The sequence below is a fragment of the Theropithecus gelada genome, chromosome 4, assembly GCF_003255815.1.
Source record: "Theropithecus gelada isolate Dixy chromosome 4, Tgel_1.0, whole genome shotgun sequence".
NCBI classification, from domain to species: Eukaryota; Metazoa; Chordata; class Mammalia; order Primates; family Cercopithecidae; genus Theropithecus; species Theropithecus gelada.
Window position 1 is genome coordinate 83,657,889 of NC_037671.1, and position 58,891 is coordinate 83,716,779.

The following is a 58,891-nucleotide window of genomic DNA, read 5'->3' on the forward strand; positions in this document are numbered from 1 at the left end:
TCCTACCTCAGCCTCCCAAGTAGCTGGGACTACAGACACGTGCCACAATGCCTGGTTAATTTTATTTTTATTTTTTTGTAGAGACAGGGTCTCGCTATGTTGCCCAGACTGATCTCAAACTCCTGCCCTCAAGTGATCCTCCTAACTTAGCCTTTCAAATTGTTGGGATTACAGGTATGAGCCACTGCATCTGGTTCTACAATTCCTTTTTTTTTGGAAATAATAGAATGTACATATGTGTATGTATTATTTACAAATACATAGGATTATATCTGTAGAATAAAATTTCTGAAGGAATAAATCATTAAAACATCATCAGTGAGGAGTGAGGTTGGGAAGAAGGGATTGTTTTATTTGATATGCTGTTGTCATTTCTACAATTTTACAATGTGCATTTATTTTCATAATTGAAAACTAAAGATTTAAAAGTTATTTAAATTGTTACCAATCATATTTTAATTAAAAAATGTTTTAAAGGTCAACATTTTTATATTTCGTACTTGTAATACCTTGAGTTTATTTTATCATTGCTTCAGTCAACTACAGAAGTTCGTCAATTCTTGACAGAATAGATTAAGGAATGGCAATTTGTTGCCATCAGGAAAACCACTCGCTTACTCTGAATTGTGGGTTGAGATGGAACTGATGGGATTCTGGGCACAAAAATTGGGAAACTTGGAAGCTGCTTTGCTGGAAGCCACTGGCCCAATAAAGTCTTGACATACTTACATTTCCCTGGCTTCCAAGCCAATAGCAGTCAGGTGGGAGCACGCCAAGCAAGAAGGGCAATAAATCCTGAATAATCTCATTGTGTGTCATTCTCTGTGCCAGTGTCTGATGTGTAAGGCAACTGAAAGGTAGCAAACAGCCTTATTTGTTCCCATCCAGAAACTTTACCAAAGATTCCTAAACACACACTCCCATTGTATTGTCTAAAGTCCTGGGTGGGCTCCTTTACGAAAGCAGCAATTTATAGGGAGAGGAGAGACTTGCCGAGGCTCTAAAATTTTCACTTCCTATGTTTGTTTTTTAATATGTTTGTTCTAATTTGTAGGTAGGATTTCACTCAATCCTTCCCTATCACAAAAATTTAATGAAAGAGGGAAGGTAAAGTCAGGAAACTTGCCTCTCATACACACCTCATGTTGGTTAGGGTGAGGGGTTGTTTGGGGGTTTTGTTTAGGTGGTGTCTTAAATTAAGCATATGGTTGGTTATGTACACACAGAGCTGGGAAGTGAAAGCATCACTTGTCCTTTAGTGGGAAAAGCTTCAAGTAAACAGAGTTTTTAATCCTCATTATGCCAAGAGCTGAAATAATAAATTCAGATAACAGGCAGACTCATACTCCAAATAATTTGTTGAAACTTCATTCACAAATTCAGCCTGTTTCTATTTGTGCAGTTGTTAACCATAAGGACAGTCGTAACCCTCGCTTGGTCTTGGACAAATGCCTTGCCAATCACTCCTCACATCAACCCAGGCTTGGTGACTAAAATTAGTTGACACTGCCCAAGTGTTCAAACTATGATCGATTGTTTCAACTTTCAGGGCAGACCCTTGAGTTTGATTGGCAGATCAAAATGGCAACTATCTTGTTGGAAGGGCAAAGGGTGCACTGTGTCTGTATCTTATAGTATAAACAAGGCTGCAAAGAAAAGAACAAAGAAGGCAGAATAAAAATAAACTGGAAAAATACCACAACTAAAAAGCGCATTGCTTAAGTGTAAGAATGTAAGATACTTAATAGAATCATCTTTCTGAAACTTATGTACTAATAATTCTTCATGTATTGTTCTGAGAAAAATAATTAAAATGCATCAAAGTTATATTTTTGTCATAAGCTTTCTTGTCAGTTCTTTTAGAAAGAATCTAAGGTGTATGATCTAATAGGCTGGATCTACCAATATCCAAGTTTTTTAAAAGAAGTGAAATATTGAGTAAATCATGTTAGAAATAAATAATGACAAAACTCCTATATAGAGAATTGTGTTAATAGTGAGGTGTTTTGAAACTAGGTGGAATAAAGTTTATGAATGTATTTTATCCTTAAATATTTTTCAAAAAATCAAATAGTTTTTTTTTTTTCTTAGCAGAGTCCAGCTTCCTCATCTCCTATCTTTTCTTAACCCGTTATATTTGGAGATTTAAACCTAACCTACCACTAAAATTGCTTTTATCAAGGTCACACATGAGCTACATCTTGGGAAGCCAGGATCAGTCTATCTTCCCTTAGCCTCTAGACAGTATCAGATGTAGTTCATTACTCCATCCTACTACAAATTTTTTGTACTATAGGCTCCATGACACTGAAATTGCTGGGGTTTCCTCCTACCTCACTGACCCTCCTCTTCAGTCTGTTTTGGCTGGTTTTTCCTCCTTTCTCCTAACTCTTAATTTTGGAATTTCCCAAAGATCTGCTCTCCCCCTTCTCCGTGGGTGTTCTCATTTAGCCCATGCCTGTCAATAGTAGGTCTAAACTGGTGACTCTCAAAATCATATGTTAAGTTGGCCAATCTCCTTAATTCTGGTTTCATATCTCCAACAACTACTAGACAATGCTAGTTATATAATTTTCACTACATACTTAACATGAACTAAACAAAGCTTTAACTGTCATTCTTTTCCCGCAATTCACTGTCTCCAAGTCTGCATCTTAACAGTGGCACCACTGTCCATTTAGTGCTCACTCCAGAAACCAAGAGTAGTCCTTGTTTCTTCCTTTTTCTCACAGCTCACCTCTAATTCATCAGCCAGTCTTGTTAGCCTTACTTCTAGCATAGAGCCCGATTCTGATGACATCTTACTGTCATCAGAATTCCCATCTCTCAGCACAACATCCTGGTACCCAGCCTTGCCATCTCCACCCTTGTCCCTACGCTGCATCCTTCACATAGAGGCCAGGAGAACTCCTGGAGTATAAACCAGGTCTTGATACTCTCCTGTGTAAGGTCTTACAAAACTTTCTGCCTGCCATCAGAAGAAAACCCATTTCTGACTGGGCCCCTGCCGAACTGTCAACCCCACTGCCCTCATCTCCAGCCATACCAGTCTCTTTTTTGCCACTCAAACACACCAGACTTGGTCTTGCTGCAAAGGCTTGCACTTGCTATTTCTCCTGCTTGCCATGCTCTTCTCCCAGATCTGGATGACCACAGACTCCAGAGGGCTGTTAGGAGGTTCATATGAGTTAATATATGAAAAGTGGCTAGAATGGTACTTGGCATATAACTGTTGATGGTTTATCTCTTCTTTAGTCTTTTCTTTCAAGACTTCAGTCAAATATCATCTCAGACTGCCTCAGTGAAAGCAGCCCCACCCCAATTATAGATCCTCTCTGCCATATTATCATATTTTATTTTTTCACACGTGAATGTGACTTTATAAAATGATTCTTTGTGTATGTGACCTGTCTCTCTTTACCAGAAGGTAAGCTCCATAAGGGTAGGGATTCTGCCTCCTCACTCATCACAGTCTCACTCTTGCCCAAAGTAGTGCTTGACATGTACAATCTCCATACCTGTTTGCTGAGGAAAAATATACCTTAGAACTGATAAAATCAATATGCCTTGTGTTGTTAATTAAAAGGTGAGATTTGGGCTTGGGGGCAGTGTTTTACTCCTGTAATTCTAGAATTTGGGGAGGAGAAGGTGGGTGGATAATTTGAGCCCAGGAGTTCAAGACCAGCGTGGGCAACATCGTGAAACCTCATCTTTAAAAAAATAGAAAAATAGCTAGGCATGGTGGAACTTGCCTGTAGTCCCTTGGGAGGCTGAGGGAGGAGGATGACTTGAGGCCTTCAGAAGTCATGACTGCAATGAGCTGTGATCACACCACTGTACTCCAGCCTGAGTGAAAGAGTGAGACCGTGCCTCAAAACTAAAATAAAAGGTAATATTTTGATACTATTCAACAAATTAAACCCATTTTCAAAATGCATAATTTAAATTTGAGAACTTTCCTCTGGCCCCATTCCTGGACAGCTGCTCCAAATGAACTTTTTTCAGCACCATAAGATTTGCCTTGGGCTCGCCTGACCCTTCCATGGCACAGGACCAACATTTGCCTTTTATGTTGCCTAGTTGAGAAAAAGTTTGAGAAACAAACGTGTATCATTTAAACACCAACTATTTTGGCTGAGCGCGGTGGCTCATGCCTGTAATCCCAGCACTTTGGGAGGACGAGGAGGGTAGATCACGAGGTCAAGAGATTGAGACAGTCCTCAACAATATGGTGAAACTCCGTATCTACTAAAAACACAAATATTAACTGGACATGGTGGCACATGCCTGTAGTCCCAGCTACTGAGAAGGCTGAGGCAGGAGAATCACTTGACCCCAGGAGGTGGAGGTTAGGTGGAGGTTGCAGTGAGCCGAGATCCTACCACTGTACTCCTGCCTGGCAGCTGAGCGAGACTTCATCCCCCTTGGGACAATGTTGCAATTTCTATATTGTGACTTCAATTGCCCACAAATTATACCTTTTACAGGGGAGGGAAAAGGTGGAGGACTGTGGGTCTTATTTCTTTCATTTTTTTTTATTTTTTTATTTTATTTATTTATTTATTTATTTATTTATTTATTTATTTATTTATTTTTGAGACAGAGTCTCGCTCTGTCGCCCAGGCTGGAGTGCAGTGGCGCGATCTCGGCTCACGGCAAGCTCCGCCCCCCGAGTTCTCGCCATTCTCCTGCCTCAGCCTCCCGTGAAGCTGGGACTACAGGTGCCTGCCACCACGCCCGGCTAATTTTTTTTTTTTTTTTTTTGTATTTTTAGTAGAGACGGGGTTTCACTGTGTTAGCCAGGATGGTCTCGATCCCCTGACCTCGTGATCTGCCCGTCAGCCTCCCAAAGTGTGGGGATTACAGTCCTGGGCCACCATACCTGGCCTATTTCTTAAGAAAGTATCTTTCTTCAGAGCCAACTAGCTCCCAAGTTGAGTTTCATCCAACTTTGTGGCTCCCAGCAGGATGAGATCTTGTACTTACATGCAGCCTCTCCTGAGCTAATAATAAATAATGTTACAGAAACCCCAAGACAACGCAGTGACAGGTGACAGAACTCTCAGATGAACACATGCTCCTAGGAGTATCTTAGCACAGCCGTGTTGTCTATGCAAAAGAAACTCTTCTCAATATCTTATGACATTTAAAATAGTCATGTTCTTCAGGTAATTTTCCATGTAGCATTGACCAAGCACATCAACTTTAAAGACAGTCTTCTCTTTTAAGCTATTATTGGGGAAAATCCTATTATTAAAATTTTAGGAAAATGATTCCTTCCTAACTCACCAAATGCACTAAGATATGATTATGTGTAGGCCCATTTGTGATTTTTATTTTTCAATCTTGTTTATAATGGAGAGGAGATGCCATGCCCTCTCTCCCTTTTTGATAGTAATGTTTCATACAAGCAGCAGTTCTTCCAAATGAGTCTCACACTACTCAGTAGTTCTGTTTTTTCTCTCTTATGCACTCAACTCGCTTGAACTGATTCAGAAATGGTACATGTTGAGGGGTTACCCAGATCCAGCCTTTTCCTATATTCCAGGGCCTTTATTTATATCTGACTCACCTCAGAGGACTGATATATGGGTTACTTAGAACAGGCTCACAAAGGATCCTGAAGTCCTTAGATAAGCATGCTACATAATTTGGGGCATTACTATTAAAAATACTTGACCTTGGAATATAATTATTCCATAGGCAGCCACAGACAAGCCTTTCTTGAATAAAAGTTTTTAATTTCTAGAAAAAGCATTCTACATGTCTTTCTACATTGAACTCTTAGAGCATAAAAAAAATCTAAAACAGAAAAAATCTCAGTAATGTCTTTTAGTAAGAAGATATTATAACTTCAATTTAAGAAGCTTCATTGGCTGATTATCATGTGTTAAGCATTGTGCTAGGATCTGTGGATAAAGAGAGATCACAATTCAACATGGGTAATAAACATGCACACTGTACCTCTAGCTATAATCTGGGTGATACGTACCAAGCTAACAGTAAGAAAAAACATTAAGAGACTAATTCTGACTAGCATGACATGCATCTGTCTTAGAGAAGACTATAGGCTGGTCATTAATTCAAAAATTATTGATTGAACATATACTATACCCTGAGCTGAGTTTCAGAGGGAAATGATACTTGAGTTGAGCTAGATGAGCAGAACTTGAGAGAGATGTTCCCAATAGAGAGTGCAGAATGTGTGATACCCAAAGAAACTGACATGTTCTGAGAATGTTGAATGTTCTTGTGTGGTAGAACCAAGGCTGTAGCTGGGGAAACCACAGAGATAGAGTCCAGGAATTTGGGGTGGGTCCATAGAATTTTGGGACTGGAACACCTGGCCAAAGAGTCTGGAATTAATCTAAGTACCAGAGTCATCAAAAGTGCTTTTTTTGTTCTTTTTTTTTTTTAAACAGGTGGAATAATCTGATGAACTTTGTATTTTAGAAATCCCAGTCAGGAGTCAGGATAAAGGAGGGCTTGGCAGGAACAAGACTAGAGTCAAGGAGAACAGTTAGGAAGACGCTGTAATATTTTAGACCAAGATGTTACAGACCTAAATTAGAACAACAGCTGTGAGAATGGAGAACAAGAATAGTATTAGAAAAGATGTCATAAACTGACAACACCACAAACCCAATTTTGTCTTAAATGACTTGTTTGAAGTATACAATATGAGTTGGTTTTTACTTGAATTCATTGACAACATCATAAAATCCAAAGACTACACAAAACCTAAATTTACACCTCCTCTTTAGAAACATAGAGATTTGCAGTACTGAGCTACATGATCCTCATAACAATACCTTGCCTGGCAGTAAGAAGCATATGCTCTTTATAGACAACATACACTCCCCACCTGACCACATGCCCTTCCACCAAACCCAGCCTGTTTTATTTTATCTGCCAGGCTCCTACAGATATTTGAGAGTGATTTCTGAGATTATCTGAAAAAAAAAAAAATCAACAGGTCTCTGTGGTTAATAAGTACAGGAGAGTGAGAGAAGAGGTGCAGGTTCAACCCCAGAGGTTGATGGGTAGAAAGGAAGGAGTGAGTATGGAGAGGCAGGTTCAGCTCCAGAAGTTGATGGGGTGATGAGTAGAAATGAAGGAGTGATGGAGGAGAGGCAGGTTCAGCTCCAGAGGTTGATGGTTAGAATGGAAGGAGTGAGGAAGCAGGGGCAGGTTCAGCCCCAGAGGTTGGCGGGTAGAAAGGAAGGAGTGAAGGAGCAGGAGCAGGTTCAGCCCCTGAGGTTGATGGGTAGAAAGGAAGACGTGAGGGAGGAGGGGCAGGTTCAACCCCAGAGGTTGATGGGTAGAAAGGAAGGAGCAAGGGAGCAAGGGCAGGTTCAGTTCTGGAAGTTGATGGGTAGAAAGGAAGAAGTGAGGGAGCAGGGGTAGGTTCAGTCCCAAAGGTTGATGGATAGAAAGGAAGGAGTAGGGGAGGAGGGACAGGTTCAGCCCTACAAAGTTGATGGGTATAAAGAAAAGAGTGAGGGAGCAGGGGCAGGTTCAGCCCCAGAGGTTGATGGGTAGAAAGGAAAGAGTGAGGGATCAAAGGCAGTTTCAGCCCCTGAGGTTGATAGGCATAAGAGAATGAGGGAGCAGAGGCAGGTGAGTTGCAGGAGGTGACAATTTGAGATGTAACTACCTGAGATAAGGAGCATGGGAAAAGGAAAAACTTTGGTGAGTGGGATTATTAGTTCCATTTTGGACATACTGAGTTAGTCTATTTTAAATGAATCTATCGACTGGTGCGATTAAAGGAAAAACCCATCTTTTCATATAAGCCTTTATAAACAGACAGACTCTCCATTAAACCAATCTATTAATTCTCTTTTTTTTTCTGCCAAAAATATCTTTGATCCAAAACATATAAATATTCTGTATGCATAAAGAGATGTCATTTTTATCAAATTTACATTTAAAGTGTCACAAGAAATTTTTATTCCTCCTATCATTATTTATATGAAGGAAAGTATTGCCAAAATTAAAGGCAAAGGAAATTAGCTTTTCTAGTTAATGTCATAAGACATTAAATATTTTTACTCTGATGGAGTAAAGAATTAGAAAATTTTCAAGAATCTTTACAGAGTTAATTTAATCTTACTAGAAAGGGGTATAAAAATACTAAGAAGGTGATTTTTCTCCTAATGAGGAAAAATAACAAGATAAATGAGTTTTAGCCCTGAAATTAATTAAAGACATGTTGTTTTTGGAGAATTAATAGGTTATTCCACATTACAAAGTATCCTTTCTCCACCTTCCTCCTATTCACTGAGAGTACTTAAAGGTCCACTCCGGAGTTCCAATAACATACCCATCTCTCTCTTCTCCAAACCCTTTACTTTTAGTTTCTGTAATAAGAGTTCAGCACTCATACCTTCCCATAATGGTTTTATTTGTCTTCTTTTCACTTCTCTTACAACACAGTAAGTTCATGAATAAAGAAAACAAAGTTATGTTTCTTCTATGATCCCCAGAATACTGTGCACACATTAAGTACTTATAAATATTTTTGTCTGGTTGAGAGATAATACTAAGGGGTAATAAAGCACATGTTCTGGACCCAGCCTGATCCCAACTTCTTCACTTACGAGCTATGTAATATCGTTAAATTATATAACCCTTTTCTGCCTCAATCTCATCATTTGTAAAATAGTATCTGTGTCATAGGGTTGTTGAGATGATTTTTAAAAAGTTAACGAATGAAACACTTAGTGCATATAGTAAGTTCTCAACAAGTATTAGCTATTGTTATCATAAGTCAAGGCTCTGATACAAGTTGTCCAACCGTGGGTAAATTATTGCATCTCCTTATGCCTCAATTGTGTCTTCCAGAAAATAGAGATACTGTTAGTACCTGCTGCTTAGCATTTTTCAGTAATTCAGTGGAATACGGTATGTAAAATATTCTTTGAATAATGACTGGAACATAACAGGTGCTCAAAACTTATTAGCTATTATTATTATCGGTATCGTTATTTTATTAGTGCCAAAGTAACCAGTCAATTGGTTGGTTGAGGAAAGAGGAGTAAGTGTGTTGGGACAGAAGAAAAAAAACTAGATTTCTAACAGGTAGAAATCTACAATGTTCTCATATGTTTTAACACCTTCTTTGCCAAGGAAATACCATCGCTTTTTACAATATATGAACAACTAGTCCCACGTGGACACTTCAAGTTACCAAAGTGGTAAAAGCTCAATGATACACTCTCATCAGTATCATCTGTACAAAGGCAAAGCTGAGAATTATCACTACAAATACATGGGGAAAGGTTTGCTAAGCAAATTAACAGTACAAACAATAGTTTTCAAATGTCTAATTACTTTTTAGAATAAATTGGTATTCAGTACTTTATAAAGGCCCGTTTATACACAGGAAATTAATATGCTCCAATTTCAAACTATCAATTTCTCAAGGTCTACTATTTAGAAACATATTTACAACCTAGTTTTAGTGATCATCCATCTTTAGAGTAATAAAATGTAATTTCTTTTAATTTAACAAACACAAGTATTAGAGAAATTTTTAAGTATATTTTAATTCAACATAATGCTATTTTACACCAAATATGTGTCAACTTCCGTTCGAATATTATTTCATTTAACCTAACAATATACTTGCCAGTATGTATTATTATCCTATAGCTACTAGAGGTAAGCCACTAGCCTTGGTCACCCAGCTTATGCAGCTGAGCTAGGATCTTAACCCAGGCCTGTGTATTCTAAAATCCATGTCTCTTTCTATATCATGTAGTATTTAGAAAACATTTATTTGAACAATGTGCAGACCTCCAAATATGTATGGGTTGAAAATACTAAATAAGCTGGTCACTCACATAATTTAGTATCAATCATGCATCGTTTAATGACAGGTATACATTTTGAGAAATGTGTTGTTAGGTGACTTCATCATTGTGCTAACATCACAGACACACTTAAACAAACCTGGATGATATACTTTTATTTATATTTTTTATATGGAAAATCAAATGCCCCAGCACCATCACTAAATATTAACCATTTCCTCTACTCAATCTGCAATGCTAGCATCAAGTGTCATATATCAAATTTCTATATATGCTCCATCATAATCTTACAGGACCACCATCATATATGTGGTCCATCATGGACCAAAATGTTGTTATGTGGTGCATGACTGTATTTGACTTTTATTGATTTCTGGCTAAATACATTAAAAAATTAAATGTATTTTTTAAATTACATTTAATGCAATATAATAAAATGTAATGCAACAATTTTCCTCTATAGACTACATTCAAGGAATGTACTATACATGTTCATAGGATGTATAACAAAAATGTTATGTTGAGCAGATAGAAGCCAGGTGCAAGAGAATGGAATGGATTATCCCATTTATATGAAGTTCTAGAACAGGCTAATACAATCTTTAGTGATACAAATCAGATCAGTTTGGTAGAATTAGGGTGGGGTAGGGTGAGAAATGGATTGATTACAGAGGGGTATGAGAGAACTTTAGGGGAGTGAAATAAAAGTTCTATATCTTAATTGGGATTGCAATTACACAGGTATATACATTTGTCAAAATTCATCAAATAGTACATTCGAATATAGAAAATTTTTAAAATGAAACAGAAAAGAGGGATTTATACACAAGATAACACAAATTTCTAATTTTCATTTATTAGACTACAGCAATCTAATAAATGTTAGTGGCCAATATTGGCCAGAAAAAAAATCAGAGTTAGTTATTTTAACATCAAAAGAGTAGAGTTAGCTGGGCACGGTGGGTGGTTCACGCCTGTAATCCCAGCACTTTGGAAGGTTGAGGAGGGCAAATCAGCTGAGGTCAGGAGTTCAAGACCAGCCTGGCCAACATGGTGAAACCCCGTCTCTACTAAAAATACAAAAAAAAAAAAAAAAAATAGCTGGACATGGTGGCATATGCCCAGCTACTCAGGAGGCTGAGGCAGGAGAATCATTTGAACCCGGAGGGGGCGGGGCGAGATTGCAGTGAGCTGAGATTGCTGTGCCACTGGACTCTAGCTTGCATGACAGACTGAGACTCCGTCTCAAAACAAAACAAAACAAAAGAGTAGAGTTTAAGATAATATACACGTAAGGTATAAAGTGTTATGTACTCAGGAAAGAAAAATAACTCAATAATACAAAAATATAAAAGATAGCATATCTATACATATGTGTGTGTATGTATGTGCTAGAATTATGGAAAAGAATTAATTAATTAACCCAGAGATTAGGAAGTTCAACACATCCCTCTCAGAATCTGACAGATCAAGTAAATAAAGAAAATAAAAGATCTCAGTCACATCATTACAAAGTTAAACAACTAATAAACAGAAAAACATATTCTTACTGAGAATAAAACATTCACAAAATTGTGCAGGAAAACATGTGAAGCCTAAATAAATTATGCAAGATTGAGGTCATAAAGTTCATACAGACTATATTCTTGGACACTAATGCAACGAAATTAAAAATCAAGAACAAAGTGAAACCATCCTTACAAGATTAACAAGAATTACAGATTCTGGACAGACATATGATAAGTATTAAGCAGGTTGCACTTTGTCTTACTCCCTTATAGCTGTTGACTAACCAGAAGACACAGAGCACTACATACTGACCATGTGCATCTCCATTGTTCCTACATATAGATCTCACCTTAGAATCACAAAGCTTTTATTTAAGAATTGCTTATGATGCTTTTCAGATCCTGAATTCCAGCAGAATGGCTGACATCAACCAGTTTGAAGACCCTCACAGAAGAACCCAATCAGCATGAGAATGCAGGTCCTCCATCTCCCATCCCATAACTTCATTTTGCACTCTTCAACCAATCAACAGTCCCCATACCTTGACCCACTACTCTTTCAGACCCTTTAAAATCCCTAGTCCCAGACTCCTCATAGTGGCACATTTGGGGTTTCCTCCCTTCTCCTCATACAGCTGTTTACCATTAAACCTCTTTCTGTGTGCCTGTGTCTCGGTGTATTTACTTGCTGTACATCAGGCAACAAACCTGTTGCGATAACAAAAGAATAACTAAAATACCCCCATATGTCCAGAAACTTAGAAAAAAATACAATATAAATCTTAGGTTAAAAAGGACATCACAAGGAAAATATGAAATATGAAGAACTAAAAGACAAGAAATTACTACGTATCAAAACTTGTGGGAAACAAAAAATTTAAACATCCAAATGCTTTTATCATTGTTAGTAGCAGTGAATCATACAGGTCTGCAGCAATCTCAATTCTAGTCTCCTCAGAAGAAAGAACTTGATGAAGGGCATAAGGCAGAGGGAGGGACTGAGGCAAAATTTAGAGCAAGAGTGAAACTTTATTAAAAAGTTTTAGAGCAGGAACGAAAGTAAAGTACGCTTGGAAAAGGGCCAAGTGGGTGACCTGAGAGATTCAAGTGTGTGGTTTGACGTTTGATACTTGACTTGGAGTTTTATACATTGGCATGCTTCCCGGGTTGCATTGCTACTCTCCTAATTCTTTCCTTGGGGTGGCCTGTCTGCATGCACAGCGGCCTGCCAGCACTTGGAAGGGGCCCATGTGCAGTGTGTTTACTGAAGTTGTGCATATGCTCACTTGAGGCGTTTTTCCCTCACCAGTCCAGCATTCCTAGAGAAGGTCAGATACCAGTTAAACTCTGACATTTGGCCTCTTAATGCACATGCTTGAGCCCACTTGCCCAACTCCTGAGATCTTATTCGGAAGCTGCTGATCACCAGTTTCAGGTGTTTCTTTCTTTTGGGAGACTGCCTTTCCCTGTTGCTGGCTGAGAGCAATTAATAGTTTAGAGAGACAGTTTAACAACAGCCTGACCATCACCTGATGGTCACCTAACATCCCTGGTGGGTGGGAGGCTTCTCCTGCCCTCCTCATGTCTGAACTACCTACTGTAACATCATGAATAAGCTCAAACTTCAACATGGAAGCCACAAAAAGAGCAATAAGATAAACCATCCCCACAAAAGCCATCCTACAAAAAAAAATAAATAAATAAAAATAAAGAAGGGAGAATACAAAAAGAAAATAATAATAATTAATGAAATAAGCAACAACAATAAACTGAATCTGGTTCCTAAATAGGATATAGGGTAAACTTCGGATAAGACTGACTAATACCTCAAAGAGACCAAAAGGTGTGAATAAACAAATGTATAATAAAATAGGGAAGTAAACTATAGGGACTTTAAAATCATAAAAGAATGTTGTGAATAACCGCATGGCAATAAATAGGAAAGTCCAGGGAAAATGTGATACATTTCTGAAAAAACCGTACCACAACTGGCACAAGAAGAAATTTTAAACTTGAATAGACCAATAATGTCTATGAAAGTTAAAATAATAATAACATTTTGTCTCCCCACCACTAATAGAGGTCCATTTAATTTAAAAGATGAGTTCTACCACACTTTTAAGAAATACAAACTCCTTATTTTATAGAAATTATTGTAAAATGTAAGGGAGAACAAGGAACTCTGCCTGATTTAGTTTGTGAAAGTAGTACGAAATTTATTTTAAGATGAAATTTTTATTCCAAAACAAAATAAAGGCAAATTCAGAGATGAAAATATAGGTCAATTTAACTTGTGAATTTAGGTATAAGAATTCTGTGATGTTTAATATTGCCAAATTGATTGGATTGAAGGAAGCAAAGTATTGTTCCTGGGTGTGTCTGTGAGGGTGTTCCCAAAGGAGATTAACATTTGAATCAATGGACTAGGAGAAACAGACCCACTCTCAACCTGTGTGGGCACCACTTAATCAGTTGTCTGCGTGGTGAGGATAAAAGCAGGCAGAAGAATGTGGAAGGACTAGACTGGCTAAGCCTTCTGAACTCCATCTTTCTCCCATGCTGGATGCTTCCTGCTCTTGAACACTAGACTCCAAGTTCTTAAACTTTTAGACTCTTGGACCTATACCAGTGGTTTCCCAGGGGCTCAGGGGCCCTTGGCCACAGACTGATGGCTGCACTGCCAGCTTTCCTACTTTGAAGTTTTGAGACTAAGACTGGCTTCCTTCTCAGCTTGCAGATGGCCTATTGTGGGACTTCACCTTGTGATCATGTGAGTTAACATTCCTTAATAAACTCCTCTTAGTATTTTCTTCTATCCAATTAGTCCTGTCCCTCTAGAGAACTCTAACACATATCTAAAAAAAAATTTATGTAACTAACCCACCAGGATATTAGAAAGAATTCCAATAACTCAAAGTTTAACATGAGAAAATCAATCAAGATATTTGGTACATTATTGGAATAAAAGAGAAAATCATAAATTATTTTAATTTAATAGATAAAATATTCAATAAGTTTCACCATATATTTATAGTTTAAAAAAAACTTCTAAAAATAGGAATAAATGGGCTAGGCGCAGTGGCTCACGCCTGTAATCCTAGCACTTTGGGAGGCCAAGACAAGGGGATCACGAGGGCAGGAGATTGAGACCATCCTGGCTAACGCGGTGAAACTCTGTCTCTACTACAAATCCAAAAATTTAGCCGGGCGTCGGGGCGGGCGCCTGTAGTCCTAGCTACTCAGGAGGCTGAGGCAGGAGAATGGCATGAACCCGGGAGGTGGAGCTTGCAGTGAGCCGAGATTGCACCACTGCACTCCTGCCTGGGCGACAGAGCAAGACTCCGTCTCAAAAAAAAAGGAAAAAAAAAATAGGAATAAATGGGAATGTCCTTAACATGACAAAGACAATCTATCCAAAGCAGCATATCAAACAACATGGGTAATAGGAATATTTTAGAAATATTGTCATTAAAGTCAAGAAGAATATAAGGATATCTGTTATTTATTGTAAAACACAGAAACAAAAGAAGTCCTAGTAAATACAATAAGAAAAGAAAACGATATTATTTGTTTTGTAACCCCCCCACCAAAATCACCTAACCCAGAGTTTTGTATGCAGTAGGCACTCCAACTATGCTCTGAATATTTTGAAACATAGAGAACAGCAATTGATTTTTACTACATGAACCCAATTTGGACTATAAATCTATCATATCCACTTGACAAATTATAAAACAAAGAGCCCATGAGCATGGACAGTACCCAGTCTGCTTCTAGAAGATGCAGCCTCTGGAAGTAGACTGCTTTGCCAAAACAACAAAGTATGTGCAGCACATGTACATAAGTAAGAATGAAATGTATGCATGTTTAGTTAACCAGTAAAGATTGATAGAATAGGTTACAGAGTCCTAAATGTTCAGAGAATGTGAGAAAGCCTGAATGCCGGTGTTGAAGAACCTAGGCTCAAACCCAGTGGTACCACTTCAAGTAGTGTAGCCTGCGGCAGATCATAACACCTCTCTAAGGATCAGTTTCATCTTTTAAATAAGTATATAACACATATACTCACATTTCTTTTCACCATTAGATTCTTCTAAAAGTCATGCAAGTTAATATAATATCTAATATTTAATGTTACAGAGCTTGCAAAGCAATTTCATATAAATTATCTCACTTTAATCCTTAAAACTTAACTGTGAGGTTGGTATTATTCCCATTTTTCTGTTACTTAATTTCCACTAGATTCAAGTTCCGTGGGACTCAGAACTTTGTCTTCCTGTTTATCACTGTATTCCCAGACTTTAATGTTAATGTAGCACCTGAGACATTGTAGGCACTTTAAACAAACATTTTAAACTAAGGTTCAGTGATATTGTGACTAACTGAAGCTGGGACCCATGGGAAAAGCTTTTTATACTTGGCTTATTATAGAACAAAATAATATTATGACTAACGCCTGATATAGAAACTAGAAAGTAAAACCATCTTATTTATTCAGTCCAAAACTGATTTGGATAATCTACAACAAAACAGCAAGTAGATAGTGCTAGAGGATCTATTAAAGCTCTTTCATTATATCACTTTAGGAATTATGCATTGAAAAAATAATGTTTAGTCAGAGATTTTTTCCCTTTAAATTATATTAAGAAGACATAGTTCCCAAGCTTAACAAAGGCTATCACTTTTAATATTATCTTGAAAGTCTAGAACATTATTAAAAACAAACACATTGTACTTCCTTTTGGAGGGAATGAATAGAGATGAGTAGAAAGTCTGAAAGCAGAGGCTGAGTGGGGAAATCAGCATCCATAGGAAACATCCTTAAATAAGTAATTGGGAAGCAACAGATCTTGTAACACAACAGGGGAAAATTGCTGGAGGGGTTTTAGTTTTAAAGCTAAAAGTGACCTGTGAATAATCTAAGAATAATCTGTTTGTAAAGAAATTAGAGCTAGGGCTTGTTTTGTTAAGTATCTGGAGAGGAAAATGAAGAAAGCAGAATAAAAGTTAGTGGTTATTGTACTACTTGAGTAAGAGTTAACATATTATGTTCAAACATTTTTTAAAATCTTAATACAGATCTTTTTGTGTTTATTTCACCCCTTACCTACCAACATATCTAATTTGTAGGAATATATTAATGAGTAGCTAGATTCTTCCAAAAAATAATAACGTGTTACCATTACTTCCCTTCTTAGTTATGCTCCTCCAGGGTTAGCCAAACTACAGCAGCTCTTTTGTTCCCCTGGTGGAAATGCCTGGAATTGCAGGAATAGTTTTAAGAGGAGCAAATCTCCAATACATAGCTGAAGAAAACACAGATCTCCATTCATATGTTCAACAAACACTTATTAGGCACTAAAAAACATGAGATGATGGAACATAAAGATGAATTTCAGTGACAGCAAAGTTTTAAAATACTTAGGAGTATACTGTACACTGATGTGACAAAGGGCTCAGATGAAACTGAAATATCTAGCACATAACATTTAATTATTGAATTTAAAGTATTACAATCTAATTAATGTTTGTTCTGGTTGTACATTTATTAGCACCTTGATGATTATCAGCACCGTATGTACTAATACATGTCAGCACCATATGTATTTATAACAGGATTCCAGCTCTTGAGAGAATAATTTACCCTAATATATATCTCATGGAGAACACTTGTTTACTCCTGACTGTGATAAAGCCCTGATAATTTATTGCGCCAGTTTGAGTACCTGCTACAACTGATAGTTGCCAAAAAAAAATGTAAAAAGTAAAAGAAAAAATTATGTGTTCTGATGAGCAATTTAATACAGAATGAGCACTATTCACTTTTCTTGGATGCTGCTCAATTACACCACTCCTCAGGAGAAGAAAAACCTAAATTTCATTTTATTTTGCAACAACATAACCTAAAACACTAACTTGTGAACTGAAATGCCTCCTTTAAAACCTGTTGAAAACTATTACTTTGCTGACTAGTTCAAAACAGTTGCAAATACATAGTCTATAATTTAGGGCCTCAGCAAATTAAAACTATTTCCTGGCCTGCCTAAGGCCACAGAAGTTACTGTAATAGGCTCTGGAGGCAGGTTGTAAGGAAACTAGTGGATGCATGAAAGTCTTTTTAAAATACACATTAACTTTTGTTTGTTTCTGTATCACTTAGGGATACCAAATGAACCAAGATCCCATGCACCGAACTTCACCTCTTGATTAGAATATAAACACTTGATTTAGAGGTGCTTTTCTTTCTTTGGACTTACCTTTATTCTTGAAATAGAAAGCACTGATGTCCATCTCTATGTGTAACCCGCTCCCTGGCTTAGAAAATGAAATCCACTTTCCAAGCTGTCTATTTATACAGCTCCAGGAAAAGCCATCCATTAGAACAGAGCTGGAGATATAAAAAAGATTCAGATCCATATCAATCCATTCAGGGTTTTTAATCTTTATTCAAACATTCATTGAGCATATTCCAGGTACCAGATACTTGCACAGTTCTTGAAATACAATGAAGATAAAAACTGAACTCAAAGAGCTTACGGTCTAGCGGCCTAAAGCATAAACTTTGTTCTTTCTGAGCTTATGAACACAGCCCTCAGATCTCTCCAGAGCTGCCCTGTGAGCCTCGCTTTCTAAGTGATACTTTGTCTGGCTTCCAGAGGCTATATAAAAATAAAGCCTTTCAATAAGTGGGAGAAGCTTGCTCTGGGGAAGGATTTTATGCATTCCATCCTATTGTTACTCTCTTCTAGAACAAGAAACAAAGGGGAGGTGTTAGGAAGCATGTGGACACTCAAACAGGAAACATTATAGAGAAAACTCAGCAAGGCAGATAAGGGAAGAAGGGCTTTGCTTAATTTTTCTCTCAAAGCAAGGGTATCCCACTTTCAGAGCCAGTTTTCTCTTTCAATATAACACTCAGGAGTATAATCTTAGATGAATTCATGTTCCTCCTTTCCTCTATCTTTTATTGGCATTAAATACTTAATAAATTTTGGGGTAACAAAAACTGTAATAGCAATTTTTAGGAATCTTCCTCCTATATTTGCACACTTGGCTCTCAACTTCTGGAACTGCCTTCTACATAACACACTACGTATTTGTTACTTAAATGTTCTCGTTTCTTCAAACAAAACATACAGGTAAAGAAGTTTGGTGACCAGAGCAAAGAACCTCTTTACAAAAGGGCCAAACACCACACTATCTTGAAATGAAAACACCCAAATCTTTTCCTAACTTTTCCTGAAGTTAACAGTCTTTTGAGCCCAACTTTCTGGGGAGTGATTGAGGACTGAAGGAATTGGGGTTGGCAAGAAAAATGTCTCTCCCTCTGAAGCTTCTGGCTGCATACTCTGAAAAGACAGGGCATTTGAAGAAAGAGCATAATCAGCCTGTCAGAAACATTTTGATTTCACTTAAATACCAGGCAATCTGACAACAACTTTTCCCACAACTAAGAAGAATCTCCTAACATGAGAGGCACTTGAAGACGTGTTAAAATTTTTACAGCTATTAACACATTCCTAAGAAAAATACTGCTGGAGGCACAAGAAAGCCAAGGATAACAATCTTCTCTTTTCCAATGAAAACGTTTAGTCTGTTTGATTAAAGGAAGATAAATGAAAGGGCAAGGGCAAACTCACCTCACATTCTGTGCTACAGTTTGGTTTCCCTTGAGACCAAATTGTCTCGCTTAGGAAAAATGTAGTCTGTCTTCAAGTCCCTGTATTCCTGGAGCAAGGAATCAGATGAGGAATCACTTAGCATTCAGCACATCTCAACTGGCTCTGAAGGGCCTGAATTCTCTGGCAACCTTGACCAGGGATAAGCAGAAAGGAGAAGGCAGGGCATAGCCATCAATTTTTGTTTCCTTCTTCTCCTTATCTCCCTATTCTAAGAGATTCAAAGAGAGGTGCAGATAGCCCTCCAATAAGAACAAAACCCTCTGGACCAGGGGACCTGGGCTCTCGTCCTAGCTCTGCAATAACTGTGACCTTGAAAAGCTCTTTGTTGTCGCTAAGCTTCATTTTTCTCTTCCATTACATTAGGGCGTTGGTCTAAAATAGTATTTTCACACTGTGAGTTGGGGCCATTCGTAGGACATAAAGTCAGTTTAGCCAGTTGCAACAGGCAATGTTTGGAAAGGAAAGAGGATAAGATAAGGGATAAGGTAGGGAATAGGTTGGGATGGGATGGGATGGGATGGGATGGGATGGGATGGGATGGGATGTGACGAAACATAGGACAAGATAGGTTAGGACAGGACAGGATAGAAAATACCACACTGTTTCATTTTTTTTTTTTTTAATTGGTGTTCACAGAAGCCAGCATTCATTGATGTTTTTACAACTTCCCCAGGTCCACCAAGCTTCTTGATCTCACTTCTTCTAGAAGAAAACCCAGCCAAGGTGGCACAAGCTGTAGACATTGCCACCCAGGCACAGCTCCACAGTCCATTGTATAGGATGTTGGCAGTTGTCCTGCCCTTTAAGTGCACTGTGAGGTTATCGTCCACCTCAGTTCGTCAGGAGAGACCTAGTGTGGGTGTAGGGGTGCCTGATGAGAAAGGGGTGCTGGTTCTCCCTTACATCATATGCCCTGCCTGTCCCAGCCGGGCTCTGACTCAGCCAGCAGACTGGAGTCCTATTCTGCATGGTATATTCTTTCCTGAGACTTTTCTTTCAATTAGGGGGGGGTGTGTGTGTGTATGTGTGTCTTTCTGTTTTTGTGTGTGCATGTGTGTGTCTTAAAATATAGTTCTATGTATTGTGTCTAGAAAAATGTTTGATAAACACTGGATTAAATGATCTCTCAGATTTCCTCTAGCTCTTGTCATGTGGAATTTGGTAAACTATACAGACACCATTCTGATCAGCCTACACTCTGGGTGGGTCCATTCCATAACTCATACACTACACTAATGAATATGAATCTATTTTTATGTGACTTGAGGCCATTGAAATTTTGTGTATGTTTATGTTCATGTATTAATGTGCAAGTGTATTTGTGTTTTTATCTCACCTAATACAGGACCGAGCCACATTGCCAGCACTGAAGTACAATGTGACTGACTACAGCAAAACAAAAATGCAGTAGAGATCAATGGCCTTCAACCCCGAAGAAATTAGTTTCTAGAGAAGTTTGGGGCTATACTTCAGTGCCTAGGGCTATGTTTGCTTGATGTACAGAAGGAATAAGTGAGGGGACATACATGTATTGCTGTACTCTAGTATCCATAAAGAATGCTCCTTTGGGAATATGCCAGTGTGAAAGTAGTTGTTTATAGAACTGAGCTACATGGTCTTGTGACTTGAAAACACTTGAAACAAGAGTATAACTGCTACATAATCATTTCAAAATTCCTGTTTACTCACTGTTTTATTCCTTGGGCATAGCACTGTGCCCAGGACACAGTAGACATAATAAGATATCTGTTGGAGTCTTATGTGACTTTGCTAACCTGGGAGGAATCTTCTATTTCATTAGATTGGACCTTGGTTCTTTCTAATTAATTAAGGTCAGGAAGGACTATGATATCCACCCCATTAGCCAGAATCTAGTCACATAGCACCAACCTAACATAAGGAGGTTCATATCAATGAAATAAACATGGGTATTTAGTGAGTACTAATATTCTCTGTTAATATGATCACTCCCTCCCTTCTTGAAACACTTTATTAACTTAGCTTTCAGAAAACAGTACTCTCTTGGTTTTCCTTTGATCTCATTGGCATGTCCTTCTAGGTATCCTTTCTGAGTCCTTTCCTTTCACTTCTGTTCCTTTGCTCAATATGAAGCTCAGTGACTTCATGTTGGTAGCTTGAAATCATTCACAGTGGGAGTATTTACACCATGGAAATTGGCAAATGCCACAAATTAGGGCTTTGTCTTCAGAGAGCCAATTGTTATACATTTACCGGCTCACTACTGGCTCTATTTCTATTTTTAATTGTTCTGTTTGAAATTCTATTATGCATATTTAACTTAACAAAGTCTAAAAATTAAAAATGTCTTGAACCCCTTGTGAATGATACAGACCTTTAAAGTAACTGGTTTTCCTCCACTGAAATTATAAACTTGTCCAATATTTTAGCTCTGTGTATTTTATAGCACCATAAAATATATGGTGTTATTTTACTTTACACAATATTTACGTTTCTGTTTATCATTTACATTCTCACTATTTTTGTGTCTAGACCATCCTTCTGAGATCAGTCTCTTTTTTCTTAAAATGTAGTCTTCATGAGTTCCTGTAGAGTGGATTCTTTGGTAGTAAATTCCCTTGAATTTTTGTAAGTTCTCTTGCATCTGTAAAAGACTGTATTTTGCCCTCATTCTTCAAAGATGTTTTTGTGTTTTTTTTGTGGGAGGAGGAGAAGAGGAGTACAGGTTGACAGTTATCTGTCAGCATTTTTAAAACATTATTCCACAGTCTTCTGGCTCCCATTTTTCACTGTGGAGAACACTGCTGTCATTATAATTGTTGTTCCTGGGCAGGTGATCTACCCTTTCCCTCGGGTTACTTTCTGTATTTTCTCCTTGTCTTAATATTCTGAAAATGTATTATGATGCTTTTAAGACGGATTTCTTTTTCTTTATCCTGCTGGAGCTCTGTTGTGCTCTTTGAAAGTGTGTTGTCATAATTTTTATTAGTTTTGGAAAATTAATACTTGCTACTTTGTTATATATTGCCTCTCCTCCATTCTCTCAAATCTCTTTTTTCAAATTCTTATTGAACATATGTAAGACCTTCTATTTTTACCTTCTATATCTTTCAACGTTGATACCACATTTCATTTCATCATCTCTGCAACATTCTAGATAGATTTTTCAGATTATTTTTTCAGCTCATTTACTTTCCTTAATTTTGTTTAATCTGTTATTTTTACCCATCCATTAAGTTTTTTTGAATTACAACACTTACAATTGTTTATTTCTAGAAGTCCAGCTTTTTAAAATTACCATATTTGCTTGTCTTTTGTTGTTTGTTCATCTTTCAGTTGCATCCTTTATTTTGTTAAATGTTTCAAACTTAGCAGTTCATAGAGGTTCAAATCTATTGTTTATTCTTTCCATTGACTGTCCTTCACATGGCCTACTTTCTAGTGTATTTAGTAATTTCTGTATATGAATTCATATTTTGATATTTTTCTGTGAAAGTCCTACAGCCTTAACTTGGGGAAGCATTCCTCCAGCGAAAGTTTTCTTCTGTCCCTGCTGGTGATCAGTGGGCACTTATAACCCAGATCTACTTCAGTCTTCCAGAAGAGTTTAACCAAAGACCCGGTTCAACTTCCTCTCACTAATATTTCCAGTGCTTAGTATCTCCATAACAGTGTCGCTGTAGTAACACAGCCTCAAAGTTATCAGAATTCATCCCTCCAGCCTACCTGCAGGATCTGGTACACCCCCTACTGCTCTGACACCCAGCTACTCCAGCTCTCCTATTGTTCTGGCCCCATTCTCTCACCTCTGCAGCCTTGATCGCAGCCACCCATGCTCAGCCCAACCCCACTTGAGGCTATTGGCTGCCCTGAACCAAACATAGGTGTGCTCAGGCCACGTGTTTCAGGGCAGGCAAACAAAGTACAACACAAGGAAAAATGCATTGAATTGGACAAAGAGCAACTCCCTCTGCCTAAAATATTCTCCATCCCCACTCCTCTACCTGGAAAGCACTCAGCTGTCCTTTAAAATTTAACTTAAACATCATTTCTAGGAGGCCTCTGATAACCATGTCCTACTTATGCCCCTACTTACCCCAAATGGATTTAAGACTGACTCCCTCCTTGCTCCTAAGTAACTTCTTCTTTTTATTTAATTATTTCTAATTCTTGGAAATAGTAAAAAAATATGCCTAAATACTAATAACAAATTTTTGATACTGCTCTCATGTGCAACAAAACTACCAACATTATATTAAAAAGCAATAATCGAGAATGTTTATTTCTGATCAATTTGTTATTTCACTGAATATCCACTCAATTTTTTTTATGATAACAAGACTTTTTTCCAGGTTTATTGAGATATAATTGACAAATAGAAATTGTATATATTTAAGTTGCATAACTTGATGTTGTTATATATATATATATATATATATATGCATTGTGAAATGGTAAATGATGACAAGAATCAAACTAGTTTGTTTTATTTTCAACAAAATTGTTTTTAAACCAATTATCACTTATTCCTTTGTGAGACCACAAGATCCTACATGTGTTTTCATATAGCCCTGCCAAACTTTTATTTCTGTACTTGTATCCTAGACTACTAAACTGTCGATTTCTTGGAGGTAGTAACCACTTACCTTTATCCCTAGCAGACAGTAGATTGCCTCATATTTATTATTCACTTGATATGATTAAAGTAATGGATGAAGAGAAACCAGAATAATATTGATGCCTTTCAGTCTAAGTAAAGTATGCTAGCTTCTGCCTTTGTAAGCAAGTAGGTATATGTTTTGTACATAACTGTTTATGTTTTTTTAAAATTGGGTGCATCTGTTAATACTGGATAATTGTTTGTGTAAAAAGCTCTTTGGTCTGTTGCAAAAATCATGATCATGAAATCTAGAACCATGATTGCATAGCTCACAGTTTTTATAAAAGAGAACACTCAAGGAAAAAAATGTTGGTTTCTACTTCATTCTGTTTGCCCTCTCTGGAATCACATTCCACCTAATTATTTATTACATAAATATGTAGAATTGTCCACACACTGGGACTTGGTGAGATGAATCTAAGGATGACTTGTCAAACTCCTAAAAGAGATCAAAACGAATTCCAAAACTGAAGATTTATCAGATATCACTTGTTTTGCCAGATATTCCTTAATTCTTTTATCACTCAGTGTTCTTAAACAGATGCTTTTTTTGAGGGAAGAGAGAGCAGAGGCTGTAATTTTCCCACAATTTACTTCAATAAATATTTACTGAATTGAATATCAGTCTTTATTCATGCTGATTCTGTTGATCTACTTCATGAAACAACTTACATGTTCTATTAAAAGCAATTAAAAGTTGAACATAACAAATAGGGCCCTACAAATATTGGCTGTCACATCCAAAAGTGATAGATTTAGATTGCTGATTCTACAAAGATCCTATATTTGATGTCAACATCTTAGCAAGCATGGCCAATGACGATGTTTAGTGTATTTCTTTAAAAAGTTTGTAATCCTTTCTAGATTGAAATGCCCAAATCATTGAGCAAAAGAGACTAAATTTCATTATCATTGATCCTATTAGAAAAATAAGTAAGTTGGTCCAGTAAATTTTGAAATCAAAACTAGAGCAACCTTAGATTGTGTGCTAATGTTAGCAAAAATAACAGAATGTGCAGATTCAAATCCATGTGGGATGCAGTAGCCAAAGGTTTTTGAATTCATTAGTTTTCCATTTTGATGGTATATAGTAGGAAGCAGACTAGTAGGTAAAGTAGTGAGACAGATCTGCTGAGATCTCATGGGCATGTCTTCTTTCCTGGGGATTCCCAAATAGAGTCAGCAAGAAAGGATGAGGGGTGCTAAGGGAGCTACCTGTCAGATTGTTCTGTGCATTTTTATTCTATAATATTTCTGCTGGACCCCAAGAAAATACGACCATGGGACGTGCAAGAAAGATTGCTAACAATGTGTCTTATCTTCACTTTCCTTGTTTAATAATTATCTTTAGGATATAAACAATCCTAGACAGTATTTTAAGTGCACTCCATATTTTAAAGGCGCAAATAAAAATTGAGTGCAAATGAATAACCCTTTTATAATGAAGACACAATGATTTTAAATACAATAGTTTCCATACTATTTACTGTATACTTGATATAATGGCAACTTTGCCCCCTAACTCTGCCAAATAGCCTAGAGAACTTCATTGTCAATTTTTATGTCTAATGCCACCCAAACTTTTTAATAGAAATCCCACTGGTCAGTGTGTATACTTCAAGTGGTGATTCTGTGCTATGTAAGCTATGTAAGTGCTGATTATGTGCCAGGCACCATTACAAGTGATTTACATTTATGAGATGATTTAACCTTACAAAATCTCTATGAAGTAGGTACTATTATTATCCTCTTTTTACAGATAAGGAAACTGAGGCTTAGAGAAGTTATGAAACTGCCCAAGGTTTCACAGCTGAAATGTATAAGGTCCTGGACTTGCAAATTTGGCACAAAGTTCTTCTAATAAGGAGGCCATAAAATAACCAAATGATTTTTTATGTGCCTATAGAACCAAAAGAACTATTTCAGAATGTCAGCTGAAATGCATGATATTTCAGATAGGTAAGAAAGTCAAAGCTCAGGAGAATCAAAGTTCTGTGGACTATCAACTTTCCTCAATTTTCCTTCTCTTCTAGGGACTTCTTTACTCCTAGAATAGAAAAGCTTGGAGAATCCGTAGGAAGTTAAAGACAAAGTCAATATCTCCTGTTAAAAGTCAGGGTGAAATCACATATCTTACGTATTGTTAATTCTTCCCACAGAGGTATTTTAGAATAAGTCCTGTCTGATTGCATGGTGAATAGCACCTTGTTTACCCCAATGGGAAATGAGTTGGAGCATCCAACCCTCACACCCTCAGTTTAGATTATTTCTCTTCATAAAGTCATGAGACATGTGCTATGGTTTGAGTCTGCCCCGCAGCTGTTTATATGTTGGGCTTGTCCGTTTGTTGCTAACCTCCTCTTGGTAACTTTTTTTTTTTTTTTTGGCATAAGTAGTAATTTTGTTGTTCATAGTGCAATAGCAGTTGACATAATTGCAGATATGCTTCAAGATTTTCAAGATGAATTGTTCTATTTCCATTCAATTGGACAATAGCTTCCACATTCTGGATAAAGATCTGCCTCACAATAGTTTTGTGTGAAAGGAAAGAGAAAAGAGTCAGAATAGAGATAGGAAGATTTTCAGTGTATTCAAATACCATTGAGGTATGGTGTGTATGTAAATATATATGTGTGTGTGTGTATATATGTATGTATACATACATGTACTAAATTTGCATTTAACTAAATACAATCACTGTAATTTCTATCATTATATTGTCTCGTCCCCTTCTTTCCTCAACTAGTATAAAATACTTGATATCCATGAGGTTGACTGGAAAGGGAAGGCTATGGTTGACAACACATATTCATTCACCTTCATAAGTTGGGGACTTACTCTATTGAATAATCAATTTTGGAAAATAATAGTACAAGAATCAGCACATAGGCAACAAGTGTGAAAAATGCCTAGTAATAGCCTGTGCTGCAGAATTTCTGTCTTGGCCAAAATTTATAATCAAAATGAAGAAGCCATAAAATAAGAAATATTTTTGGATCTCAAACATAGATCATGAGGGAGAAAGGAAGAGCAAGCAGTCTTTAGACAAGACAAAAAGTAATGAAAAAGTATCTCTAGTTCAACAGTATTTGGGGGAGTTAAGCTTGGGAAACATTTCTGATGGACTAGCATTTGGGATGCCAAGCAATCAGCAAGGCGTAATCTGGGAAGGCCGTTTCACCCTTCATTCCATTGGAGGCAAAATCGTGTTGATGTATAAATGTACCTTCTGGTTTCCAATTGTTCTCACTCAGCAATGAGGCATGAAGCCTGAGAAACCACAGATATTTGGATCTAAGAAGGTATTTTATTTCCCCTCTCCAGAGTGGAAAATACACAAGGGCACTTTATCTCAATCCTGTGAGTTCTCATAAACCTATAACCCTCTTCCCCTGAGCTTCATGCTCTTTAACTTGATCTGTACATAATTCTGTTACCTAAAGTGCCCCTGGTATACACATCCTAGACCAGGTGGAAGATGGGGTCTCTTTCTTCCTCACACATTTCACACCTTGCCCTTCTAGCCTTTCAGTGCCAGAAACAGATTATCTTAAAGTGAAGCAGTAGCATATTTGGACTTCAGCCTCCATATGCTTTAATTTTCTTATTGAAAATGAGAAAAATGGTTCTTCCCTTGCCACACACACACACACACTCCACGCACCCTTTTTTCCCCCAAATCTCCACATCATCTGAATTCCTTAATTCCCAAGACTGAATCAATCCCAATATCTTCTATCAGGGAAAAAAGCGAGACAGAGCAATGAATTCAGGGCTTCCCGGAGTGGTTTTTACTTTCCCAAATCCTTAGAGACTTCGCTCTACAATTTTTTCCTCAGCTGTACTTGGAAGCTATAACAGATCCAGAGGCCATTTTAGAACCTCATTTATATTGTCCTGACACTTAGGAATCCAGTTTCTGTTATAGGGATGTCATCAAAGTTGGTGGGCTCAAAATATGACCTACTTTTTAAAACCCATCTGTTAGGAGCCTATAGATTTTCTTGGTTTGTTTCTGACTGTCTACAGAAAGGGCAACAGCAACATTCTCACTTTCCAAGCCTACCTCCCAAATAGCAATAAACTAAACACCATGAAGGAGCTGAATGCCTTTCAAATATGCAGCAGGCACAAAGCAAACAAATAAACAACAGTCATATTCCTTAATCTGGAGAAAAAATGATGAGAGCAGGAAGTACTGTTCAGGTTAATTTATGCACATCTAGGCTATTTTAATTTAAAAACTTACTCTGGACCAAACAGAACCAGTTAGCTTGCCACACCTTTGCCACTGTGGGGTCACGATGTTACAATTCTCTATAACAATGAGTCTCCTAATACCACACATCTAACAAAGAGGGATTTGGGAATTCCAAGTTGAAGCTGATGAATTATTTAACATAAATCACTATTACCCATGGATTGGTGAGTTGATCTTCAATGTACCCTTTCCATTGATTTTATGCTAGCTAGATGGCTAAACATACATACACACGCACGCACGCACTCAATGAAATCTCTAAATTTCCCCCAAGGTCTATCATTCCTGGATTAGAATAAAGCCACAAATAGGGATGGTGGAAAAAGAGAGAGAAAGAAGGGAGGGAGGAAGAAGGAGGGAGGGGAATGGTCAGGAACAGGGAAAGTGGAAAAGAAGAATAGGACATTCATATATACTGGCTATTCAGCTAAATTGTTTATCTACCTAAAATACACATTGCACATTTTTTATCATTTCATTTTACATCATGGTGACCCCGACCAAATTTTGGTTACTAAGTTACTGACTCAGAAGTACATCGTAATATGATTGAGGATCCTATTTTAGAGTCTTTTAATTAAAGCCCAGCTTCCTCATGTTCATGCCTCCCATCTCCAGTTCTGTAAAGAATCTTCTTTCTCTATTACTGACCCTGCACTTCACTCTACTCTTGCCAGTTTTATGCTCAAAACCTGTCAGTGGCTCTGCCTGGTCCACTGGAAAAGTTCTGAGTTCATAGCCTCATATACAAGGCCTTCTGCCTTCTGACTCAAAGCTTCAATTTTAAACTTATATTTACTATGCCTTGATTTGAATGCTCACAAAAATAGCTCTCCCACTTCTAGAATTATATCTATAATTTAAGTGAGAAGAATAAAACAAGAGAGGAATAAGAAGTAAAATGTAGACTCTGTAGTAGGAAAGCAAACATTTTTCAACAAATCCCTAAAACACACGAATTTATATCTTATTGGCCTGAAGTGTTCATATAGTTACAAATAGCTACAAGGAAGTCTGGGAACAAATAATTCCCCAGAGAAAACTGAGGTTCTGATAGTAAGGAAGAAAGGAAGAATGGTTATTGGGTAAACAATCTGCAATGTGTATCCAAAAGCCCAAAGCCAGTAGTGGAAGGAGGTTACAAGATATTTTGGTAACAGAAATTATACAAATACATATGCTGTGCAGGGCTAAGCTCTACATAGTAGCCTATGAATTTAGACAGGTTTTTGTTATAACAAATCAACTCTAGGCAGATGGGATATAAAATATCCCAAATTATTACATCCATATATAAATATTTTTATAATTCCTTTGCTCTCATTTCTGAGTTCTGAGACCAAGTCATGAGTTGCTAACAAACAGAATGTGGTACAAAACATCAGTTATTATAACACTGACAACTCAACTATTCTTTTGAATTAAAAGATCTTAGTCCTGGGATAATAATAAATATGAAAATTATCCAATATTTTAGCAACCAGCTTGAGCACAGGCACATTAAGGTGGCTGATATTTTTGTGCTGAATCAAGCAAAAATTACATAAATATTTACACAACCTTATAGCCGGAAGGGAATGGATCATGATTAAAATAAATCAGTCTCTTGACCAGATGTGGTGGCTCACGCCTGTAATCTCAACATTTTGGGAGGCCGAGGAGATCAGATCACCTGAGGTCAGGAGTTCGAGACCAGCCTGGCCAATATGGTGAAGCCCCATCTCTACTAAAAAAAATAATAATAATACAAAATTTACCTGGGCATGATGGTGGGTTCATGTAATCCCAGCTACTAGGGAGGCTGAGGCAGGAGAATTGCTTGAACCTGGAAGGTGGAGGTTGCAGTGACCCGATATTGTGTCACCACACTCCAGCCTAGGTGATAGTGTGAGACTCTGTCTCAAAAAAAAAAAAAAAAAAATTTCCTCTACATGAGAATTTGCACTAAAATTGAAAATAAATGAAAGTATGAAAGTATGATGTGTATTCTTTCACTGTATAGACATGCAAGTATGTCAGTTACTTTAAGATAGGTGAAGTCTAGAAGTGAGGATGGGCAGGAGTAATTATCTTTGTGATCTAGCCTGTAAGCCTGTAGTGAGTCACATTCTTTATGTCTAAGAACTGTGACTGGTACATAATGCTGAACTGTTGGCTGGAAAATAAAATGAAGTTTTATCATAACCACATTGAACTATGGTGGAAGTATTCCTTAAAGGAACCAAGGAGAAGTCACTTCCGGGCTTTGCACCAATAGAGAAACTTGCTATCCTTCTTCCACTATGTTACCACTGTCTGCTGATTTCAGCTGGTCTTCTCTCTTTTTGATACTCTTATTTTTGGCTTCCATACTATCTTTGCTTTTAAAATGTAAGCTCCCAGAGGTCTGTGTTCTTTGCTTTAATTTTAACAAGCTTCTTTAACAGCAACAAAGTGTTCTATGCCCAAATCTGAAAAAGCCCAGGCACAGTCCAAGAACTCAGCCTTCCAAGGTATACTTTGCAACTGACTTGCTGTGTTGGCACCAGGCAATTCATATCCCTCCTTCCATTCATTCATTGCTGAATAGTAATAATAGTCATCCTTACTTACAGCAGTGTTTCCTTTGTCATTAAATATTTACTAAGCATCCACTGCATGACACAAACTTGGAGCTACACAGGCTAAACCAGCCAGATGCTGTCCTTGGCTTCAGAGAGCTTTTATGATACAAAAGACAGGCGGAGGCTGGGCACATAAGTACAGGTTAAGAGTATGCAAACTTGTGTGTATATGCATGTGTGTGTGTGCCAAAGAACAAAGGATTGAATCACAGCCATTTGCTATTTTTTTTAACTACATGTGTTAGCCTTAATTTTAGGTTATCTTTGGCCATGTGTAAACGGAAATATATTTGAACTTCAAAAGCATTGAACTTCACACTAGAGAGTAACCAGATTCTGCCTCTTTTTCTGTTTTCACAAAGGGCATTCACTAGCATGTACCTAAAGGTACTGACATAGCAGGTACACAGTATGACCCCACAGAAGAATAATGAGCAATCAAACATTCACAGCAACAATGAGACTGTGGCTAATGAGATCACACCATGCAATGAGATAGGTTGGTGTTACCTAAGTGCATAATACCACTACAACATTATTCTTTATGGTAGAGATCAACATAGACTGAATTGAAATGGTTATTTCTGCTACGAAAATACTATCTCTGGACAGAAGACGGCATTTAGAGAAATGGGAACCAAGAGGGTATAGAATGGAAATTATGCTGTGTTAATATGTCTCCAGCTATGAAGCCCCAGCCATTCCCATTAACCTTGTGTCAATTTGTATTATTAAGAGAAGTCAATTATGTGAGGTACATTAGAATTGTTTTTAAGCCAGCAATAGTTGGAGGTTGTCATCTGGGACCTAGCTGTGTTTCCCTTGTTTGCTTTTTCTGAAAGATGAAAATCTGCCATTTTAGCCTCAATGCCTCATAATATGTATGTTAAACTCACCACTGCCTCATTATTTATTAATGTCAATTTATTATACTTTAGTAGAGGATGGAGGCCGAAGCCACAACAGTGACAGATGTTCCAGAAGATCAGCTTATATAATGAGAAGTTGGGCCAAATCTGTTGAAAGCAGTGTTTTTTGAAAAAACACACTGACTTCAAAGAAATGAGTTGTGGCATCTGTAACATCTACAGGAGCAGCGCCAATGGAGGCTAGCGGGTCTGCAGAGGAGCAGCTCAAGTCATGCGATTATTGGAACTTGCAGCGAAATGACTGGAACAACATCTGGGCTGCAGCAAGCTGGCCAGGACATTTTAAAAGAGCTCCTGTGGTGCCTCCAACTTTGATTTTACAGAGCTGCGGGGAAAGAAACAGGCCGTGTTCAAGAGCTCATGTGTTTTGCCTCACATGTTTTGTCCTCGGTCACTGTGAAGGGCCTCATTCAGCTGGGGACCCTGAGGCACACTCTTGGGCAGTCATTCTCTGTCTACTCTGCTAGCTCTGTAGGTTTGCGCTAGGGTCTGGACAGGCAATCCCTGCAAAGGGTATAAAATAAGAAATACCTTGCACTAATTCTTGAAATTTACGCTTATTCTTTCTCAGCAAGAAATTCTCAAAGGATGCATTTGTGCAAGATCAGTTAGTTGGGTTTGGATAATATGCCAGTTGGAAACTAAATAGGATGTGTATGTGTGTGTACATCTGTGTGTGTGCGTGTGTGTGTGTATGTGTGGTGAGGGGGTGAGGAAATTATATTCTACAACTGAGAATGAAGAATATCCATTCCCAGTACCCCAGTATGATTCTCAGTATCATAGTATCACAGTGTTTAAAAACACCTTTTCCCTGTCCTCTCTAGAATATTCAAATATTTAACAAATATTATTGTGAAACTACCGTGTGTATGACATATAGTAGAGAGGATCCTGGACAGAGAGCACCTGGGACTGAATCCCAGCCTTGTAGCTCACCAGTTTCATGAACTTCTACTACTGAGATGCTTTGCAAAACATTTATAAGGTGCTTTGGAAACTCTGAAGTTCCATAACATAGCGCAGGAGGTGGGACAGCAGAGTGATGAAAAGCATGGTCCCTGGAGTCAGAATCCTTGGGTGCAAATCTTGACTTTGACACTTACAGGCTGAGTGACTTTGGTCACATTATTTAATCTCTCTTTATTACTCAGTGTCCACGTCTATAAGATGGGGTGATAATAATAGCATATATTACAGAGGCTTGTTTTTAGGAGCAAATGTGTTAATATATAAGATATTTTTAAAATTTTACTTGGCACATACAAACCATTAAGTATTTGATCCTTTAAAACTCTCTCTCTCTCTCCTGCCCCCATCCCTTCCCCCAAAGCCCATAGTGGTACATGTGTCAGAGCCCTTAGTGGAGGTCTTAGTCAACTCAAACCTCAGATCAGATGTAGGAAGGGATATGGGAAAAGAAATGATCGAAACCAATAAGGAGAATGAGAAAACTCTCAGTTCTTTCTCTTTTCTCATTTCTAGTCACAGACGCTCAATGGCATTTGCAAATGCCTACCCAAATATGCCAACAGCAAAACGAATTTAAAAATAGCTTAAATATGATTATAATCTTCATAAGATACTGCATTTAATGCAATCTCCAAAAGTGACACTCATCCTGGTAGGACATTTTAGGTTCAAGTGCTTCAAGAGCTAACAGAATCATCCCAATGTGGAGGCCCCATAAATGATCACTTTGGGAAAAGCATTTTTTTCCCTTTTATAAACTCAGTAACAGCAGAAACAGATCATAGTGTCGAGAAGCCACAGTGATAATCTTTCGTATCCAACCATTTTCACTTCAGGATGAAAGACGGTGTTGGGACCTAGCAGATTTTTCTTGAAGTTTATGATGAGTCAACTACACAGACAAGAAGTCCAGCCTCCTCTTTGATATCTCCCTTTTTCCCTTATCTAAGCCAACTCAGTGTTACTTTTTATTGGATTTCCATTACCTCAGTGTTCTTCATGGAGCCTCAGTTCCTGTAACTGTTACAGCTGATGGTAGTTTAGTACTTTGAACATAATTAATTAAATCACTGCATCACGCAGGCCAGACATATTTCCATCAAAAGTTGTTATCTTGTCTTCCAGCTTAGAAACCTTGGCATAGTGCCTTCTCGGAAAGCCTGGATTGCATCTAAAACCATGTGGCAGAGGGAGAAACCAGAGACAGGCCATCCTGAGAAGACTCAGGCTGGGATGAAAGCTCTGCTCTCCAGGGACAAAGTGGCAGGGGACCAGTCATGCTCAGAGATACTCCACTGGCCTGTGAACATTATTCTGAGCAATTTCACTTGCTTCCACACCACCTGCCCCCAAACACTTCTATTATAGTGGCAAATAAATCTGATACCCAACTTCAACCGCACTTTCTTTCCAAAATATATGTAACACTAATACGCCTGGTGTATTTACTGCTTATTATTAACCAATAATCATTTCCATGGAGTATGAAATAAATTTCTCTTTTCTCCAATAATCCCCTAAAGGTTGTCTTTATATGAGAACATTTCCTAAGTCACAACCGTTAACCATCTATAAAGAAAGACTCGTTTTTTCCTTTGACTGATGAAGTACTATATGACTGCTACAATGGATAGAAGGAAAGAAGTAAAGGGTAGTAGCACTTACTAAACACCTATTATATATCAGTCCTATTCTGTGACTTCAAAGATCTTACGTTCATATTGTTAATCTAAGGCTGACAAGCTCATAGTAGTGGCTACCACTTTTAAAGCACTTTCCAATGATCCTGCATTCCATCTCTATGTACTTCTCTTTTCAGTCCTTACTTTTTAAAGAAAAGATACCCTTTCACTTCCAAGTTCCACACAGGTACCAGATATCCCAATGCTCCTACTTCTCATTTTTCCAATAATTCCTAAGTAAGACTGCATTTGCTAAAGTAATAGCATTACATTCCCCAGTCATAGAGCTATTTCTCTGACTGATGCTTCAGAACTATGCTGTCCAGCATGGTAGCCACCAGACACATGGCTACTGAGCACTTGAAGTGTGGCTAATGTAGCTGCAGAACTAGAGTTTTTTAATTTCACTCAATCTTAATTAACATAAGTTTAAATTTTAAACCAAAAGCAATGTAAATTCACTCAATCTTAATTAACATAAGTTTAAATTTTAAACCAAAAGCAATGTAAAAAGTGAAAATTCACTTACTGTTAGTGTAAAATAGAAACTGGAGCTCAAAAACTAAGTACAAAAACAGTAAAATCTTACAGAAGTAAGTTTAATGTGGCCAGTAGAAAATTTTAAATGACATATGTGGCTCATCTTCTATTTCTATTGGGCAATAATGTTCCAGAAAGAGAATTATAAAGAGAATAAAAAGAGTGTTCTCCACACCTGGAATGCAGAGGGTGAAGAATAGAGGGGGAAATAATGAAAAAAATACTAATTTAACCCAGCTAACTACATGAAATAAAAATAATTTTATGTGAGACTAAATCATGGACTCATTATTTCCCATAGGGTTGATTTTCCATTCCATGTTCCTCATTAAATTTGACCTTGAGAAATCCTTCGCTGGCCACTTCTGGGTGGTAAGCTTGCCTTGTGTGATGCTGACTACTCAATGTCTGGACACAACTCAGCCCTCTATCCTTTAGTAATCCAGTAGAAGATTATAGAAGTTATAATTTTATTCATTCATTCATTCATTCGTTCGTTCATTCATTTATGTCTACATGATCTGAGATCCATGTTTTTGGATAGCACAATTTGGCGTGCAACCATAATAAATAAATTGAGTTTCAAACATTTTTAAAAGTACTTACATGGTATACTAAACACACAGCTTACAGCAATGGCATTAAATGTCCCCTATGTGATATTTTTGGGGGGGCTTAATGAAATGAAAGGATTACAGAAAATGTTTTTGTCAAAATGATTCTGTAAAGTGAGACTGTAGATCAAAGTTCACCACTGTCAAATATACAACTTGAGAACAAACTAAAGTGCTGCTATTAATCATGGTTTCTGGGGATTTGATGACACAGATTAAACTGCTGTAAAGAATACTGCTGTGCATCATGTTCTTGCAACTGTCATCAGCACTTCTGCCAAGTGTCCACAGATCATGAAGAAAAGCTGCTTAGCCTCTACTGGAGGTATCTCTCTCACTGAGCTTAGTCAAGAATATGAATAGCAGGTTTAAGTTCATGACAATACCTCAAAGATACTGTATCTGCAAAGCCACTGTTTTCTTAGGGAAGAAAAGGCTTGATGAGTTTGAGAGGCAAAGTAGAGGTGGAACATGAAGCAAGTAAACTGAGATCAGATACTACATGACTTTCGTTTCCATTTAACTTTCAAGCAGATAGACTTTCCATAAATACTCTGTAAAATATTTTAAATAATTTATAATGTGCTATATTTCAAAGGTCTGAGGCTATGGTTTTTTTTTTTTTTTTTTTTTTTTTTTTATTTTTTTTTATTTTTTGAGACAGAGTTTTGCTCTGTTGCCCAGGCTGGAGTGCAGTGGTGTTGTTACCGGGTGGGTCTTTGTTCTTAGAGCTCCCAAGATGGTGGTGGGCCACTCTCAAGATGGGGTAGCAAGCCTTTTGTTCTCTGACCTGGGGTTCTCGGCCTCATGGATTCCAAGGAATGGAACCTTGGGCCATGTGGTGAGTGTTACAGCTCTATTAGAAGCCATGGATCATGGAAGAGAACCGAGGAACCCAGCGACTAGTGTTCAGCCCAATTAGGATGAACCCAGGCACTTAGCCACGCAGGAACAATGGCGAGCCTCTAGCCCCAATGGGAGCGTCAATGGGCGCCTCACTGGATCAGAAATGCAGCAGACACCCTGCTGGATCCGGAGGGGTGGAAGTCAAGGGGGAGTCTGGAAGAACCATTTGTAGTTTTACAGCTTTGATTCTGGAAGACAAACTTAACAAGGAGGTTAAAGATGCAGGGATTGAAATGTATGGCCTGAAGTGCAGGGGCATATGGGTGTGGGTGGTGAAAGTGGGGATTCCTTTAGAAAACCTCCTATACGATGGGGCATCAATATTTCCGGAAAGACACATTCTCCATAGAAGCTCTTGGTAAGGGGAGCTACTGGTAGTACACAGCATGGAGGGGATGCAGTGAGTGTGAAAAGGGATAAGAGAACAGTAAAAAGAAAAATATGACAAGGGTGGGCCATGGGCATCTACAATTCTAGTTACTTTCCTCACGGTTGTCACTTGAAGAGCAGGCACAGATCCTCTAGAGGTTCACAGGAATAGCTAGCATTTTCTCCTAGATTTTCGGGTTCCTTTGGCAGTATCCAGGGTTTGACTTGAGTGTGACGTAGGCAAAACTCCACTCCAGCAACTTTAACTGTGGTTGGGGTAGATAAAATGACTGGGTGGGATCCTTCCCAGTATGTATCTACGGATGGAGAATTAAAGGGAAGGGATTTGACTAATACCATGTCACTAGGTGTCCTCCTCTCGGGGACAGGTTCCCTGTGATGTTTTAAGAACTTGTTGATATTTGGCTAAGGAGGTGATGTCTGCAACTAAGCTGGCTGTCTCTCCGTCAAGCATACGGTCATTGGTTAGGAAGGGCCATCCATACAGCATCTTATATGGGCACTTTTTGGGGAGAGTTATGGATTCTAAGTAAGTCTATAGGCTACAGAGCAGGTCATGTAAGGTGGGTTTCTTGGATTAGCTGTTTTAGATGTCGTTTGAGTGTTTCATTCATCTTCTCGACTTTTCCTGAGGATTGTGGCTTCCAGGCACAGTGTAAGTGACATTGTATGCCTAATGCCTGGGATACTCCCTGGATTACTGCAGCCTTGAAAGCAGGGCCATTGTCACTCTGTAAGCCTGGGGGAAGTCCAAATCTGGGAATTATTTCATGAATTAGTGCCTTTATTACCTCTTGGGCCTTTTCTGTCCTATAAGCAAAAGCCTCCACCTAACCAGTGAAAGTATCTACCCAGACTAGTAGATACCGAAATCCCTGAGGTTTGGGCATGTGGGTAAAATCTAGTTGCCAGTCTTCTCCTGGGTAATGGCCTGTTCTTTGTTCTCCTGAAAGAGCTTGGCGATAAGGCAGGGGATTATTTCTTTGGCATGCTTCACAAGCCCTATCTGCTTAATAGTTTTGAAAAGGCCCGGTCCAGTAAATAATGATTTGGCCATCTGATGGGTGCTATCAATGCCTAAGTGAAAGGTCTGGTGAAGGGTTTTAAGTAATTTCCACTGGTTAGCGGCAGACAAAAATATTTTTCCTTCTTCGGTGGCTAGCCATCCTGAGGGGAGGAAACTATGTCCTCCTGAGGTTTCCCATTCTATTTCTTCTGCTGAGTACTGGGGCTTGGTTTATCCCATACTAGGGGTCCTTCTATAAGCATTTCGAATGGAGGGTCCCGACTTGTGGTTCTTTTGGCTTCAATATCCGCTTGGCGGTTCCCTTCTATTTTCCTTTCCTTTCCTTTCTGATGACCCTGGCATTGTAAGACTGCCACCTCTTTAGGTTTCTGTACAGCCAATAATAATCTCCTAATGGCTTCCTGATGTTTGACAGGTATTCCCTCGGAAGTCAGGAATTCCCTTTCTCTCCATATTGCTGCATGGGCATGGAGGACTAGGTAAGCATACTTAGAGTTTGTATATATATTTACCCTTTTTCCTTCTCCTAATTCTAATACCTGAGTGAGGGCTATTGGTTCTGCCAGCTGAGCGCTAGTTCCTGGAGTGAGGGGATTACTTTCAAGTATTCTATTATCACTGACCACTGCATACCCCACCTTTCAAAGTCCTTTTTCTACAAAGGAGCTTCCATCAGTACACAAGCTGAGGTTGGGGTCAGTCAAGGGAACCTCTAGAAGGTCCCCTTGAGCAGCGTAGGTTTGAGCAACTACTTGTTGACAGTTATGTTCTATCTTTTCTTCATTGTCTGGAAGAAATGTGGCTGGGTTAAGAGTTGCGCAAGTGCGCAGTTGCAGCACTGGCCCTTCAAGTAATAGCGACTGATATTTAAGCAAACGGTTGTCTGACAGCCACGAGTCTCCATTAGCAGTGAGTATGCCATTCACATCATGAGATGTCCACACGGTAAGATCTCTTCCCTGTATCATTTTAACTGCTTCAGATACTAAGACTGCTACTGCTACCACTACCCATAAACAATGAGGCCAACCCTTTGCCACTACATCAATTTCCTTACTCAGATAGGCCACGGGTTGCAAGCTGGTTCCTTGGACCTGTGTAAGGACTCCTAGAGCTATTCCTGTTTTTTCTGTGAAATACAAAGAAAAGTCTTGCCCAGTTGGCAAGCTTAACACTGGGGCTTGGGTTTGGGCCTTCTTTAGGGCCTGAAAAGCTGCTTCTGCTTCAGGTGTCCATTCTGCTAAATGGGTATTGGCTTTCTGAGTTTCCTTAATTAGTGTATAAAATGGCCTGGCTATTTCGCTGTACCTGGGAATCCATATTCGGCAGAAGTCTGTTATGCCAAGGAACGCTCTTAATTGCTTCAGGGTTTTGGGATGAGGATAAGCCAGAATAGGCTGGATACATTCCTCACTGAGGGCCCTGGTGCCTTTGGATAGTTTTAGCTGTAAGTATTTATGTAAGCAGGGCTGAGCCTTTGGTTTGGAAAACTTGTAGCCACAAGTGGCAAGGAAGTTTAAAAGCACTTGGGTGGCTTGATGGCACAAGGTTTCTGAACAGGTGGCTAGAATTAAATCATCCACATACCGAAGGACACAAGTATCCAAGTATGAGAACTGGCTCAAGTCTTGGGCTAATGCCTGGCCAAATAGATGGGGGCTATCCCTGAACCCTTGGGGTAAAGTAGTCCAGGTGAGTTGAGACGTTGGGTTCGAAGGATCTTCAAAGGGAAACAAGAATTGAGAGTCAGGATGTACAGGGATGCAGAAAAAGGCATCCTTAATGTCCAGGACTGTAAACCACTCTGCTTCCTCTGGTATTTGGGAAAGCAGAGCATAAGAGTTAGGTGCAGCTGGGTACAGAGGGAAAACAGCCTCATTGATAATCCTGAGATCTTGCACTACCTCCACTGTCCATTCGGTTTCTGTACTCCTAAAATTGGAGTATTGCAGGGGCTATTGCACAGTTTTACTAGGCGTTGGGCTTTTAGGTCCTTAACAATCTTTTGGACTCCTTGTTGGGCGTCGGGTCTAAGGGGGTACTGCATTTGGTAGGGAAAGGAGGCAGAATACTTTAGTTTAATTTGAACAGGACGGGCATTCTTTGCTCATCCATATTGTCCTTCTGTTGCCCAGACTTCAAGACTAATTCCTTCCTCAAGTAGGGGACAACAAACAGATGTTCCTTCTCCTATGTTCAGGTATATAATGGCCCCTGCTTTTGCTAGACTGTCTCTCCCTAAAAAAGGAGAGTGGCTTTCAGGCATAATTAGAAAAGCATGTGAAAAGAGTAAAGTTCCCCAGTCACAATTCAGTGGCTGGGAGAAATATCTAGTGACTGCCTGTCCTAGGACCCCTCGGATAGTGACAGATCTGGAGGGCACTTGTCCGGGACAGAAGAGTTAGACTGAGAAGGCTGCACCAGTGTCCAGGAGACAGTTAACCTCCTGGACCTCAATTGTCGAGCGTACCTGGGGCTCTGTGAGGGTAATGGCATCAGCTGGCACTTGCCATGGGCACCCTCAGTCCTGCTGCTGGATCATCTGGTCAGTGGCTTCTGACTCAGAGGACCTTTTTCCCCTGGGGCAGTGGGCCTTCCAGTGATTCCCTTGACATAAGGGGCATGGACAAGGGGGGGCTTATTTCTATTTGGACAATCTTTTTTAAAGTGTCCTTGTAGACCACACTGGAAGCAAGCCCTATTAGATATTCGATTTGCCCAGCCTTTCCCTGTTCCAGAGGCTCCAAATTCCGCTTGCCTGAGGGCCATGACTAAAGCGGTGGCCTTTTTCTTATCCCGTTTGTCCCATTCTGTCTGCTCCTCCTGATCTCTATTATAAAAAACCAAGGTTCCCAAGTTCAATGGAGTTTCTAAGTTTTGCTCCGGGCCTAAGGTGGACTTTTGAAGTTTTTTCTAATGTCTGCAACTGACTGAATGATAAACTTATCCTTTAAGATTAGTTGGCCTTCCACAGAGTCAGGTGACAGAGATATGCTTCCTCAATGCCTCCCTTAGTCTCTCCAGAAAGGCAGTAGGATTTTCTTATTTTCCCTGTGTTATAGTGGACATCACTGAATAATTTATAGGCTTCTTCCTAGTTTTCCTTAGTCCTTCTAGCATGCAAGTTAGCAAATGTCTGCGGCACCAATCTCCGTGTTCTGATTCTGCAATCCAGTGAGGGTCTACACTGGGAACTGCCTGCTGGCCTATGGGTAATTGTTCTCTTTCCTCTGTTGTCATCCTATCATTGACCTGACTGAGATACCAGAGATTGCCAAACCCTCAAGCTGCAGTTATGGCAGCACTTCTCTCATTTGGAGTTAGTGTCTGATCTAGCAGTAACATATCTGTCCATGTCAGATCAAAGGATTGTCCTAACCCTTGTAAAACATCAACATAGCCATCAGGGTTATCTGAGAATTTACCTAGATCTATTTCAATTTGCTTCAAGTCTGAGAGGGAAAAATGTACATGCACTCTGACTGGGCCGAATTCACCTCCCACCACCTGGAGGGAGCATAATCGGAGAATATTGGCACTCTTGGGTCCATTGTTTACCCCTTTGTCTATCTCTTTTTGGACTGTTTGGGTTGAAGGGGGTCCTTATTAGTTGGAGAAGGAGCCAGGGGAACACTGGGGCAGGGGGGTAGACTCTGAGGGCTTCCTGTAGGGCATAAATTACACTTTTTACATAATTGCGAATTGTCTCTTAATGAAAAAAAAGTTCGCACATATGGCACTTCACTTCATTTGCCCTCATTTCTACAAAAGAGGTCTAGCTGTAAGATGGTGTTAGAATTTATACTTTCCTCAGGGGGCCAGGTTTCTCCTCCTTGAAGAGGATATTGTGGCCAGGCAGTACTGCAGAAGAATATAAGTCATTTCTTTCTTAGCGTCTGAGGGTCAAATTGTTCCCAATCCTCCAGAATACATCTTAGGGGCATTTTTGCCTTGGGGGGAACGTTTCCCATCTGAAAAAATGAACATACGGATGCCAGCACCCCTAGTCATTTTCCGATGAGCATTAGTCCTAGAGCATCCTTTATGGTCCTAATGCTTATACTTTTCCAGGGTGTGTAACCACCCCATGGACCTCTGCTTATCAGATTAGTTACGCTTACCGATGTAGCAGTCCTGCACCCGTTTTCCCGCCTCTCTTGACCACAAAGAAAGAGGTCCAGGCTACTGGGTTCTAGTGGTCCTTTACCAGCATGCCCAATATTGCCTTTGTGCTCAGGGGTGAGTTCTAGATCTGGGCTGGGTTCCTGAGTATTTCGTAACAACCCAGTTGCCCCATCAAGATGCATTCCCATAAACACCAGTTCTTATGCAAATTCATTTCAGAGACGGTGTAGGTAACCTTTTGAGTCAGGATTGAGATAGAGTTTTTTTGAAGATGATAACCATTTTTTCAAAGTGAACTTCCTTTATGTCTGTGGACTAAACTGTCTAAGGCCACAAGATTAGAAGTTAGGATAATACAGGTTACACTGTTAACTTTTAGCAAAATTTATTTTTATTGAAAACCTTGTAAGTCTGGAATTCCAATTTTCCTTTGCTATTAATAAGACCTTGTCTAGTCTAAATTAACTTAGAATTGGTATAGATGGTTCCTTTCTGGTTCTGTGCTTTAAGGCTTGACTGAGTGCAAACAGCTCGCACATTGAGCAGACCAATTATTAGGCAATTTTCCCAACTCTGCTTCTACAAGTATTTCCCTATCAATTACTGAACACCCATTGTGGTTTCTCCCTTAGTCATCTTGGAGGAAGTATGTATCATCCTGTCCTGAAGGGGGTTTCTCCTAGGTCTGGTCGGACCTTTGTATGGTACTTAAGATTAAAATCCCCTGTTAGGAAATCTGCTGGGTTAAGGGAATTATCGGTGGTTAGTGTTAAATCACCTTTTTCTAACAGAATAGCCCCATACTGGCCGGGCGCGGTGGCTCAAGCCTGTAATCCCAGCACTTTGGGAGGCCGAGATGGGCGGATCACGAGGTCAGGAGATCGAGACCATCCTGGCTAACACGGTGAAACCCCGTCTCTACTAAGAAATACAAAAAATAGCCGGGCGAAGTGGCAGTGCCTGTAGTCCCAGCTACTCGGGAGGCTGAGGCCGGAGAATGGCGTGAACCCGGGAGGCGGAGCTTGCAGTGAGCTGAGATCCGGCCACTGCACTCCAGCCTGGGCGACAGCGCGAGACTCCGTCTAAAAAAAAAAAAAAAAAAAAAAAAGAATAGCCCCATACTTTAAGATTTTTGAATTAGTAAACTACATTTTTGCCTTTTTCTTGACTTAGGATAGCCTGAACTGGTGAGGTGTGCTCACAATGAGGTTTCCCCTAAAAGTTATTTTTCTACTTTCTTCTGGTAGCAAAACAGTTGCTGCTACAGATTAAATGCACTTGGACCATCCGTGGTTTACTGGGTTTAGGATTTTTGATAAGAATACTACTGGTTGTCAGTGGTCTCACTGCTTTCAGGCTATGCCCTTGTTTGGTATTGGAGTGTTATAGGGTCCCAGAGAAGACCTTCAATTATCAATAATAGGTTTTAAATTTACCCTGGCTTTTAAAGGAATAGGGCACACTGTTCTTTTCTTTACTACTTCTCTCTCTCTCTTTCTCTCTCTGCCTTTCTCTTTCCCCTCTCTCTCTCTTTCCTTTCTCTCTCGTTCCTCTCTCTCTCTCTGTCTTTCCCCCCCTCCCTCTCTTTCCTCTCTCTGTCTTTCTCTCTTTCTGTAGATGGATTTTGGGAACACAGTGGAAGGACATTTGCTCGCTGCCCCCATTTGCCACTACAGTAATATGCGCCTCCCTTTAATTTACTCAATTCATTTTCATCTCGACCTCTTATGTTGTTGTAGATCCAGTTCCACTTGTTAAAATACTGGGTCATCAGTTCTAAGGCCCTGGCCAAGGAGCCAAGGTTTGGAGATTGTATTGCCAGGGTTGGGGAGGGGTTGTTAAGCTGAGTAGAAACGGGGGAGGAGAGCATCTTACACAATGGGAGAGCAATCCTCATAGCCATTTACAAACTTGGGGCCCTGACAAGGGTGGTGGGGAATGAGTCCCACAAAACTGCCCATGTCAAGAGCTGTATACCTAAATTGGGAGGGACACCAGGTGCAAGACTCCCTGGGTTCATAGCCTAAACGCCCAAGGACATAGTGTAGAGCTTCCTTATATCCCTTTGGAGATACAACTTGCTCTAATACTTGGGAGAGGAAGTGAAAGTTTGAAGCATTAGTACCTAGGAGGCAGGGATTGGAGGAAGTAGATTCAGAGGTGAGAAGACTTTTGGGGCTACACTTTCAAGAAAGTTGTGGTCGGGACCCAGGAGTTATGGGTCAGAAGGAGAGGCAGGGGCACACGCATGGGTGACTGTTGGGTAGAGACTTCTGGCTGCACCATGATCTTTGCCAGTGCCGGGAGTTCAGGACGACAGTTTTCTGCCTCTGGTCAGCCCTCAGCTTCCCCAGGAAAACTGTGAAAGTGGAAGCTGGTTCCAGGCAGATCAATGCTCCCAACTCAGAAGGGTTGGGAGTTGTTAGAAAGCCTTTTCCCAGGAAGCCTCACACCTGAGTCTTAAGTCCAGCAGCCACACCAATCGTTTTTAACTGACCAACAGGGGCCTGGTATTTCCTCCAATTCTAAGGAAGGATAGGACAGAATAGCAAGTGAAAGTGGTCCGATATTACTCACCACTTTGGAGAATCCCCATACGAGGCCACCAAATATTACTGGGTGGATCTTTGTTCTTAGAGCTCCCAAGATGGGGTGGCAAGCCTTTTGTTCTCTGACCTGGGGTTCTTGGCCTCATAGATTCCAAGGAATGAAATCTTGAGCCATGCAGTGAGCGTTACAGCTCTATTAGAAGCCATGGGTCATGGAAGAGAACCACAGAACCCAGCAACTAGAGTTCAGCTCGATTAGGATGAACCCAGGCACTTAGCCATGCAGGAACAATGGTGAGCCTCTAGCCTAAATGGGAGTGGCAATGGGTGCCTCACTGGATCAGAAATGCTGCAGACACCCTGCCATATCCAGAGGGGTGGAAGTCAACGGCAGGTCTGCAATGGCAGCGAACAGCAGTGGTGGACGGTGAGTGAAAGCTCAGCTCAAGTCGGAACAAACATGGGCCAGAAGAGTTTGCAGTTGCAAGATTTAATAGAGTGAAAACAGAGCTCCCATACAATGGGAGGGGACCCAAAGGGGGTTGCCGCTCCCTGCTCGAATGCCTGGGTTTATGTCCTGATCATTGTCCCTCCTCCTGTGCTCTCAGGCGATATATGATTTGACTATTTCTTTACCTCCTGCTTTTAGCCTAATTTGTATTTTAGTGAGCCCTCTTTACTACCTGATTGTTGGGTGTGAGCTGAGTCACAAGCCCCATATTTAAAGGTGGGTGTGGTCACCTTCCCCAGCTAGGCTTAGGAATTCTTAGTTGGCCTAGGAAATCCAACTAGTCCTGTCACTGCGATCTTGGCTCACTGCACCCTCTGCCTTCCAGATTCAACCAGTTCTCCTGCCTCAGCCTCCTAAGTAGCTAGGACTACAGGTACATCAGCCATGCCCAGATAATTTTTTGCATTTTAGTAAAGACAGGGTTTCACTATGTTGCCCAGACTGGTCTTGAACTCCTGAGCTCGCCTCCCAAAGTGCTAGGATTAGAGGCATGAGCCACCGCGCCCAGCCTCATGCTATGTAATTTTTAAAATAATTTCAAAAATCTTCCAAATAGGAATGCTTTTCAGAGTTGATGGCATCTTACAATCACTGTAGGGCAGGCAGCATGGTTGTTCAATTTTAATCATTTTCATTGAGTTCTTTGCACTGCTGGTACAACAAGGATTGAGTTTACCAAATAAAATGTCTTCAACAAGGTTACATTAGGAAACAGCATTGAAACAAAAGACTACTGTGCACATAAGGCTTAGAAAGAAAAAGATGGGGCATAAACTTGACATTAATGAAGGTCACAGAAGGAATGGTGTCAATTCCACATTTTCTTACAGCAACAACAAAGCACTTTATGGAACCAAACTAGTAGAAATCAACTTAGAGTTTGTTTGAGACATATGCAAAACGATAGACTGTTGCATTCCAAACAATGCAATGGAAAGCAGAAGACTTCAAAGTAATGAGGGACTGATGTGACTGATTACATGTTGCACAGGACTATGAATAAGGCATTATATCAAGTTTAATTGGCATCATGTTTTCTTCCTCGTTCAATAACTAATGACACATCTTAGATTTCAAAAAGTTAAATATATAAGTAAACAGGTAAATGGAGACTTGTGAAAGAGCTTGTGCCCTCAGTTTTTTGGGGGGCTACAGTGATCCATTTATAAGGGACTTAATTTTCTTTTGGTAAATAGTAAGTTGTCTCCTGCTCTCCTTTCTAACACAGGGAGTGTTTAGATAAAGTTCACATATCTCCTTATATACTTTTTCAAATGATTGTTTTAAGATATGTACGCCCTGTATCTAAAATAAGAGCTGAAAATGAAAATATATATGTATATATAAATCATTTGGTCTCTCATAGGTGAGCAACATTTAAGTACAGAAATGATTGAATTTTCCTGTGTCTTGTTACCTACAAATAAAATCAAATGATTACCCCTTTTTACTTACTTATGATCTAACAGAAATGATTACAGAGATTTACTAAAGAATGTTGATAGCCTGTTTTGATTGCCAGGAGAATTAAATGCTAGTTAGGTGAGGATCAAATACATACTACTTGCATTTGTGTATCAGGCTTCTGTTTTTAACGCCGTACTTTGGCAGTCACACAAGAAACATTTCCCATGCTTTCTTAGTAAAGCAATATCACAAATACACTTGGCTTGCAAAAATGAGGGACTCAAGAAAACACTGCTATTCATATTATATTAGAGGCAGCAATACAGTGTGTCCAGGATGCAAGTGTACATTTTTATGTCTTCTGTTAAGAATCAAGACCTAGAAAGTGTTTTTTCCATCAATCATGTTCTCCCTAGCATTTGTTCTCATAGCACCATCAATGCCCTTTTCTTGGAGAACACTTACACAGTGGTAAGTTTACATTTATTTGAGTTATTATTTGATTACTGTTTCTTCCACCAGATTTTATACTGTATGTGTGCAGAGAAGTTCTATGTCTTGTTCACTACAATATTCGTGATGTCTAGAATGATATCTGATTCACAGTTTCTGTTCAATAAATATTTGTTAAAGATTGAAAACATTAATAGACAGATAATTGTGCAATCTACTTTCAGAAAGCCATGAGGATTACTTTAAATCACTCTTATTAAAATTAGCACAGTGCTTTGATTGTATCAGCATTTTAACCATTTTAAGTGTACTGTGCTATTGAATTAAATGCTTTCATATTAATGTGCAGCTATCACCACCATCCATCTCCAGAACTTTCTCATCTTCCCAAACTCAAACTCTGTACTCGTTATACACTAACTCCCATTTCCCCTCCTTGCAACTCCTGACAACCACCATTCTACTTTGTGTCTCTGTGAATTTGACTACTGTATGTATTTGTAAGTGGAATTATATAATACTTGTCATTTTGTGTCTGATTTATTTCATTCAGCATAATGTTTTCAAAGTTCATTTATGTTGTAATGTGTCAAAATTTCATTCCTTTTAAAGTTGATGTATAGCCATCACTCGGTATCCCTGGCAGATTGGTTCCAGGACCCTCCTTGAATACCAAACTCCACAGGTACTCAAGTCCCTTATAAAAAGTGGCATGGTATGTGCACAGAACCTATACACATTCTCCCATATACTTTAAATCATCTGTAGTTTACATATAATAATCAATGTATGTAAATGCTATGTAAATAATTGTTACACTGTATTGTTTAGGGTATAATAAGGGAAAAGGTCTACATGTTCAGTATTGTTGCAAGCATTCATTTTTTTTCAAATATTTTTGACCCATTGTTAGTTGAATCCATGGATGAGGAATTCATAGATATGAATACTGCATTTTGTTTACTCACACATGCATTGATGGACACTTCAGTCTCTTCAAATTTTGGCTATTGAGAATAATGTTACTATACATGTGAGTATATAAACATTGATTCAAGTCCCTGCTTTGAATGCTTTTGGGTGTATACCTGGAAATAAAATTGCTGGATCATATGGCAATTTTATTTTCCATTTTTTAAAATACCATCATACCATTTTCCACAGTGGCTGCATCATTTAACATTCCCAACAGCAATGAACAATGGTTCTAATTTCTCCACATCCTCACCAAAAGTTCTTATTTTTTAGGTTTCTTGTTTGCTTTTATGTTAATCATCCCAGTGGATATAAAGTGGTATCTCATTGTGATTTTGATCTGCATTTCCCCAGTGATTAGTGATGGTGAGCATCTTTTTATGTGCTTACCAGCCATTTGTATATCTTCCTTGGAGAAATGTCTGTATAAGTCCTTTCCCTATTTTTAAATAGGGTTGTTCATTTTTTGATGTTGTTGAGTTGTAGTTCTTTATATATTCTAGATACTAATTTCATATCATATATATAATTTGCAAGTACTTTCTCCCATTCTGTGGGTTACCTTTTCACTTTGTTAATAGTGTCATTTGGTACATTGAAGATTTTAAATTTGAAGTCCAATTTATCTATTTTTTTCTTTTGTTATCTAGCATTATGTTTTGCAACACAGTGAAAACAAGTCTGGGATCAGATGGGCTTGAGTTCAAATCCTGATTTTGCTCCTTTCCAGTTGGGTAGCCCTGGTAGGTCAGCCCCTTATTTTTGTTTTAATCACGTATTTATAAAATCATACTAAATAGTATCTTCCTTATTTAGGTTTTGGGGACTAAAATATATTAAGTAGCTTTGGGGTCACAATTCGTGTTATATGAATATCAGTTAAAGTCAACAATCATGAGATTTACCTCTCAGAAATAAGTTTATATTATTACTATCTTTATCTTTAATATCTTAACATATTTTTAAAATATGTTTAAATGGCATCTCTACCAAAACTACAAAAATTAGTCAGGCATAGTGGCTTGCACTGGTACTCCCAGCTATTTGGGAGGGTAAGGTAGGAGGACTGCTTGAGTCCAGAAAGTGGAGGCTGCAGTGAGCCAGGATTGTACCACTATACTCCAGCATCAGTGACAAAGCAAGACCCTGTCTCAAAAAAGTAAAATAAAAATGTTTACAGAGGCCTGGAAAAAAGAGTTTTATCTGGAAATCTCACCATTAGAAATAACTTATCATAGCATTTTGAAGTTTTGTACATGTACCTCTAGGGGAACTAACATCATAAAAGCAAAAGCTGAGAGTTTCATTTCCCCCTTTCTAATCCCTAATGGTAAACTCTTAAAAAATCACCAAGACTTTCCCACTGGCTGTGCCCTAGCTCTGAATTCCTCAGCTCCTCACTCATGGTAAGGTGTTGTTCACCGGATGGAAGTAAGTGGCTAGAGGAAGGGAAGTTTTGTTGAAGGATATGCTTTGGTGATTGCTTCTCCCAATCAATGATTTCACTGACAGGAACTTCACCTCTAAGATGGCACCCACTAGCTGCTGGGTCAACAGCCATTCACATGGTTTTTTTCAGAGCAAAGCAGAGTTTCCCCAAAGTGTCTTGGATCTCCAACAAGACAGGAAAAAAATTAGCAAGGAGAAAGAACCTTCATTCTCTTTCCTCTTCCCTTTCCTTCTCTTCTCCCTTCTTCTCTCTCAGTAAGAATTATTTCCCTAATAATTGTTATTGCCCTAATCTCCTTCCTTCCATATTTACAGATGCCATTTAGGCATCAGAAGACTTATGCTGAGTCCCAACTTTTCCGTTGATGGCCAAGTGATTGTGGGTAAGTCTTTAACTTCTGTGAGTCTCAGTCTTCTTACATACAAAGTTAGGATGAAAACATCTCACAGGATTATTGGAAAGACAAAATGAAATAATGGGTGGGAATCTGTGGTGTGTAATATAAAATGCTGTGTAAACTCTAGTGGGTTTTTGTTTTTTTTTTTTTGTACCTCATATGAGGGAAATTCTGCATTAATTTTTTTCTATCTTTTCCTGGGAGGCATTGTCTTCTTAATGCATTTAATTTAATAGAAGTAAGGCCAGAGAAATAATCACATTCACCAGCAAATAATTCGCTGGGTTTTGTTCTGGTTTGAGAAGGGAAGAGGTCGAGGCAACAGCAGAGAAGCTTTTCTCCAGTGGTTCAACAGTGGACATTATATGCAGATAATGAGCATAGGGCCAGGAGAAAAAGGCAGAGCATCAACATCTCATCGTCTAGGAGGTCAGTCAGACACTGTACATGCTCTGTGTCAGTCTCCTCTCTTCAGAATTAATAGCTGCTCTTCCCAAAACAAACCTTGTCAAAGGAGATTACAATGTATAACTCCCCCAAAGAAACTTTTTAGCCACTAACTTATAGAAAGGAAATGACATGCATCCTGGGTCATTTCTGGACAATTGTGTGATAAGACTAACTATGGAGGACAGAACAGGTTAGGCATTCAATACACTTATTTGTCATGAAGCGGTTGACTGGCAGAGTCACCTAGCACCATCGGTCAGTTTTCAAATAGTCACAGAGTTATCACTACTCATAGTAACCCTCCAGAAGCATCATCCACACAGAGGGTGAGCTGTGCATTAAGGGAACTGTTCCCCATTGTCATTGTTCATATTTCTCTTAGGGTGCATATTACTTTCTGCTTTGCAGAGTTTCTATTTATTTATTTATTTTTATTTTTTTATTGTACTTTATGTTCTAGGGTACATGTGCACGACATGCAGGTTTGTTACATATGTATACATGTGCCATGTTGGTGTGCTGCACCCATTTACTGGTCATTTACATTAGGTATATCTCCTAATGCTATCCCTCCACCCTCCCCCCACCCCAAAAGAAGCCCCGGTGTGTGATGTTCCCATTCCTGTGTCCAAGTGTTCTCATTGTTCAATTCCCACCTATGAGTGAGAATATGCGGTGTTCGGTTTTCTGCACCATTTATTAAACAGGAAATCCTTTCCCCATTTCTTGTTTTTGTCAGGTTTGTCAAAGATCAGATGGCTATAGATGTGTGGTATTATTTCAGAGGGCTCTGTTCTGTTCCATTGGTCTGTATCTCTGTTTTGGTACCAGTACCATGCTGTTTTGGTTACGGTAGCCTTGTAGTATGGTTTGAAGTCAGGTAGCGTGATGCCTCCAGCTTTGATCTTTTGGCTTAGGATTTTCTTGGCAATGCGGGCTCTTTTTTGGTTCCATATGAACTTTAAAGTAGTTTTTTCCAATTCTGTGAAGAAAGTCATTGGTAGCTTAATGGGAATGGCATTGAATCTATAAATTACCTGGGCAGTATGGCCATTTTCATGATGTTGATTCTTCCTATCCATGATCATGGAATGTTCTTCCATTTGTTTCTGTCCTCTTTTATTTCACTGAGCAGTGGTTTGTAGTTCTCCTTGAAGAGGTCCTTCACATCCCCATAAGTAGGATTCCTAGGTATTTTGTTCTCTTTGAAGCAATTGTGAATGGGAGCTCACTCATGATTTGGCTCTCTGTTTGTCTGTTATTGGTGTATAGGAACGCTTGTGATTTTTGCACATTGATTATGTACCCGAGACTTTGCTGAAGTTGCTTATCAGCTTAAGGAGATTTTGAACTGAGATGATGGGGTTTTCTAAATATACAATCATGTCATCTGCAAACAGGGACAATTTGACTTCCTCATTTCCTAATGCTTTGCACAGTTTCTAAAGCTTCACTGCCCAACATGGTAGCCACTAGCCACATGGAGCTAAACTTAAACTTAAATTTGAATTAATTAGTATTTTAAAAAATTTGAAATTTAGACTCTCAGGCAGACTAGTCTCATTTCAAATGCCCAGTAGTTACATGGTCTAGGGGCTACTGTACTGGCCAGTGTAGACAGAGAATATTTACATCTTTGCAGAAAGTTCTATTTAATAGTACTGTTCCAGAATACTCACTTACCATTTCCATCACCCTTCCCTAGCTATTATACCATTCTTTGTAAATACTACTTACTGCGGTTTGAATATCCCCTCCAAAACTCATGTTGAAATTTAATCACCAATATGGCATTATTGAGAGATGGGGCCTTTAAGAAGTGAGGGAAGACGTCAATGATAGACTGGATAAAGAAAATGTGGCACATATACACCACGGAATACTATGCAGCCGTAAAAAGGAATTAGTTCATAGTCCTTTGAAGGGACATGGACAAAGCTGGAACCATCATCCTCAGCAAACTAACACAGGAACAAAAAGCCAAACACTGCACGTTGTCACTCGTAAGTGGGAGTTGAACAATGAGAACACAGGGAGGGAAACATCACATACTGGGGCCTGTTGGGGGGTGGGAGGAAAGGGGAAGGATAGCATCAGGACAAATGTATGTGGGGCTTAAAACCTAAATGACGGATTGATAGGTGTAGCAAGCCACCATGGCACATGTATACCTATGTAACAAACCTGCACGTTCAGCACATGTATCCGAGAACTTAAAGTTTAAAAAAAATTGTGGCTTGGGAGGCTGAGATGGGTGGATCACTAGGTCAGGAGATTGAGACCATCCTGGCTAACAAGGTGAAACCCCTTCTCTACTAAAAATACGAAAAAATTAGACAGGCGCAGTGGCGACTGCCTGCAGTCCCAGCTACTCCGGAGGCTGAGGCAGGAGAATGGCGTGAACCTGGGAGGCGGAGCTTGCAGTGAGCTGAGATCCGGCCACTGCACTCCAGCCTGGGCGACTGAGCAAAACTCCGTCTCAAAAGAACAAAAAAGAAAAAAAAATTATGCCGAAAAAAACCCAAGACTGTCAAATTTATGAATATAAAATTTCTGCTGAGTTCATGACAAAATAAAAATGTGTTATTATCTCAAAAAAAAAAAAAAAAAAAGAAGTGAGGGCAAAGCCCTCATGAAAGGATTAACTCATGCATGGATTAATAGATTAATGGGTTATCATGAGAAGGAAATGGGTGGCTTTATAAGAAGAGGAAGAGATACCTGGGCTAGCATGTCAACACACTCAACCTCATCACCAAATGATGTCCTACAAAGCCTCAGAAATCTTCACAGAGCTCTCACCAGCAAAGAGGCTCTTATTAAATGTGGCCCCTTGACCTTGAACTTCTCAGCCTCCATAACTGTAAGAAATAAATTTATTTTCTTTATAAATTACCCAGTTTCAGTATTCTGTATAAGGAACAGAAAAGGGACTAATACACCTCTCTTTGTACATTTACCACATTGTATTATGATTATGTGTTTGCACATGTGACCTTCTGATGAGTCTGAAATTTTCCAAAAGAACAACTTTCCTTCCTCATCACCACATCTCCAGCAACAGAATATGGCACTTGGCAGGTGCTCAACAAATGCTAAATGCAGGGATGAATGAATGATTGAACTTCGAGCAAACAAGTTAAACACGTGTTAGGAACTTAAGGTGTCATTCATATCCCTCCCCCTGAAATTCTGACAGATGCATCACACACATGAAGAATAGGGAAAAAATGTAGAAACAAAATAGTTTTATTAATCTGGGCAGGTATCTGGTACCCACAAAACAGAGCTATAGTAAAAGCTGGGATAGGGAACTCTGGAAGGCCTCTTGACTACTCTATACCTCCTCTTCTCAGTCTATGCCTATTTTATCCCCAATCTCTTAGGTGCTCTTACCACAAGAACCTGAGGAAATACTAAGCCATAGTAGTCCCATACGTTCCAGAGAAAAGGGAATGAGGCAGACAGCAAGAATGAGCATGCGTGCCCCAATATGGAGTGCATCACTCATCTAAAGGACCTATCCTCACACAGCACCAGTTTCTGGGTCCACAACCACCAATGTGGTTTTTTTTCTTAGAAAAGAGATTTTCTCCAAAATGTCTTGGATCCCTCCCTAGAGAGAAAAAAAAATGTTTTGTCCGACGGAGCACCTCTAATCTATGGGGTATTAGAGAGTGCTCCAGACACTCTTACTATTCTATATAAGAAAACAAGCACTTTTTTCTAGATAAAATAATGTTTATTGCAATATCAACACATTTACAGAGATAAACTAGAAGTAATCATATTAGTAACCTAACACATCAATCCCTTCAGAGACCCTGGGCCCATACCTAGCAGGATATAATATGTCCATCTCTTGTGAAGCTTGGGCTTGTCTGTCACATTAACTATCCCACTGCTATCAACACCACATCTGTGGCAAGCTGGATGCCCTGGAACATAAAAAGCCTCACTTTCCTGATGTTATTCCTAAACTAGACTCTAGGGGGTACCTGCAACAGAAACTGTCAGTTCCTGAAACTATAGCTGAAGTTCTCCCTAGATGGAATGATGTCCAAGTTGCATACAGAGAACTACGTTCTTCCCGTAAGAGTAGTTCTCTGTTAGATTCATATAACATCCTAATGGCTTTGGGAGACATTGATGATAAAATACCTACAATTTTAGGAGGAGTATCTTATTTAGATGTCAGCCCCAACCCTCTGTTCATAAGACTGTGCTCAAGCAGGAGGAAAAAATAAATTAAAAAAAAAAAGTAAAGAAAAGAAAAAGAAAGAAGCGTTTCCTTTCCCATCTGTGAGGAAACTAGTCCTCTTTGTCTCTTCTGATATGGCAAATGGGCAGCTGACCAAGCAAAACCTCCAGACCTCCCAATTTGAAGTTTTATTCCAAAGATTACAAAATTCATTGCTTAAAACTCATTTATTCACATATTTATTTATGTACTCCCTCTTTTATTAATCATTTTATCTTTGCTAGGTCCTGTGGCAAACACGTAAATGAGATACAGCTCCTAGCCCAGAGGACTCCCATTATAGCTGGGCTGGTTGATCTAAATGAAAAGGGGACATTGAGGTATGTTCTTCAAGAGGGCACAGAGTGCTGTGACAGTATTTTAGATGGAGAGCTTATTTCTCCTAGGGAAAGGGAGATGAGAGAAATAGAAATTGGGAAAGTCTTCACTGAGGACAAAAGACCTTGAGTAAGTCCTTGAAAATGAGAAGGTAGGTGAGAAAGGACATCTAGGACTGAGAAAAAAAAAATGTGAAGAAAGACAAGGAAGCTTGAAAATGCTCTATGGAGCCTGCCAAGGGGACTGTCACTGAAGTTGCTGAAGCTTGTAGATGGGTCACAATGGTTACCTCTGAAGGTCACATGGGTCTCCACACAACTCTCTCCTACTTGATCCCTAAGAACCTTCCAGTTCTATATTCTTATGTTTCTGTCTGTTTGTCTTCTTAGTATCCTCAAGGTAAAACTGAGTAGACAGCAAATATTTAAACATATACAATTTCTAGTTCCTTTCTTCCCCATACACCAAGGTTATCAAACTTAGAAAGACAAAATGAATAAATCTGTAAGGGGTCTACCGTAGTGTTCATTAATTCTTGGCCAAACTTCCCCCAAGGCAATGAATTACTAGGGTTTTGTAACAGTACTTGATAGAAGTGCCTTTTTTTTTTTTTTTTTTTTTTTTTTGAGACGGAGTTTCGCTCTTGTAGCCCACACTGGAGTGCAATAGCACGATCTCGGCTCACTGCAACCTCTGCCTCCCGGGTTCAAGCGATTCTCCTGCCTCAGCCTCCCGAGCAGCTGGGATTACAGGTTTGCGCCACAATGCCCAGCTAATTTTTGTATTTTTAATAGAGACAAGGTTTCACTATGTTGGCCAGGCTAGCCTCGAACTCCTGACTTCAGGTGATCTACCCACCTCGGCCTCCCAAAGTGATGGGATTACAGGCGTGAGCCATCGCACCCGGTGATAGAAGTGCTTTTTAAGATTCTCTTTATTGTTGCTGAGTGAGAGCTTTGATTTTGTTTGAAAAACATATGGTTCAACACATTTTCCCTTGAAATTCATTTAGACAAATTAAGAAAAAGGAATCTGCAAATCTCTGCAATCCATTTCACCAAATACCTTTAAGAAAAACGTGCAGGAGTTTTCTAAAGTCCTAAACAAGCACGGTTTTCCCTTCCTGCTATTAATAGAGGAATATCTTATTACAGTGCTGTAAACACAGCCAAACTGAAAAAAAATAAATTTTAAATGACGTTAGGGTTTCCAAAGAAAACCACAAAACAAACTCAGAGTTAAGGCGATAATGCATCCCTGTTGTACCTTGGCACAGAAGCAAGCATTTTGCAGTGACCATCTGGGATATGTAACATAGTAATAAGTGTGAGGGCACCAACTCATAGAAAAGCCAAGAGGCAATGATTTTTTTTCCTGCCAACTGTGGTATATTGGAGTATGAATATATATTTTATATATATATATAGCCAGCAAACCAGCATTTCAGCTTTTACAAGATGTTCGGTTATACCAACAGTGTTCTTCACTGTTGTATCCCAAATGACTAAAATGATGCCAACGAAATAGTCAATACTTAATATTTATTAATTTAATAAATACTGAAATTGCCAACCATTTCTTATGGTTATAAAATGTTTGTGATACTTTGGGATCCTTCTGTCTTTCTTTAAGATACTGAAGGAATCATTTATTTCTCCAAGAATATTCAGGTGTGTTGGGAAGAGGGGTAATTTATCAAGTACTATTAAATGTATACACCTGAAAAGTACCTTCGAAATATATTACTACTACTACTACTACTACTACTGCTGCTGCTACTACTACTACTACTAGGAATGTCAAAAGGCTGATTGAAAGAGCTCATCAAAATGCTTTGGTCCTCACACCAAAGACAAAAACAACAAATTTTTTTTAAAAGTAGATAAATTGGATCTCTTCAAGATTAAAAGCTTCTGTGCTGCAAAAGACATCATCAATACAAGTAAAAGACAGCCCAAAGAATGGGAGAAAATATTTACAAATCATATATCTGATAAGAAGCTTATATCTAGAGTATATAAAGAATTATTACACCTCAATAATAAAAAGACAACCTGATTAAAGAATGGTCAAAGGATCTGTATAGATATTTCTCCAAAGAAGATATACAAATGGCCAATAAAGCACAGAAAAATATGTTCAATGTCATGAGTTATCAGGGAAATACAAATAAAAACAACAATGAGACATAACACCCACTAGGCTGGCTGTAATAAAAAAGGTTGATAATAACAACTGTCAGTGCAGATGTGGGGAAACTGGAACGCTCACACATCGCTGGTAAGCATGGGAAATGGTGCAAGTGCTTTGGAAAACAGTCTGGTGGTTCCTCAAAAGGTGACCTCAGAACCTTCCAATTCCACTCCTAGATATATAGCCAAGAGAAATGAAAGTGTATGTATGTCTATACAATAACTTGTACAGAAATTTTTATAGCAGCATTATTCATAACAGCTAAAAAGTGGAAACAACCCAAGTGTCCATCAACTAACGAAGAGATAAACAATTGTGGTATATTGATACAACAAAATATTATTCAGCATTAAAAATGAAATATTGATACATGCCACAACATGAATGAACCTTGAAAATATTATGCTAAGTGAAAGAAGTCAGTGCCAAAGACCACGTATTGTATAATTCCTTTGACATAGGTGCCCAGAACAGGCAAATCTATGAAGTCAGAAAGCATGTCAGTGGTTGTCTAGGACTTGGTGATAAGGAAGGAGTGGAGGGAAAAGGAAGGTGACTAATAATGGGCATGGAGTTTTTTTACAGAGTGATAAAAATGTTCTAAAATTGATTGTGGTGATAGTTACACAACTCTGTGAACATATTAAAACCATTGAATTGTTCAATTTAAATAGATGAATTACATGGCATGTGAATTGTATCTCAATATAGGTGTTATTTAGAAAAATGTCTTGGTCTTTTTATTAAGTAATTGTAGTGACATAATTAATATGATTTTAAAATATGGACATAGGATGTGTGTGTTGATTCAGCCTTGTATAAACTCAGTGAACTGCAGAGTAATAAACTGCATCATATTATTGTATCTGAGTCTCAGTAGGAATAAAATCATTCAAAAAGACAAGTTCAAGTGTTTTCTTGAAGATTTAAATGTATTTTCAATGGACTTGGAATGATCTCCATATATTACAGTAGACTGCCATACTTATTTCAAAACAAAATAATTTAATGTCATGTAATTAAGAGCATCACGAAAAGGAAATTTTATTAATATCTTTTACTATTCACTATAAAGTAGCAAATACGTTACTAAGTATAGCTTTCTTCTAATATTAAAATACTAAAATTTATCCTATAAAACTAAAGCACAGTTCCATTTAAAGGATAAATTCCACAAAATTCAACAAATCAAAACAATACTGATAGTGTTATGTTCTTTGTAAAGCCATACAGTATATATATTCAAAAATAAACAGAATATATTCCAAAAGATACAATAGTTTTATAAAACTAGTTTCCCAATAGCAAGCTAAATATTTATATAATAGGACCATATGAATTAGAAACTAAAAGGAATAGTAACAATTATCATCCCAGCCATTCCTTTCACACATACCAACACTGAGACATAAAGCAGCTAATTTTTTACCCAAAATCATGATTGAGAAATCCATAGTTTGAAACTAAGTTCTCTAATTCCCAAGGCAATGTTGTTCTCATCATACCAAAGTTCAATGAAAAGATAGCACATTATTTGAAAATCTATCAGCATGTAGAGGGATACTAAGTTTATATATCTGTTGAATGTTTGTATACTTGAATATATTTGTCGATTTCTAGCACTGATAATTTTTAAAGTTTGAGCTCCTAGAATGTTGTAATCATGTATGAGTACTTAACTGCTCACATATTTAACCTTACTCTCAACTTATCTGAGCATTTCTTTTTAGAAAGGATGAACAATGAGATTAAAACACAACATGGTAATAATTTAACACAATTAGTTCTTAAGGGAAAGCTTAGAAAAACTTTCATTTAGATGAGCCAATAAATTTCTCATGAGGAAATAAGACTGTGTTACACTTTGCAACAAAGCATTCTTTACAAATCTCTCTAATTAGAGACAGCATCAGGGTAGCATCCAACAGCTCTACCAAGGCTCCTGAAAGAAGTTTATGAAATGATTATTTTTAATGCTCTGCACCAGGACTTCATGGGACACTGCAGAGTTTAGTTAGGGATCTCTCTTCTTGCACCTTCTCCTTCCCACACAAATCTTCCCAGAATTGTCCTGCTGCAAAAATTACTCTTTTTGTTCCTCCAAGTCAAACCTCCAGCTATCTCCAAAGCTGCTGTTTATTAATTTCACACTAAGGTGTGAGTTACTGGTAGGATTAGGTCTGGAGAGGTGATGAAGAGCTATTTACATTTTAAAAGTGAGGTTGCTTTTC

At 38.7% G+C, this 58,891-nt stretch overlaps 1 long non-coding RNA gene across 1 annotated transcript; it reads left to right on the forward strand.

Annotated features, from left to right (window-relative positions):
* The first annotated feature begins 19,869 nt into the window (after positions 1–19,869).
* On the forward strand, positions 19,870–33,803 carry LOC112623854. The gene is made up of 3 exons (XR_003119219.1): positions 19,870–19,978; positions 25,407–25,606; positions 33,538–33,803. It is a non-coding gene; the product is annotated as an uncharacterized LOC112623854 (long non-coding RNA).
* Positions 33,804–58,891: the final 25,088 nt, after the last annotated feature.